The 72,089-nt window shown below is 38.6% G+C and overlaps 1 protein-coding gene and 1 long non-coding RNA gene across 2 annotated transcripts; both read left to right on the forward strand.

Annotated features, from left to right (window-relative positions):
- The first annotated feature begins 297 nt into the window (after positions 1-297).
- On the forward strand, positions 298-26,523 carry LOC123936048 (phosphatidylinositol 3,4,5-trisphosphate-dependent Rac exchanger 2 protein-like). The gene is made up of 5 exons (XM_045996832.1): positions 298-347; positions 7,634-7,735; positions 11,348-11,509; positions 21,463-21,468; positions 26,494-26,523. The coding sequence occupies exons 2-5, from the start codon at positions 7,640-7,642 to the stop codon at positions 26,521-26,523; spliced, it is 294 nt and encodes a 97-aa protein (XP_045852788.1). The 5' UTR covers positions 298-347; positions 7,634-7,639.
- Positions 26,524-28,609: 2,086 nt separating this feature from the next.
- On the forward strand, positions 28,610-45,212 carry LOC123936046. The gene is made up of 3 exons (XR_006817062.1): positions 28,610-28,671; positions 39,651-39,795; positions 45,108-45,212. It is a non-coding gene; the product is annotated as an uncharacterized LOC123936046 (long non-coding RNA).
- The last annotated feature ends 26,877 nt before the right edge of the window (positions 45,213-72,089 follow it).

The following is a 72,089-nucleotide window of genomic DNA, read 5'->3' on the forward strand; positions in this document are numbered from 1 at the left end:
ATTTACTTAGTATTGCATACCTCATATTGGACTCTAGTTCATATAACCTTTTTTCCTAGATGATTCTTCTTGAATCAGAGAAAATTGGTAAATGAAGTGTGCTTAGATACATACACGGAGTAGAGCTCCCAAAATATAGTAAACGCTTTGGACACATAAAATATGTTCACAAACATCACACAGGTTGATCTTTCCAAATAGGTATTACCATGACTCTAACTTATCCTTATTCAAATTCACAGAAAGACAAGTTTGGTATCTATGATGAATATTGTAGTAACCATGAGAAGGCACAGAAATTGCTTCTCGAACTTAACAAAATAAGAACAATCCGCACATTTCTTTTGGTAAGTATATATATGAGTGTTACTATACGCTGTGATTTGTTGCTAGGCTCTCTAAGGAACCAAGAACTAGTGTCAATGTGGTGCAAAAATTACTCATGGGACAATGCTTTAAATGTGTCTGGGCTAGGAGACTAGAGTCCCAAAGGACTCTAATCGTAAGAAGGGAGAGTTGGCAGAAGCTCATGGATGGGAAATCACTGATAATGGCCTCTCCTGGCTGACTATGAATTGTTTGTGAGAACCTCAGATTCTTAGTGAGAGAAGATATTTATGCCAGAGTTCATCATTGCTTGTATATCCCTCAGCTCCCTAGGTTTCATTTGCTTTTGCTAAGAGAGCTGTAAGTGGGGCCATCACAGGAAGGAAGCGATTTGTGGGTATAGTAGAAAAGAAATTTAAAGATTGAACTTTCTCCTGCATAAGTTCCTTACTCACTTTCCACAGAAAGAATAAGAATATATGTTTTTTTTAAAGATTTTATTTATTTATTTGACAGACAGAGATCACAAGTAGGGAGAGAGGTAGGCAGAGAGAGAGGGAGAAGCAGGCTCCCTGCTAAGCAGAGAGCCGGATACGGGGCTTGATCCCAGAACCCTGGGATCATGACCTGAGCCGAAGGCAGAGGCTTTAACCCACTGAGCCACCCAGGTCCCAAGAATATATGTTTTATTTCTTTAGGATAGCACAGAGAAATGCATATTTTGGTAGTAATTTGGACAATTTAATTGCCCGTGAGGACCACATTGTAAGTGTACAATTCAATACTATTTAGCCAATTGTGGAGTGGAGGAACCATCCCCACTATCCAGTTATAGAGATTTCTAGCACCCTGAAAAGTCCCTCATGCCTGCTCATGGCTCATCTCTACAACCCCTGTAAACTCTAGGCTATCAATTGATTTACTTTCAATCTCTGTAGTTTGCCTTTTCTGGATAGTTCTTAAAAATGGAATGGTTCGGGGCACCTGGGTGGCTCAGTGGATTAAGCCACTGCCTTCAGCTCAGGTCATGATCTCAGGGTCCTGGGATCGAGCCCCGCATCAGGCTCTCCGCTCTGCAGGGAGCCTGCTTCCTCCTCTCTCTCTGCCTGCCTCTCTGCCTACTTGTGATCTCTTTCTCTGTCAAATAAATAAATAAAATCTTTAAAAAAAAAATGGAATGGTTCAATGTAATATTTTACACCTGGTTTCTTCTACTGAGTAAATGTTTTGAGGTTCATCTCCATTGTAACATGTATCCATATGCCATTCATTTTTATTGCCGGATAGTATTCGTTGTATGGCTATACCATATTTTATTTATCCATTTGCCGGTGTATGGACTTTGGGTCAGCAAGCAAGTATGATTAATGATGGGCCTTGAAGATCTTTTCAGAGAGAGGTATTAGTATAGAAAAAGTCAGGAAATGTCCAGTTTGAACTGTTTTATCAACGATGGTGAGATGAACATTCATGTACAAGTCTTTGGATATTTTCATTCTCTTGGATGGATGCTAAGAGTGGAATTGCTAGGTCATAGTAATTGTATATTTAAGAAACTGCCAAAATGACTGTGCCATATACACCAGCAATGTACGTTTGCAGTTTCTTTATATTTTTGCAAACACATGGTATTACCAGTTGCAATTGTAGCTGGGTTAGTGGATGTGTAGTTTATCTCAAGATGATATTTATTTGCATTTCTCTCATGACCACTGATACCAGGCATGCTTTCAATGTTCTTATTAGACATTCATATATCCTGTTGGTGAAATGCTTATTCAAATCTTTTGTTCCATTTTTAAATTGAGATGTTTATCTTATATTGAGCTATAAGTGTTCTTTATTTTGGAACACATCTTCTGTATCTGACATATAATTTGTGAATATTTCCACTCAGTGTGGTTTGTTTAAAAATGTTATCTTTTGGACATCAAAATTCTTACATTTTGTTGAAGTAGGATTTATTAAATTTTTTCCATATGAACATATTTTCATTTTATTTAAGAAGTCTGTATTCAGGTTTTATACTTACTTTGTTAATTTTTTTCCCAAGTATTTTGCTCTTTTTGATGCTGCTGTGATTGGAATGATTTTTTCTTTTCTTTTTTTAAATTTTTTATTTATTTCTTATTTTTTTTAATAAACATATAATGTATTTTTATCCCCAGGGGTACAGGTCTGTAAATCGCCAGGTTCATACACTTCACAGCACTCACCATAGCAGATACCCTCCCCAATGTCCCATAAGCCCACTCCCCCTCCCCCAAGCCCCCTCCCCCAGCAAACCTCAGGTTTTTTTTGTGAGATTAAGAGTCACTTATGGTTTGTCTCCCTCCCAATCCCATCTCATTTCATTTATTCTTCTCCTATCCCCTAACCCCCCATGTTGCATCTCCACGTCCTCATATCAGGGAGATCATATGATAGTTGTCTTTCTCTGATTGACTTATTTCACTAAGCGGAATGATCTTAATATCATTTTTTGGACTGTTCATTGCTACCATATAAGCATTTGACTTTTATTTATTTTTGTTTATTGTATATTCTTGTATCGTGTGCTTTAAATTCATGTATTAGTTCTAGTAGTTTTTTTGGTAGACTCTTTAGGACACTTTACATATAGAATGAAGTCATCTGAGAGTAAAGACAGTTATATTACTTCCTTTTCAATATAGATGTCTTTTTTCCCCCCTGGGTTTTGCGCTGGTTAAAACCAGTTTACTATTGAATAGAAGTGATAAGAACAGACATGCCTGCCTTGTTTCTGATCTTGGGGGAAATCAATCAGTTTTTCATCATGAAGTGTGAAGTTTACTGTTGTCACAGATGTCCTCTTCCAGTTGAAGAAGTTCCACTATATTCATAGTTTGTCAAGAGTTTTTATTGGGACCTTTTTGCTTTTTCCAACATAGGTGTTTAAAGCTATGATTTTGTCCTACACACTGCATTAGTTTTATTCATAAAATTTTACATGTGTTTTCAGTTTCATTCAGTTATTGAAAAGGTCTCGTTTCTTTTGTAATATCTGTCGTCTATTCTTTATTTAGAGTTTGTCTTGGAAGGCAGTTCTGCATGGGACTGTGTCCCTGCACATTTTCTGAGCGGAGGAACTGACTGCTTTTGTTCTGGCTGATCTTTAAAGGATGTTTATATCACGATATAAAGGATGTTTATATCAGAAGGTAGAGATATTCTTTTCCTCCTAAGTGGCGGGCAGTCACGCCTGCTGCCCTCATGAAAGATGCATGGTTCTTAGCTTCAGGTCTCCTTTCCTGGTATCCATGTGCATGGGCCACCTGGTCTTTCTTATGTTGCTATTTGGGAACTGAGCCTTGGCAAACTGGCCCCAAAATAATGATACTCTGGCTACTGCTATTGCTTTCAGGGAAAAAAAAAAGTCCTGTAGCTCTGGCCTAGGAGTTTCATGTGTTCTTCCAGCATCCAGAAATCTCTGGCCGGTTGACTTTTGAGCTTGTCAGTAGGGTAAAATCTTAGAATGATGAGTTTTAACATTCCGTTACTTTATTTCCCAAGGTTGGAATTTTCCAGATTTCTTCCTGTAGTTGACTTTTTAAATTTAATTCTATTTTGGTCAGAGAACATAATTAAATCATTTAAATCTTTTTAAATTCATTAAGACATTTTTATGGTTTAGCATAGGGTCTGTCCTGGAGTTTTTTGTTTTTTGTTTGTTTTTTTCCCCCTCTCTGTATGCTCCATGTGTGCTTAAAAACTATGCATATTCTGTAACTGTTGGGTGGAATGTTCTATAAATATTAGGTCAGTTTTGTTCATAGTGTTGTTCTTCTCTTCTTTCTCTTTTCCTCTAGGTGTTCTGTCAGTTATTGAGGGTAGGATATTGAAATCTATAGGTATAATTGTTAAATTGTCTGTCTTGCCTTTCAATTATGTCAGTTTTGTTTTATATGTTTTGGGGCTCTGTTGTTAAATATATATTCATTGAAAGTGCTTGTATTTGTATTTCTATTGATCATAAAATGTTTTTCTTTGTCCCTAGGGATATTTCTTTTCTTAAAGTCTGTTTTGGCTGATATTATTATAGCCATGACACTTCTTGTACTGTTTGTGTATCTTTTTCCAGTATTTTCCTTACAAACTATTTAGGTCTTTGAATCTAAAACATGTCTCTAGGAGACAGTATATAGTTGGATCTTGCCTTTTTTTAAAAATTTTACTTTATTTAAATTCAATTAGCCAACTACAGTACATCATTATGGATCTTGATTTTTTTATCCAGCCTGATCATCTCTGACTTTTGATTGGAGTGTTCCATTCATTGATCTTTAACTGAATTATTGGTATTGTTGTATTGACAGGTACCATTTTATTGTTTTTTCTGTATGTGTTTTTGTTGTTGCCCCTCTGTTCCTCCTTTACCTTCCTTAGTGTACTGTTTTATTTCCTCTTTTGATTTTTTTGAACTATTTTTTGGGGGGGTGATTGCTCTAAGAACAATATTCATCTTAATTTATCAAGTCTTATTTCCTGAAGTTGGTTGTTGTTTTTTGTTTGTGTTGTTCTGTTTTGTCTTTTTGTAACTTTCCTGGACTTGATTTAAGAACCTTGACTCTTGTATGTACAACTGCTCTCTCTACTCAATTTTTTGTTCTTTAATTTAGCCTCTCTTTTTAGGGGTCACTCCAGTAACTGCTTAACTTAGTTCTGCCGGTGGTTTGTCAGAGGTGACCAAACATCGTTAATCATCTTGTCTATGGATCTATGTGTTACTTTAGGGGGGGTGGGGGAGACATTCAGAGAGTAGGCAGTTTTCAAGTCAGATCTAGGTTTTTCTTTCCATGGGGACACCGCTTCCCCCTTGGGTCTTTTCTACAGATGCACAGCCTGATATCTGCTCCAAAGAGGGCTATAATCTCAGGCCAACGGAATTGTAGGTATTCTCCATTTTTCTTATATAGTGTGCTAACTTTATTGACAACGCCCTCAGGAGTGAGATATTTACTTTCTGCAGCCCCACCTGAAAGCAGGTTTTCAGGGTCTATCACTATGTCAGGGCCCCTGTGATGCGGCCACTGCAGGAGAGCCACTGTGGAAGCACCATTTTGATAGGGCCACTGTGCAGGGCGAGCTGAGGAGGGCGGAAGCATGAGGAGGCAGGGGGAAGGTGGGAGAAGCTCTTGTGAGAATGCTATAGACTCCCACCTTTCTTACCAGAAATTTCCGCAGTTTTTCATGGAAAAAACACTTCTCTGTTTTTTTGTTTGACTTTAGTTGATTTCCAGAGCCCTGAAGTTGATATTTTCGACAATTTTGCTGAGGTTACAGTTGTTTTTTTAGGAAGAGGATTTACTGATCTCTTTTCTCTGCCACAGCCAGAAGAGGCTTCTATGCCACTAAAATTTTAGAGCTTTTTAGGAGGTGTTAAAGCTTCATTGTCTTAGTGAATCCAGTCTGTTCTCAGCACAGTTGACTCTTTGATCCCCTTGATCTAGTTTATTGACTGAATTGTGTCAAGCCATGCCAGTCAAGTCCGAAGAGTGTTGGTTTTTAGATGATCCTGCAGCATAGTCTGGTAGGAAACCTGGCTTTTATAATACCTGCTCTGGTACTAAGTGATCTCTAATTACCTGAATGACTTTAAGAAATTGATTTTATCGCTGGTGTCATTTTCCATCTCCATAAAATGGGGGATAATAACAGTCACCCTTGGGAAGACAGGTAAGAGTTTACAGATTTGGTGGTGGTATTATTTGGGTACTTGGGTATGCTGGCACAGTTTTCATCATCAGGGAGATCTGTGGGAGCTCATTTAGAAGATATTCTTTGTAGACGCATGGAGAGAGAGTTGGCTTTCATAAGCCAGTCTAAAGTGACAACCCACCTCTGCTATTATGAAGACAGTTCATGATCTGTACAGTCCTCTTAGACAAGGAAATAACAGTGTGTTAAGCAGTCATGAATTTCTTAGGGTACCTCAACACGGGGCTAGGGAAAGGGGTGGCTGTGTTTATAAGGGGCGCTAACATATGTAAGGATGCTGAAACATCACTGGAAATACAGTGAGATGTACATAGTTGTGTTTCATACGGTTCCTCTGGGGACAACACCATGTGGGGTTGGAAAAAAATATTTTGATAAACTGATTGCAATGGGGGGATGAAGCCCTCAAAGAGCATGCTTGAGTCAGAACACTTCTTTGCTCCCCTGTCTTCTAAAGTGTCTGGGTGAAGTTAAAGTCATGATGTTAGTTTTCCTGACTCAAATACACTTGGCTAAAGCCAAGTTGCTCACAACAGTCTTTTCTTTTTCATCCTTTCCTGCTCAGCTCTTGGTCTCTCTTCTCAATGAATGTAGGACAGTAGTCTCATCCCTTGTAAAATGCTGGTATAAAGGTTGCTAAATTATCAGTATGATATCTGAGGAGCCCTTTTCTCCATTTATTACATATTTATCGACTACTTTCTTTTTGCCAGTCCCTCTGATAGGCATTGTAGGAAAAGGATTTGGCACAAGTTTCTAATCTTTTTCTTTTTTAAATTGATACTTAAATTATAAAATAAAGACCAGATGCTTCAGAGGATATAGGCTTTTTTTTTTAATCAGAGTTGATTTTCCTTCTATTTCATGATATTCTGATTGCTGCTTTTGAGATTTCTCCATTCATCTTGCCTCTCTGGTGATCATACCTGACCTCCTTCTCAGAGACTGACTGGCCATTGTCACTGGTGGGGTATTATAGCTAAAAGTGACTGAGTAATCACTTGGTTAAAACATGACAGTTTTACAGGCAGGAAAACTAGCATTCTGAAATCAACCCAAAGTTACATCACTAGTCAGTGGTGAGGATGTATAGAACCTGGTTGTCTTCAGGCCCTGCTCTTTACAACACAGCACAACACCACAATTCAGCTACAACACAACTCCTTTTATAAGCAGGATTGATCTGTGTATCTTTGTGTCTGTTATTTATTTATCCATCAGTCCATTCATCCACCCATCTGTCCATCCATCCATCCATCCACCTACCCATCATTTATTCCTCCATCTCTATCCTATTTCTTTTTCCTCAGACTTTAGAGGATAGTACATAAAAATTAATTTTAAAGGTATGTATTTAAAACTTATTTTGGTTTCTATAACTAACGTGATACGAAAATACTTCTCTTTGTCTTCTGTCAATGTTCTTTGTGATTTCACAGGCTCATCTCAGAAAGAAGGTATAAAGACAGGCTTTCAAAAGATTTTAGCAGAAAGTTTTATGATAGAAGAAAATTTCATGGCTCCAGCTTTAAAAAATTGCGATTAATTATTTTTATTTCCACTGCAGAACTGCATGCTACTTGGAGGACGGAAGAATACAGATGTTCCCCTGGAAGGATATTTAGTAACACCAATACAAAGAATTTGCAAATACCCTCTCCTTTTGAAGGTATTTTATGTGTTTATTTCACGGTAGTATTTTCTTGTATCTGCATATTTTGCTGCATATTTTGCTTTAAAATGTTTTTCTTTTAAATAATCTGATTTTCTAAAGAAATGGCAGATTATACTTACTAGGGAAAATAGCTATTTCATCACATATATATGGATTAGGAAACAAATCTTTTAGGAAAAGAGACTTTTTAGTGCTCTTTGTAGAAAACTTATCCGTTTGAGTTTCATTTAGAGTAAATGCATTAGTTTCAAGATAGATCCCATTAAATACCTTATGACAAGTTTATATTGCATATTGTCTACAGGGTTCGTTATCTTAAGTAAATCTACTATTGTTTATTTTTTGACTTCCCCTTACACTGGTCTCCTCTTGATGCTAATGAACTTAAAGTGAAAGTTACCTAATTTCACAGTTTGGTTTTTGAATCAGTATTACAGGGAATGTTGTGGGTCACATGGGACAATAAATGGTAGGATGTAGAACGACGGTGCTAAGCAAATACTGCCTGTGGACGCATTAATGGTCGTAGGCCATTGTCTCATTACAATGACTAAAAGTGTTACTGTGAAATACACATTTTAATGTGCTAATTATGCTTGTACTGTAAGAATATGTGAATAGATTAGAATAGCAATTCTGGAAATGGTGCTTCTTGGAACTAGAACAGCAGTTTGGGTTGGCGGTTGAGCACAGGAACTCTGAGTTCAGATCCTAAGTATTCTGCTTACTATGACTGAACACATAACCTAACTTCTTTTTTTTTTAAAGATTTTATTTTTATTTATTTGACAGACAGAGATCACAAGTAGGCAGAGAGGCTGGCAGAGAGAGAGAGAGAGGGAAGCAGGCTCCCCGCTGAGCAGAGAGCAGGATGTGGGGCTGGATCCCAGGCCTCTGGGATCATGATCCGAGCCAAAGGCAGAGGCTTTAACCCACTGAGCCACACAGGTGCCCCCACATAATCTAACTTCTTAAAGCCTTGGGTTTTTATTAATGAAGCAGAAAAAATGATGATGAAATTGTAGCGTATGTCTGCAAGGATGTGTATAATGGATGTGTATGTCTGTGTATGTGTGTATATACATATATACATACACACATATGGAAAATGTATTACATAAAAATAGTAATTCAACTTTTATGCAAATCATTTAGCACAGTATGTACTCCGTATATGTTAGTTATTATGTACTCCGTATATGTTAGCTGCTATTATTCATATATATTTGATTCTGATTTATCTTAATAGATGAACTACTGCTTGGTCTCTAAATTTTTAAAATATTTCAATATGTTTTGCACATATTAACTGGTGTTCTTATTGATTTACTTTTTGAGAAACAAATGTAAGGAATTTGAACTTAAAATACATTTTTTTAACTACAACTTCCATGAGTTGCATAATTGGGTTTTTGTGTAAAATTTCTTTGAAAACAATTTCTCCTTATTAAAAAAACAAGTCAAAATTGCTTGCTTAAGCCACAGAGGGAAGCTAACATGGGGATCTTCAGTTCTGCAGAACTTTAATATGGTCTTCAGTTCAGGAAGATTGGGGCAAACGTGACTCCTATCTTTCTTTTTTTTTTTTTTTTAATTTATCAGAGAGAGAGCGAGAGTGAGCACAGGCAGACAGAGTGGCAGGCAGAGACAGAGAGAGAAGCAGGCTCCCTGCTAAGCATGGAGCCCAATGTGGGACTCGATCCCAGGACGCTGGGATCATGACCTGAGCGAAGGCAGCCGCTTAACCAACTGAGCCACACAGGCGTCCCGACTCCTATCTTTCTGAGAGTCCTTTCAGACTCTTGACTTGGTGACTCAGATCACGTCAGCTGTTCCTGGACCTGATTTTGGAATCCCAGGCATTTTTTTGTTGTAAGAGTCAGAAGGGATAGTGCTATTAAGAGAAGGATATCATGCTAAGTAATTGTTCTAAATCACTTCTGGATGGGGATGACCACCAGATAGGGTTGGCTGATCTGACCTCTACAAAGATAGAATAATGGACCCATCCTTGCTTAGGAAGAAAAAGATCAACTCAGAGCTCCTTCGAGAAGTGGAAAGATGACATCTTTCCCCTTCTTTGGATGATTATCTTCACAAAGAAACATGAAGAAACTATTTATTTGTGTAGTAGATATGTTGGTGTTGATAATTTTTTTGTTGTTGTACCATTGTGCCTATAGTCTCTTTGATTTTGGTTGGTTTTATTTATTCAGAGAAAAGCATTAGGAGTTAGGCTGTGTGTTATACAATCTATCAGTCATCGTTGTGGAACTTGAAATTATTGGCGTGGCCAACCAGTTAATGTTGATAGAAAGTAACTGACAAAATATTAGTACTACTCATTTTTCTTGCTATTTCACATTGTCTACATTCATATCTCAACTTCACAGATATGCACTGGCACAATTCCATAGGACCTCAAATCACAGTCTGCAGACTGACTTGACCACTTCACATAATTTACAAATACTTCTGCACTTTAGAATTTTTAGAGAAGCCAGCATATCTCTTTTATGGATTTGTGATCCAACATAAGTTTTTAAATCTTGTCTTGGGAGTGATGTAATGTGCACTCTTCTGGTGCTAGCCCTGCAGAACGGAATGTGAACATACTGAATGCAGGGTCAAAGTTTATGGCAGAAGTTTCAACAGTAACAGACCTCAAGAGAGTATAACAACTGCATAGTTTCCCACTGGATGTTAAGAATGAAGAAACTTATTTTAAAGACTTGCCCCAGGATTTCTGTAATTGTGTTAGTTAATGTGATGATGGCAACTGTAGTAAAGAGAAAATGACTAATTAAAAAGCAATGTGGTCACAACTGTCTAGACAGTGGGTGAAGATGTTTATTTCGTGCTTCTAAACACCAAACAAAACCTTTTAATATATTTAAAAGATTAAAGATCACGCTTGCTCTGATATCCTGAATGGACAAAACCATAAAATGCCAAAAAAAAAAAAAAACCCAAATCAAAACAACAACAAAAAAAGCTTTGGACGGGCCTATGGCAATTCATTCACTGTAGAAAGTGAAACCGAGTTATTGGTGTAAATAGCATAAATTGCTCCGTTATTGATGGAGTATCATGGAACTTGTAAGTTACTTATTTTGCTAGCGTATAAGACATCATTTAAAAATTTTGCTTTACTCATGGCATGTTTTTGTAGTTTCTCAAAAGTGTTTTAGGAAATAAGGCATTGAAATTATTTTTGAAATTATGGGACATATTTATTTAAAGACTTACTGTTCCGCTAAGACTCTAGGAAGACATACAGAGTTCTATTTCTGTTGGAGCAGAGGTCAATCTTATAAACAAATTACATGCTGCAGGTGAGATACTTGAGAATTCAAAAGGAGAAATCTAATTTAGTTTTTAAAACAAAATAATTTTAAGGCCAAAAAATTAAAGGAGCTGCAAAATGTGTGTCAGGGTAACGTACATTCATTGATCTGAATTTCAGTGGAGTTTGTGATGTCCCTTCTGAAGGTGGCTCTCACGATCTCTGCAGTTCTCATTTCCTGGTCATTCTGAACCTGCTATACCAGAAAGCTGAAGATCAAAGGGCGATTTGTTTTTTTTTTTTTTTTTGTGTATAAACAGGAGTTGCTGAAGCGGACTCCAAGGAAACACAGTGTCTACGCAGCAGTAATGGAAGCCCTCCAAGCCATGAAAGCTGTCTACCCCAACATAAACGAGGCCAAGAGGCAGATGGAGAAGTTAGAAGTTTTAGAGGAATGGCAGTCTCACATTGAAGGCTGGGAGGTACATTTACTCTACTCAACAGTGGAGCTTAAAATAGTTGTGTTATGTCTTATGCTGCATGTAGAATTGTTGACATTGGATGGAGCCATAAATGGTCATTTTCCCAGATAATGGCAGAGGGCTATAACCATTTCTGCAAAGTGCTGTCATTATTATTTTTAAATCTCTTTAGAGTGGCAAGTTAATTGACTTAACGTCAACCTGAAAGCTTTGTCATAGAGCCTTCTAATGTTGTGTGGGTTATAAGCTTTGGTGTTTCAGTATTTGTGCATCTTGATTATCCTTTTCCCTGCCTTCCTTTGGTCAATAAGTACATAGCCTGAAACCTGGAGAGAGTAAGGAAGGGGAGTAACGCCCGGTATGTGTTCTATGATACTGTTATTTTCAGATTCTAAATTAGGTGTTTGATGATGAATTTCATGTTAAGGTCACTTAATCTCTTAAACTGCATTTCTTTGCAATTATTTCATCATTTCTAAATGAAGAAACTGTCTTATGATGTGATTTTCAAGGTCCATTCAAGATGAAAAGTCTTACGGATTTATGACTCATTAAAGAAAGATTTTTTTTAAATGATAAAAGAAGCAAACAAAAAGTGATATTCAGACTCTGTTATATGTTTTCATCCATGGTAACTTTGAATCCTTGTTATTTCATGGGGTTGGAGCCCTATGTTATTTTAGTGCTATATAAAGCATAAACTGAAATTTTGTCTTTAAATTGACTTAATTGAGATGAGATGAGCTTTCAGCTGGTATCATTTAGTTTTATAAAGTAAAGCAATTAAGACATTTTTTAAAGGGATAGAGAAGATTTAAAATGTTTCCAACCAAATAATGTTTTCACACAAATTCGAGTGAATTGCTTTGTATCTTTAGGACCTTATAATTGATTTGTTTCATATCTTCAATATGTTGGTTTCCATTTAGATCTAAAATTAAATCCATTCAAAAATTATATCCATTCAGATTTGCAAAGAAACCTCAAACGTTGACCTCCGGGAATTCCCCAGTTTATCCACCCTTCACCATGAAATTTTCAAATCCAGCTGGGATGGAAGTTTTCTCTTCATCTATATTCTTTCATTTCAAGTGTCCAGGGGGACCTCCCATTTCAGCATGAATGCTAATTATTTCAGTCAGTTAAAATGGTTGTGTGTTTTGCAGTTGATTCATGATGATAATTCCTTTCTTGGGGAGCGCTTGTCCTGCTGGGTTGAGGAAAATGGACTGAAGTTTGCTTTTGTCGTTCTGTTGTCACGCGAGCATTGGAAGAAAAACTGAACATGCTTTAAACTGCAGGGTTTCTCATTGATATTTGCCAGGCCTTTTCCCAAAACAAAACCTCACAGGTTCTTCTCGGTACTCTAGGGGAATGGAATCTGTCATAATTTTGTTCCTCCTCATGTATATTCCAAAAAAAAAATTGTATCTACTGCAGAATTAAGAGATTCTTTAAAAAGTTGATATTTCTTGCTCTGGGCATGGCAGTTACTCAGAGGAAGAATGTGTGTGGATCATGTTCCGTTACTTACAGCCCCTAACAGGGGGTGCCTCAATCTCACCAGCGCTCTCTGTTTACAACAAACAGTTGAAGTGCAAGAGAAAAATGCAGCATCGGGACAGAGGAAACTGGCTGCAGGAAATCAGATTTAACTACAGTCCCAGCAGGCACAGAGGAGATCATATGAGTTCAGGTCCCCAAAAAGGGCAGTGACGCAGATTCTATTGGAGTAGGATTTGAATATAATTGCGTAAGACACAGCCAGGCTACTTTGGGGGGTTTTGGGACATTGAGGGAACGGAGCTTGGAGGAAGGCCCAGCTAACTGGTTGGCAACTTTTGATAAGAACATGATTCCTCATCTCAGTCCACCAGCTTGGAGAGAGGGGGAAAGCTCTTATAATACTCACACCTGGTCTGTTCCTGGAAGCTTTGGAGAAATTGCTGATAGGACTCCCGATTTGTCCAGGAGAGAGGGGTAGTCTTACAGGATGAATGCAGGCCCTGGGAGGGAAGGAGGATAGTTACAGAGCTTTCTCTGAATTGCAAACAAAGATTACTGCTCAGCTTGCAGAGAGCTTTGTGTATGTTTAGAGTTAGCTCTAGTGGGGTTAGGACACGACCAAGGGCAGATGTCAGGTGGCATGCTGGCCAAGAACGGAGAGTTCCTTAAAAAGCCTTTGAGGTGAGAAGTCTTGAGCTAAGAAGGCTGCAAAACAACTCCCTGTCTAGTTCCTTCCCCAAGCTCCTGCAGACCCTTGAGGACCACCTGAGGGATGACACCCTCGCTCCAGTAACTATAAAATTTCTTGAATGGTATCTGAATCTGATACAGCATGAATCAGCATTGTTTTCACCTTAGGTGGATTATTTATTTCATGTAAGTCAATTATCCAGTCTTATTTTCTCATTAATCAAAAGAAGGCTTTTTATAGTAAAAACTGTCTGGTATCTTGCCTGTCTAATATTTTGTGCTATAAATTATCGTTACATTCCTTTATGTTGAATTTAGGTAAACAAGTGATTGAAATCTATGGTCCCAAATTAGATAACACAGAGTTGAAACATGATTTTCTCTAGTCCGGACTCTAACCCTTACTTTGGGGATGATGCATCAGACCTCTCCCACATAGTATGTGGATTATTACAGGAGTCAAATGAAATAAGTGGAAGTGCTTTGAATACTATAAAATCCTACGCAAATGGGAAGTATTTTAAAGCTCGGGTTCAATGGTAGGATTTTTACCGTTGAGAAATTCCTATTTGTCTAATACAAGCTCCTGACTACTGAAGGTATTATATCACTTCACTTAAGGTTAGATAGCTCCAAGTCACAGAAACTAAAAGAAAAATTAATTTAAAAAGATACGGAGTAGCTCACAGAATCAGTAGAAAAGCTATACTCTCAAGGGTGTCTAGGCAGCCAAAACTGGTAGGTAGGTTCATCAGTGCCCTGAGTAAAATGGATAGACTCTAATAATGTTTTCTACCGTTCTATTACATCACTCAAGATTCAAGATCAAAATCTAAGATTCCTGTAGTCTTGCCTAGGGGAGGACAGAGGTCCTTGTTGGCCAGTCAGCCACTTTCCTTTTGAGGAAAGGCTAATCTTCCATTGTATGCAATCTTGGTGAGCCCTTAACAGTTCGCTGAGGTTTTATAATCCCCATTACACAGATTTAAAAAGTGAGGGCCCATATGATTTACCCCAAGTGCTTATAGCTAATGGATGGCAGAGTTTAAACCTATATTCCTTGTCACCGTGTAATATTGTATCTACTCAGAAAAAAATTAAGCTAATTCTTTAGATTACGTTGATTGCTTGCCATTTAGAAGTAAATTGACTATAGAAATTAGGTGTTTGTCATCATTTACATAGTGACTGTCATTACAGAAGATCTGTAGTTTAATTGCTCAGATTTGAAGTTCTGCCTTTTATTAGTATAATTTATGATATCTCAGTTTTATGTCTTCTCCAACATTCAGAGCATTGCACAGGATATTCTGCCAAAGGTAATTGTAGGGCAGTGATCAGTGTGCTTGGAAAGGAAGTTCATTAGTTGTTTAATCAGAGTCACTGATTCATTTCATAGAGCAGGACCAGTCGCCGTCTTGGTCTGCTTTTTGGCTGATTGATAGTATTGTAATGGTAACTCTAATCTTTGGAGTCCTAATGAACTCTGTCAACAAGGGAGTATCAAAAAGCATTATATCACTTGGTAATTCAGCTTTATATCCGTGATAGCCTTGTTTGGAATAGATCTCTCAAATCTGAAAACAATCATATTAAAAGATAAGAGGGAGAATTATTAAAATATGAAGGTGCTGGAAAAAATAAGATCAAAATAGTTACTGCATTTTATGAAATAGAAACAATAGAAATTTGACACCTCTTGGCTTTCTGCGTGGAGAAATATAATGGCACAAACCTGTTTTAACATCCATTTCCTGCTTTTTATATATGATTGTGTCTGACAGTATATTGACTTCAAGTCATGTTCTCTTACTTTATGAGTATGAGTCTAACAGAGGTTGTGATGAGAATTTTTTTTTCTTTTCTACAAGGTGATTTGGTAGATACAAATTTGTCTACTGCCTTGAGACAGAACTGATTTATAGATGGCCCTTGTTACTTAAGGATAGGTGGTTTGGGAAGAAGGCCATTGAAAGTCAATCTATGTAGAAAGGGAGCAGAATTTCCTAAGTGGGAGGGGGGAAGCTTGATTGGGACTTCATTTCGATAAAACGAACATTTATGTTATTAGTTTTATCTAATAGATGACAGAATCTAGGTTAAAACATCATTTAATAAATTGAATCTCAAAAAGAGTGAACCAAATGCTAAATCTTGCTGTGGGACATACATTTTATGACATTCTATGATAAAATGATGTGATATTCTTCATTTCATGTTTAACTTTTCTAGTAGATTTAAAAGGTTTTTTGAAAGAATATTCAAATGCTTCATTCATTTTCTTGAGACACTCCTTTGATACTGAAATCATTCTCTTATGAGACGCCCACCTAGTTGTCATTCTTGTCAATTTTCTTTTCTTCCACCGTGAGTGGGTCTAGCTCTTGTTAGATCTTCATCTGTCAGTGCTTTGTATATGATTGGGGGAAGTTTCAGGGCCTCCTGTCATCCTCCTCCTTTGCCAAGATTATGCCTTCTCTCTGCAGTCTGCGTTTTTCCAGTATTGACATTCAACATTGAGTTGACAAGATGAATGGGGTAGACTCTGGTGTTAAGCAGGGAGCGCTGACAGTGGGGTCAGATAATTAGTGACTAGTTTCCTATTATAGTGATTTTTTGCCTCCTCATAGCTGCAAAGAATCAGTAATGAACCCTTCCATAACATATTAAGAGAACTTAACATAAAAAGATTTACCTTTCAAATAATCCAGATGTGGTTTAGCAATAGTATTTTCATTGGGTCTTTTTCAGAGGTGGGGCTTTGTTCTATTGCTGCAGTGCTTCATAAATCATTTTAATGTTTGAAGACACACTGGAAATTAGAAAAGGGGCCATAAAATAAATCCACACGCTCCTGACTGTCTTTTCTGGGTGTTGTCATTTTCTGAAAGCATACTTTGTCACCTAACTTGTGTCCACCTATGGAAATTCATCATATTCCACATTAAATTAAATTACATTAAATTCTGTAATGGCACTTTGAATTTACTAGTCTTTCATGTATACTGACTATATAATTCACACCTGATTATACCTCCAATTCATAGAATCAAAATTATTCAGCTTCTTAACAAATTAGATTCTGAATTATCACCATTTTCTGGCTGGATCTTGACCATGAGACACCCACAGTGGGAAGAGGAGCCATTGGTGAGGAGGGTTGCCAACATGGACTGCCGCTGGGTCCTGGCTTTAGTGACTGAAGTCATGGTTTGCTCCATCCATTTCAGACTGATCTTTTCACCCTATCAGAAGGTGATACTGAAATGGTGTACTTTGTAAGTCTGACAAAGAAAACCCCTAAAGAGTGATTGAAACCTGAAACCACGACATGGAATGAACTATATAGTTAATGATAAACAAATAATCATACACACACAGCTATCTCTAAGAGTGTTAATTCAGGCCAGCTCTCATTTTGTTGCTACTCTGTTACTGCAGTGATCACACTGCATTTAATTCTATGCTTTCATATCTGTTTCTTCCACTAGAATCTGGAACAGGGGTCATGTCCCAAGCCTTTGCACCTTCTGGGACCAAGGAGGAGGGATGAGATAGGTTTCCACAGACTGGATTAGAAAGAGAAGCTTTTGGAAGGAGAGGCACTGGATGAGTAGATTGCCACCCATAGTGCAGTTATTAATGGGTGGTTACTTCTCCCCTTGAACGGCCACTCAGCCTCCCTTTCCTGATTTAATAAAAGTGGTCAGGATTAAAACCATCCATGGAACGTCCTTGCTGGGGCTTTGCTGTATTTAGTTCTATATATATATATAATTCATCACAGGTGTGATTTTACATGATAAATGTTGCTTCTTAAAGGGAAATGCATGTTAAAAAGGATAAATCATCTAGATGAAAAAAGTACATTATTTTGGTTATTTTTTAAGGGATTGCTGAGACAGCAAAAGTCTGAATCATATGGGCAAACACATTATTTAAAAATATCTGTACTGGGGCGCATAGGTGGCTCAGTGGGTTAAAGCCTCTGCCATCGGCTCAGGTCATGGTCTCAGGGTTGTGGGATCGAGCCCCACACCGGGCTCTGCTCAGCAGGGAGCCTGCTTGCCCCCTCTCTCTCTGCTTGCCTCTCTGCCAGCTTGTGATCTCTCTCTGTCTGTGTCAAATAAATAAGTAAAATCTTTAAAAAAATTCTGTATTGAATATGTACATATACATATTACATTATGGGCAATAGCTTTCAGATAGTCCAAAATTAATGATTTATACAAGCCCTCTTACTTTTTTTTTTAATATTTTATTTATTTCACAGAGAGAAATCACAACTAGGCAGGCAGAGAGAGAGGAGGAAGCAGGCTCCCTGCTGAGCAAAGAGCCTGATGCGGCGCTGGATCCCAGGACCCTGGGATCATGACCTGAGCCGAAGGCAGAGGCTTTAACCCACTGAGCCACCCAGGCGCCCCCCTCTTACTTTTTAAAATAATTCTTTATACCTTGCCTTCAAATGTTCGTTTATGACTCTATGATATATCACTGTACTGTTAAAATAGCTTATTTTAATGGGCAATATTTTTTTCACAGACACATGAAGTTCCATCTTTGTAAAAGTATTTCTATAGGGTATTTTTTTTTCCCATAGTGAAATAATCTGCCGCCTTCAATATCTACTTGGTGACCCATGAAAGACTGTACAAAACTGATCTAACCAAACATCTTTCCCTTTCTTTTATTTTCCTTCCTCCTGTCCTCCCACCATATTTCTTTCCTCCTTCCTTCCTTCCTTCCTCCCTTCCTCCTTTTCTTCCTCCCTCCCGTCTCCCTCTCTCCCTCTTGCTTCCTAAAACTTTACAGAGAAGCCAACTTGCTAGAGATTTATACAAGGAAAAAATGTTTAACACATTGTTTGGCATGTTATAGAAATGTTAAAACCCTGACTTTAGTATTCATCTAGAGAAAAGTGTTTATCATACATGATTGTTCAATGACTAAATATGGAATTGCCAAAGAAAAGATTTCTAGATTTAAAAATTAGCATCAATTTTCAAAATGAAGATAAAACACTACCTAGGTTATGTAACATTATTTAGGTATAAGTGAATATTCACCAGTGATGAAATATACCAGAGATGACCATGTGGTATATTTGCGACCATGGTAACACGATCAATGCCTATCTGCCCTGGGACTAGGAAGCAGTCAGGACTACCTCAGGCAGAGACCTGTGCTCACCTCTATCTCCCTGTCAGCAGGGTTGCCATAGGATGCACTTGAGCACCTGGAATCAGGTACTCAAAGCCTCCAAGGCAATTTTACTTAGAGTGTTCCACATGCATCAGCATTTACTGGAATGACGTGGGACCTACCCCAGCTTTACTCAGTTTCAATCTCCGAAGGCAGGACCAGGGAACCTGGGAATTTCAAGAAGCATATCAGGTGTGTCTCCCAAACTCTAAACTTTGAGACCCATTGCCCTAGAGGCTTTGCTGTCTTCTGATGATCTGCCTGGCTTGTTTTACTGCTTCGACATTTTTTATATTCTAGTTCACTTGCCTGACGTTGTCATTTTGATAGACTTTAGTGCTCCTGACTCTTACCTAGTAATCTGATGTTCATCGCCATACTATATTTCAATTCCTTCCGTGAATTTTGTAGCTTGACTTCTTTATTTCTAACCCCAGAAGCTCTCCTGGGATTTCTAGGTAAATGAAAAAAAAATTGCATGTAATTTCGAAATATCATACATTTCATTTACTTTAAAGATAAAGTCGTGAGGGTTTTGTTTTCTTTTGTTTTAGCTACAGAGAAAGGTAGATTTATCATGTAAGCAAGGGGAAAATAACACAACATTATTTAAAAAGAGACGCTTATTAAGTGTCTACTTGTACATGGGATGGATTTGAAGTGAGAGGCATATCATGACTATACAGAAGACGGTATATACACTTGGTCAAATTTTTGATATTTCTAACATTGTATGTCTCTGTAGTTAAGAGATTCTTACTGATTTCTAGTTGCCATTGTCCTAGTAATAATGCACAGATTCAATCATGGTAAATCAAGGGCACAATGGTTCTTCTTGACCATTTACAGCTTATACACATGGTATAAAGAGAAATGCTATAGGCCATTCATTTAGAAGGAGATTTTTTAGACAAATGTGTATGTTCAACACAGATTCCTTCTAAGTGCGTAAGCAATCCTCCTGGATTTATTTAATGGACATTTCATGTGATAGTAGTAGTTCACTATTATCTAATACTATTACTATTCTACTCTGGTAGAAGATAGTAAAGGTACCTAATGTACTGATTCTTAAAGCTTGCTGTTAAATATTAAAGACATATCATTACAGGGATAGAAACGTCTTGGTAGGATTTAGTAAAATATAATAGGAGTGATGTTATGTTTATATTGTGAGATATACTTTAAAAGATAACAAGATTGTTGGGCTCTATGTCATTACCCCACAAAGTTTCATTAATAGATTATTAAACAGATGCTTTGGGCTGTTTTTGAAAAGAAGTGTTTTACCTCACAGAGGTCAATTAATATTATTCTGGTTTTTGATCAGGAGCTAGGAGCTAATGGGAACTTATGGTAATGACTTAAACATAATGTAGTTTTTAAAGATTTTTTAAAAATTGTATTTATTTGAAAGAGAAAGAGAGCACAAGTGGAGGGACAGGGACAGGGAGAGGCAGGCTGAGCCTGACCCAGGGCTCCATTCCAGGACCTTGGGATCATGTCCTGAGCTGAAAAGAGACAGTTAACCAACTGAGCCATTCAGGTGCCCCCAACCATAATGTATTTGTAATATTAGTAAGGGGTTTTATAGTTTGCTATGCTACCAATCTAGATTAAGTCAAAAGTCAAACTAAGCATACAATAGAGGAAAATGATCCAGAGGCGTTGTTGACTAATGGAGCACTTGGAATTACCTGTAAGATGGAATTGCCATAAATGTGTTAATCCAATCTTATAGAATCAAGATATATATTGTAGGGGTCTGGAGAAATACTGATATCACTATATGATTTATTTGCCAGCTTGCATCTGGGTGGTCGTGTTCACTTCTGAAGATGTTCCGTATTGAGGGAGACCCTCACAAACTGGAGAAGGTTCAGAAGAGATCTTCAGGGATCTTGCAGATCTTTCCATAGTTTGGCTATTGTGGACATTACTGCTGTAGACATTTGGGTGCATGTACCCCTTCAGATTACTACATTTGTATCGTTAGGGTAAATAGCCAGGAGTGAGAGTGCTAAGTCATAGGGTAGCTCTATTTTAAACCTTTTGAGGAACCTCTATACTGTTTTCCAGAGTGGCTGCACCAACTTGCATTCCCACCAACAGTGTAGGAGGGTTCCCCTTTCTCCCCATCCTCTTCAACATCTATTGTTTCCTGACTTGTTAATTTTAGCCATTCTCATTGGTATGGTATGGTATCTTACTGTGGTTTTGATTTGTATGTCCCTGATGCCGAGCGATGTTGAGTTCTTTTTCATGTGTCTGATGGCCATCTGGATGTCTTCTTTGCAGAAATGTCTGTTCATGTCTTCTGCCCATTTCTTGATTGGATTATTTGTTCTTTGGGTGTTGAGTTGGGTAAGTTCTTTATAGATTTTAGGTACTAGTCCTTTATCAGATATGTCATTTTCAGATATCTTCTCCCATTCTGTCAGTTGTCTTCTGGTTTTGTTGACTGTTTCCTTTGCTGTGCAAAAGCTTTTGATCTTGATGGAATCCCAATAGTTCATTTTTGCCCTCAATTGCCTTGCCTTTGCTGATGTTTCTAGGAAGAAGTTGCTGCAGCTGAGGTTGAAGAGGTTTTGCTACCTGTGTTCTTCTCAAAGATTTTGATGGATTTCTGTCTCACAATGAGGTATTCCATCCATTTTGAGTCTATTTTTATGTGTGGTGTAAGTAAATGGTCCAGCTTCATCCCTCTGCATGTGGCAGTCCAATTTCCCCAACACCATTTGTTGAAGAGACTGTCTTTTTTCCTTTAGACGTTGTTTCCTGCCTTGTCAAAGATTAGTTGACCATAGAGTTGAGGATCCATTTCTGGGCTCTCTATTTTGTTCCATTGACCTATGTGTCTGTTTTTCTGCCAGTCCCATACTGTCTTGATGATTATAGGTTTGTAATAGAGCTTGAAGTCCAGAATTGTGATTCTGCCAACTTTAGTTTTCTTTTCAACATTCCTCTAGCTATTTGGGGTCTTTTCTGGTTCCATATAAATCTTAAGATTATTTATTCCATTTCTTTGAAAAAAATTGATGGTATTTTGATAGAAATTGCATTAAATGTGTAGATTGCTATAGGTAGGTAGCATAGACATATTCACAATATTTGTTTTTCCAACCCATGAGCATGGAACACTTTTCCATTTCTTTTTGTCTTCCTCAATTTCTTTCATGAATACATTATAGTTTTCTGAGCACAGATTCCTTGCCTCTTTGGTTAGGTTTATTCCTAGGTGTCTTATGATTTTCGGTGCAATTGTAAATGGGATTGACTCTTTAATTTCTCTTTCTTCTGTCTTGTTGTTGGTGTATAGAAATGCAACTGATTTCTGTGCACTGATTTTTTTTTTAAATATTATTTATTTATTTGACAGAGAGAGATCACAAGTAGGCAGAGAGGCAGGCAGAGAGAGAGGAGGAAGCGGGCTCCCTGCGGAGCAGAGAGTCCGATGTGGGGCTCGATCCCAGGACCCTGGGATCATGACCTGAGCCGAAGGCAGAGGCTTTAACCCACTGAGCCACCCAGGCGCCCCCTGTGCACTGATTTTATATCCTGACACTTTACTGAATTCCTGTGTGAGTTCTAGCAGTTTTGGAGTGGAGTCTTTTGGGTTTTCCACATAAAGTATCCTATCTGCAAAGACTCAAGAGTTTCACTTCTTCTTTACCTATTAGGATGCCTTTAATTTCTTTTTCCTGTCTGATTATTGAGGTTAGTACTTCTGGTATTATGTTTAATAGCAGTGGTGATAGTGGACATCCCTTCTGTGTTCTTGACCTTAGAGAAAAAGTTCTGTTTTTCTCTGAGAACGGATATTGAGAATGGATATTTGCTGTGAGTTTTTCGTAGATGGCTTTGATGATATTGAGGTATGTACCCTCTATCCCTACACTGTGGAGAGTTATGATCAAGAAAGGATGCTGTACTTTGTCAGACGCTTTTTCAGCATCTATTAAAAGTATCATATGGTTCATGTTCTTTCTTTTATTAATGTATCACATTGATTGATTTGCAGATGTTGAACCAACCTTGCAGCCGAAGAATAAATCCCACGTGGTTGTGGTGAATAATCCTTTTAATGTACTGTTGGATCCTATTGGCTAGTATTTTGGTGAGATATTTTGCATCCATGTTCATCAAGGATATTGGTCTATAATTCTTTTTGATGGGGTCTCTGTCTGGTTTTGGGATCAAGGTAATGCTGGTTTCATAAAATGAGTTTGGAAGTTTTCCTTCCATTTCTGTTTTTTGGAATAGTTTCAGGAAATGAAATTCTTCTTTAAATGCTTGGTAGACATCCTTAGAAGCCATCTGGCCCTGGGCTCTTGTTAGCTGGGAGATTTTTTTTTTTAAATGACTGCTTCAGTCTCCTTACTGATTATGGGTATGTTCAGGTTTTCTGTTTCTTCCTGGTTTAGTTGTGGTAGTTTATATGTCTCTAGAAATTCATCCATTTCTTCCAGATTGTCAAATTTGCTGGTGAATAGTTGCTCATAATATGTTCTTATAATTGTTTGTATTTCTTTGGTGTTGGTTGTGATCTCTCCTCTTTCATTCGTGTTTTTATTTATTTGGGTCCTTTCTCTTTTCTTTTTAATAAGTCTGGCCAGGAGTTTATCAATCTTACTAGTTCTTTTAAAGAACCAGCTCCTAGTTTCATTGACTTGTTCTACTGGTTTTTTTTTTTTTTTTTTTTTTTTTTTAGTTTCCATTTCATTGATTTCTGCTCAGATCTTTATGATTTCTCTTCGCCTGCTGGGTTTAGGCTTTCTTTACTGTTCTTTCTCTAGCTTCTTTAGGTGTAGGGTTAGGTTGTGTCCTTGAGACCTTTCTTTTTTCTTGAGAAGGGTTGTATTGCTATATACTTTCCTATCAGGACTCCCTTTGTTGTTTCCCAAGGATTTAGAACAGTTGTGTTTTCATTTTCATTTGTTTCCATGATTTTTTTTATTTCTTTAATTTCCTGGTTGACCCATTCATTCTTTAGCATTATTCTCTTTAGCCTCTATGTATTTGAGTTTTTTTTCCAACTTTCCTCTTGTAGTTGAGTTCTAGTTTCAAAGAATTGTGGCCTGAAAATATGTGGGGAATGATCCCAATCTTTTGATGCCAGTTGAGACCTGATTTGTGGCCCAGGATGTGATCTATTCTGTAGAATGTTCCATGTGCACTAGAGAAGTATGTGTAATCTGTTATTCTGGGATGCAATGTTCTAAATATAACTGTGATTTCCATATGGTCCAGTGTGTCATTTAAAGGCTTCATTTCCTTGTTGATCTTTTCCTTAGATGATCTGTCTATTTCAGTGAGGGGTTGTTAAAGTTGCCTACTATTATTGTATTATTATCGATATGTTTCTTTGATTTTGTTATTAATTGGTGTATATAATTGGCTGCTCCCATGTTAGGGGCATAGATAATTAAAATTGTTAGATCTTTTTGGACAGACCTTGTAAGTATGATATAGTGTCCTTCCTCATCTCTTACTATAGTCTTTGGCTTAAAATCTAATTTATCTGATGTAGGGATTGCTATGCCAGCTTTCTTTTGATGTCCATTAGCATGGTAACTTGTTTTACACCCCCTGACTTTAAATCTGGAGGTGTCTTTAGGTCTCAAATGAGTTTCTTGCAGACAGCATATCGATGGGTCTTTTCATTCTTGTTCTTTTCTTTTTTTTTAAATCCATTCTGATACCCTGTGTCTTTTTACTGGGGCATTTAGCCTACTTACATTCAGAGTAACTATTGAAAGCTATACATTTAGTGCCCTACTATTGCCTGTAAGGTTACGGTTACTGTATGTTGTCTTTGTTCCTTTCTGGTCTGTTACTTTTAGGCTCTGTCTTTGATTAGAGGACCCCTTTCAATATTTCCTGTAGGGCTGGTTTGGTGATTGCAAATTCTTTTAGTCTTTGTCCTGGAAGCTTTTTATCTCTCCTTCTATTTTCAGTGACAGCCTAACTGGATATAGTATTCTTGATTGCATATTTTCCTCATTATATTGCTCTGATTATATCATGCCAGTCCTTTTGGCATGATCTCTGTAGCTTGGTCTGCTTCCAATCTAATATTTTTACTGTTGGAGTTTACCGACCTCTTGTCCTGGGCTGCTTTCAGGATTTTCTCTTTGTCACTGGGAATTGTAAGTTTTACTATTAGATGATAGGGTGTGGGCCTATTTTTATTGATTTTTTAATTTTTTTTTATTTTTTTATAAACATATATTTTTATCCCCAGGGGTACGGGTCTGTGAATCACCAGGTTTACACACTTCACAGCACTCACCATAGCACATACCCTCCCCAATGTCCATAACCCCACCCCCCTCTCCCGACTCCCTTCCCCCCTATTTTTATTGATTTTGAGGGAGCTTCTCTGTGCCTCCTGGATTTTGGTGCTTCTTCCCTTTGCCCAATTAGGGAAATTAATTCTCTGCTATAATTTGTTCCAAAATATCTTCTGCCTCTCTCTTTCTTTCTTCTTCTGGGATCTCAATTATCCCAATATTATTTTGTCTTACGGTATCATTTATCTCTCAAATTCTGCCCTTGTGGTTCAGTAGTTGTTTGTCTTTTTCTCAGCTTCTTTATTCTCCATCATTTGGTCTTCTAAATCACTTAATTCTCTCTTCTGCCTCATTTATCCTAGAAGTAAGAGCCTCCAATTTTTTATTACACCTCATTAAAATCTTTTTCGATTTCAACTTAGTTAGATTTTCATTCTTGTATTCCTCCAGAAAGGGATTTTTTTCTCCAGAAAGGGATTATCTAGGGTCTTCCATGCTTTTTTCAAGCCAAGCTAGCACCTTGATAATCATCATTCTGAACTGTAGTTCTGAGATATTATTAATGTTTGTATCGATTAGATCCCTAGGCACCGGTACTGCCTCTTGTTCTCTCTCTCTCTCTCTCTCTCTCTCTCTTTTTGTGGTGAGTTTTTCCACCTTGTCATTTTTTTCCAGATAAAAAAGATGTTCTCTCGAACAAAGGGTGGCAGTGATCCCAGAAAATTATATACTAACCAAGTCAGAAGAGACCCAAAACTGGGAGGAAAACAAAGGAGGAAAAAAGGAAAATAGAAAAAAATTATATATATTAGACTGGTGAATAGAACAGACAAAGTAACGGTAAACATGATGAAGGGATGGAATATGACTGTAAAGCTGAAAATTTAAAATGATTCTAAAACAGGAAATGATAAATTCTTTGAAAAAGGAGGAAAAAAAAGAGGAAAGAATGTGATCAGGCTGGAGACTAGAACAAAGACATGTGCTAGATTTAGGGTATATTTTGATCTATTAGAAGAATCTGTGTTCCAAAATTTTAAAGAAAAAAACCTGTATATATCCAAAAAATAAAGTTAAATACAATGAAGGGATAGAATATGAGTACAACAATGAAAATTTAAAAAGATTTTTAAAAAGGTATTGATAAGATAAAATAGTTAAAAAACGTTAAAATAAGATGGAGGAAATTTTTACAAATAGAATAAGGAAAAAACAAAATTTAAAAAGTTAACTTTCAAAGACTAAAGAATCATGGTAAAAAAGTCATGAATTCTATGTGTTGCTTTCCCCTAGTTCTGGAGTTCTGCAGTTCTTATTGAGTAGGGGACTTGTTCTTGGTTAGATGTTCTTGCTTATCTACTGGGGGAGGGGCCTGTTGCCGTGATTCTCAGATGTCCTTGCCTGAGGTGGAACTGCACCAACCTTGCCAGGGGCCAGGTTAAGTAATCTGCTCATAACATTGTATAGGTCCTTGTGCAAGAATCAATGTGATGTTTCCTTATTTCCATTTTTAATAGTATTCTATTGTAATTTTTTTCTGAGGTAGGGATAGTACTTAAGTAAGAAATCATTGCCACTGAAATTGGGATTTATATTCGAATTTGATGACAGTTTTTACTTAATTATCACATGAGGAAGGATATGAAATTGTATAAATTTTTGATAGATCTCTAGTTATATGTCCACCTTTATGATGAAAGACGAGAAAAAGGGAAATGTCTTAAATCTAAAATATTTTGTAATGGGTGGTCACCAGAGGGGAGGTGAGTCCGGGGGAAGCGTGAAAGAGATGAGGGGGATTAAGAATACATTTATCGTGATGGGCACTGAATAAGGTATGGACTTGCTGAGTCACTATATTATACACCTGAAACTACTATAACACTGTTTGGTAACTCTCCTGGAATTAAAATTAATTAAAAAAAAAAAAAAATTAAGTTAAATACAAAAAAAAAAATAAAATATGTGTGTAGGGATGCCTGGGTGTCTCACTCATTTGAGCACCTGCCTTCAGCTCAGGTCATGATCCCAGGGTCCTGGGATTGAGCCTCCTTCTCCCTCTGCCTGTTGCTCCCCCTGTTTGTGCTCTCTCTGTCTCTCTCTCTCTCTCTGACAAATAAATAAGATCTTTAATAGAATAAAGTTAGTAAAAAATAAAAAATAAATAAAATGTGTTTGTAATGCAGATACTCAGCACAATCACATTCTCTTAACTTCCCATTTGGGAAATTTCTTACTGACATGTATGAGTTATCACTGTAATTTAAATTTTTATAATCAGATAAACCGTATCAATGATTACTGTGGAAATATGAAATTTACAATTCGTGGTCTGATTTTTAAATATCAAAAACAAAAATAAAAGCATTGAGTTGAAAAAGAATCAGAAATTTATCCCTAGATTTAAGGACCAGACATATTGAAAACAGAGCATGCTTACCAGCTATCTACTGAAAACTTTTTTGTTTTTTTTTGTTTGTTTGTTTTTTGTTTTGTCTAACTCAGTGCATTAGTTGTGATAGTTTAGGATGTAGAAACAAATACACTTCCACTTTTATAATGGCTCAAAGGACAGACTTTTAATCAGCTCACACAACAGTCCAATGCTTGTACTCTGCTTCATTGGGCAGCTTTCCTCTGTTCATGATTCAGGTTCTTTCCATCTGTGTCTCCTCTCAGTGGTTAGTTCTTGTGTGTAGACTTAGTTTTGTCACTAGTCATCTGAGCTTAGCATGCACTCAGTGAAGGCTTATTTAAGGAACAAGTGTGCCTATGCTAAATTTTACCTTGGGTTGAAGCTGTATGGAAGGTTGCTCTTTTTAAATAGTTTTTTTTTTCTTTAATTTCTTCTTTTTTCTTCTCCCCATCCAAGGAGTGGATAAATAAGTTGAGACCCGTTAAAAATTTAGAGAATTTAATGTACTTTGTGATATATCCGTGGAGCTCTTTTCCCATACCAGGGGAAGAGAGGAGGGGGAGAGAAGTGTTAGAGACATGAATTTTATGCATCAGTTTGAAATCATCTCCTTATAAAAGAGCATCGGTAACATGTATCATCCATGCTTATATATGCCTACATGTGTAAGAAAGCTAAAAGAAGACCCAGAGTCTCCTAACCACAGTTGTATCTGCTGAGACTGATGAGGAGGAGTCTGGGAGGAAAAGAGACCTCCATCCAGTGTATAAATATTTATGGTGTTTCAACTTTTATTCTGTCCATATATTGTATCTTGAAATAAAAACAGACTTTTAATGAGAAAAAGAATTACACACAAAAGTTTCTGTTAAGTAATCAGACATTATCTCTCTCTCTCTCTTTTTCTTTTTTTTAACCTAGGGATCCAAGATCACCGACACCTGCACTGAGATGCTAATGTGTGGCATCTTGCTGAAAATTTCTTCTGGAAATATTCAAGAACGGGTGTTTTTTCTTTTTGATAATCTTCTGGTATATTGCAAAAGGAAACACAGGTAAGGTGATAAACAGGTACTACTTCAGAAATAACTTATTAACCTTGGAAAATATTTTTTAAGAAAAAAGAAATTATCAATCTCACAGTTTCAACCTTTTCCTCTGTGCTCCCGGGAACTCAGGATCTCCTCAGTAAAATTCACATACTCTTAGCCTGTTTTCTGATTCTTCTCGTTACCTTCTTGTAAAACCTGACTGAAATGTGATGGTCGTTCAATAACACTACCTTCCCAGGAAGCTTTTGGAGGAAAAAAATTTTTTCTGTTGCTACCCAACATGCCTCAGGCTCTGTAGGAAAGGTGAATATGTCTTCCGTGTTTCCCAGTGCTGTTTCCCAGTCATTTCCTCCCCTTCCTTGGAAATATTTTCCTTGATTGCCCCATCTAGTATAGCCTCCCGGCAATTTTATATCGATACCTAGAAAATTCTTGCTAATAGTTTCTTCATTATTTATTTATTTGTTGCCACCTTTGCTGGATTAGATGGTAAAGTCAATGAGAATACTGGTCTTGCTACTTATTCTGTGCTATTTCCCTAGAGACTGGACCTGCCATGTACCCTGTAATAGACACTCAAGAGGTATTTGTTGAATAAGTGAATAAATGAATGAATAAGTGAATGAATGAAACCCATGCAAGTTCCTGGTATAGCTTAGTTATCATTAGTTTAAGTAATTTAATGTAGCAGTGTTACTGATGTATGTTATTTTTTTTAAAGTAGAGATATAATTTTTTCTTCAGGAGGTACTTAATATATAGGATGTTTCCTTGAACTCCTGGTGAAACGTTTTACAGATTATTTAAGCAAAATAATAAAGCTGAACTTAATTGGGAAATTTCCTGAGCCTTTCTTTACTTCTTCCTAACCATATCTAGGATACTTTATTTTCAGTTGAAAGGTACTAAAAGGCTTCCTGAAATTTAAAGGTGAAACAGATGGGTTGAGGATGCTGGGTTTGCATGAGTGTTTATTCTAGGTTCAGAAATGAGGACAGTGTAACCAAAGATTTTTGGTAACATGAAAATGAGAAACTCAAAAACTGACTGATTTCTGAGGCAAGATTAAGGGAACGTCATTCTTCATCTTTTGAAATGGGATTTCCTAAGTCAATGAACAAGATGTCAAGAGCAAGTTCTCTGAGCTGGCAGCTGTATTGATGACATGGGAGTTCTGCCTCTTGGATTATAGTATCAGAATGCCCTAGCAGGAGACATGAGTGCAAAAATACAGTGATACTGAGAAAGCATAGAACTACCCATGTGTCTTGCTGAAAGGGAACAGGTTAGGGTTAAAGTCAAAAGACAGTTATGGGGTGCCTGGGTGGTGCAGTTGGTTAAGTGTCTAACTCCTGGTTTCGACTCCGGTTATGATCTCAGGTTTGTGAGATTGAGCCCCATATCAGGCTCTGCATCAAATTGGTGTCAGCTTGAGTTTCTCTCTCTCTCACTCTGCCCTTTCCCAATCTTACACATGCTCTCTCTCTTTAAAATAAATAAAGGAGTAATGAATCTTTCAAAAAAAGATAGTTGTTGTTAATCCCTGCCTTAATGAGCTTTTTTTTTTTTTAAAGATGCTTTTTACCACATATGAAAATGAATTGACTATTTTTTTTACTATGCTCTTCTAAATTCTTTGTATTTTGCAGCAAGATTGGGACTCATAGAAATACGTTTCAGGAAGATGTAGAAAAGGCTGTTAATTTTAGTTGTATATAACTCATTAAGATATTATAACGTGCTTCAAGTTGTTTAGGTACAATTGTTTTTATCCAGCTTTATGGAGGACTAGTTGACAAGTAACATTGTAATATATTTTAATTGTACTACATGATGATTTGATATACATCATGAAAGGATTTTACCTATGAAGTCAATTAAGACATCCATCTAGGTGCAGTTATTAAAGGCATCCATTTGAGAATGAGTTTTTTTTTATTACAATTGATCTCATACATGCCTGCTTTCAAGTGCAAAGCTTTTGCAAGATTAGCCATGTACAGTGATGATATCATTTATGGTCTTATGACTTTCCTTTTTAAATTGGTAAACAACAGAAAAGATTTTGTAAAATTAAAATCCTGAAGGTTTTTTTTTTTTTTTTTTTTTTTGAGAGAGAGAGAGATAGTGAGCAGCAGGAGGGGCAAAGGGAGAGGGAGAGAAGCAGACTCTCCCCGTTGAAGTGCAGAGCCTGACATGGGGCTTAGTCCCAGGACCCTGAGATCATGACCTGAGCCAACATCAAGAGTTGGACGCTTAACTGACTGAACCATCCAGGTGCCCCTAAAATCCTAGTTTTTGAGCAAATATCCTTAATGGGTATATAATATGGACAAAATGCATAGTGACTAGAAATGGAAATACTGCATAAAAATGATTGTCTATTCACTTCCCGAATTGAAGTAGTAAGAAGATACCATCTAGTCCCTTCATTTTAGGATACTTCATCCCCTTAACCAAGTACTATTGAAGCTCTAAAGATTATTTAGTGAGTATGAGTAAACTGAACCTTTTCCACATTTCCACAATATTTTAACTGCAAAACCTGGGGACTTGATGAATTGAATTCTAGATTTACATTCACAAAAGACAAGAGTGCTGATTCGGAATCTCAGCTCTGGAATTTACTAATGCTATTAATCTCAGGAGAAACTAGTATTAAAAAAAAATAATGTATAATAGTTAATACATAAAGCATGATACGGCTTAGTTTGGCTTGTTAATGAGCTCTATAAGTATGATAATGTATTTTGCTTTCTGCAATTTATATTTTGTATACAATATAGTTTGTAAATTATTTATCCATATGTATAGGAATAGTTTATTCATTTAACTGTTGCATAATACTCCATTGGTTGAATATTATCACAATTATATTGATAACAACTTAATTACTCACTCTCCCATCAGTGGACTTTAGGTTTTTATTTGTTTTAGTTTTTCTGCCATTATGAATGTTCCTGCAGTGTGTATCTGATGACCACTAAAACAATTAATTAGAAGGGAAATCAGAAAATTGGGATATCAAATATTCTCCATTAAAACATAGAGCAAAATTATTTTCAAAGCAGAAGCTTTTCAGTTGATACACTTTAATAGAACCACCTTCTTTTTTTTTTTTTTTTAAATATTTTTTTTAAAGTTTTTTTTTTTTTTTTTTATTATTTGACAGAGAGAGATCACAAGTAGGCAGAGAGGCAGGCAGAGAGAGAGGGAAGCAGGCTTGCTGCTGAGCAGAGAGCCCGATGCGGGACTCGATCCCAGGACCCTGAGATCATGACCTGAGCCGAAGGCAGCGGCTTTAACCACTGAGCCACCCAGGCGCCCCAAATAGAACCACCTTCTGAAGGGAACGAAGATCTCTCTTTTTAAGCCAAGTGTTAACAATATTGATCAGACACTTAGTGGAATTTCATACTGAGTGTTACTATCTATGGGTCAAGAGAAATTTAAAAGCCTATACAGAACTCACAAGATCACAAAGCAAATTAATGCTTTGGAAAATAGGACCCAGTGTTAGATTCCACACCATGATTCTTTGCCTGTGAATAAAACTTTTTTAAAAATGATTGAAGTATGATGTATCAACTTACAAGAAACTCTCTTTTGCAAGAGACCACAATAATATGTCCTACCTGGGAGAATAAGCAATTATCTACATACTAAACTTCTCGGCATTCTTCTCTATCCTGGCTTTCTATGATGCCAACTTGCATACTATATGGACTGAATCCCTAATTGGTAGCATTTATTTAGGGTTATTAGCAAAGGACATTTAGAGGTGACTTTCATAATGAACATAGGAGTGCAAGATGGTGAAGGCCTGGGCCGACAAACCCTAATCAGGTTAACTAATCTATTTAATTAGTTTCTTTTAGTAGGGATGAAGGACTAAGTTCTGATGAGGCTTTAGACAGATGACCTAGGAACATAGATTCTCTTTCAAGGAAGGAACTCAGACTGGTACAGCACCTTGTGACCCCTCCTTGCACCTACTCCTCCTGCTTCAGGGCTGATATCTAACTGCAAGGGTGGGGAGGAGAGGGACACTGAAGTTGGTGAATATTTATGCCTTCACTTTTGTCAGATGTGTCTGTACAACAAATGGAACAAATGAGTAATTATTTCAGTATATTAAATTATTAGGCAGACTTTTGTCAATGAGTCAAATGGAATAGTTCAAGTTAATTGAAATCTTTTGAGTGACTAGGTATTCTGAAATCCTGAATCATTTCTTAGAATCTTTCCTCTTTAATGAAAAATCCTGTTGTTAAAATAATCTTTCCTGAATGTTCAGTGATTCAACTACAAACACATTTAGCCACATAATTCATTATTATAAATGTTCCTCTATAAACCTGGATATTTTAACTTCGTGTTACATTTAAAGATTAAAGACCAGTCTTAGACACACTATACCAAAGTTCTGGAATGTTTGAGAGAGGAGGAAGCAGGCTCCCTGCCGAGCAGAGAGCCTAACACGGGGCTCCATCCCAGGACCCTGGGATCATGACCTGAGCTGAAGGCAGAGGCTTTAACCCACTGAACCCCCAGGCGCCCCCATGCTTAAAACTTTTGATGACAAGTTTAAATGTTCCCCCGCCTATTTGAATATATTATAAAAATACTAGGTATTTTTGCATACTCTAGGTATAAGTAAAATACTTTTCTAAGTAAAGGACTCCATCAGACACTGATCACAATGATTTAGCTCAAAACTTGCAGAAGAAATAATTGCGTTTGGAATGAGACTAAGCTTTTAGCTAGTGTGTAACTATTTAAATCTTTTGAAAAATAAACTTGATTACACTCTTACTTATAATGTTTTATAAATTGAATTATATCAGTTATACCTTAGAATACAAAAAAATAATGCAATAATGATATGACATGTAGAAATGTGAAAATTTGTTTGTTTTAATATATCCATGTTATCCATTACTGCTTATGTTGAAGGAAGATGGTAGCCATTGAGTTTGTCTCCAAATTTCTATTCCTCCATTGTCTAGACCCAACTCTCATTTTGGTTAATTCTAATTTAATTATTCTTTGAAGATTCTTTCTGAGATATTAGTTTGAACATGATGCATAAAAAGTATCCAACTTAAGACCTACCTAGGAAAGCTGTTGTACTTTCTGCAGTTAACTTCCTTGGTAATTTTCATAGTATACGCTTAGACATTCATTCGGAAAGTAACAACAGTTCATTTATATTCTTTCTTAAGAACTAATTTATTTGTGTAGTTGGAGAGAGGGCAAAATGGTAACCTTTAGAAAATGTGATCTGTAGTGGTGTTAGGCAAACCACAAATTTCAATACAATGGTCAAATTTGAATTGAATAAGATGGAAATTTTTTATTTTTAAGGTGTTCTTTTTTTAAATTAATTTATTTATTTTTATTTTCTTATGTACAGCATAACAGTGTTCATTGTTTTGGCATCACACCCAGTGCTCCATGCAGTACGTGCCCTCCCCACTACCCACAACCTGGTTCCTCAACCTCCCACCCCACGCCCACCCCCCACCCACCCCCCCCCCCCGCCGCCCCTTCATAACCCTCTGGTTGTTTTTCAGAGTCCATAGTCTCTCATGGTTCATCTCCCCTTCCAGTTTCCCTCAACTCCCTCTCCTTTCCATCTCCCCATGTCCTCCATGTTATTTGTTATGCTCCACAAATAAGTGAGACCATATGATACTTGACTCTCTCTGCTTGACTTATTTCGCTCAGCATAATTTCTTCCAGTCCCGTCCATGTTGCTACAAAAGTTGGGTATTCATCCTTTCTGATGGAGGCATAATACTCCATTGTGTATATGGACCACATCTTCCTTATCCATTCATCCATTGAAGGGCATCTTGGTTCTTTCCACAGTTTGGCGACCGTAGCCATTGCTGCAATAAACATTGGGGTACAGATGGCCCTTCTTTTCACTACATCTGTATCTTTGGGGTAAATACCCAGCAGTGCAATTGCAGGGTCATAGGGAAGCTCTATTTTTAATTTCTTCAGGAATCTCCACCCTGTTCTCCAAAGTGGCTGCACTAACTTGCATTCCCACCAACAGTGTAAGAGGGTTCCCCTTTCTCCACATCCTCTCCAGCACACGTTGTTTCCTGTCTTGCTAATTTTGGCCATTCTTACTGGTGTTAGGTGGTATCTCAATGTTGTTTTGATTTGAATCTCCCTGATGGCTAGTGATGATGAACATTTTTTCATGTGTCTGATAGCCATTTGTATGTCTTCATTGGAGAAGTGTCTGTTCATATCTTCTGCCCATTTTTTGATATGATTATCTGTTTTTTGTGTGTTGAGTTTGAGAAGTTCTTTGTAGATCCTGGATATCAACCTTTTGTCTGTACTGTCATTTGCAAATATCTTCTCCCATTCCGTGGGTTGCCTCTTTGTTTTGTTGACTGTTTCCTTTGCTGTGCAGAAGCTTTTGATCTGGATGAAGTCCCAAAAGTTCATTTTTGCTTTTGTTTCCTTGGCCTTTGGAGACATATCTTGAAAGAAGTTGCTGTGGCTGATATCGAAGAAGTTACTGCCTATGTTCTCCTCTAGGATTCTGATAGATTCCTGTCTCACGTTGAGGTCTTTTATCCATTTCAAGTTTATCTTTGTGAACGGTGTAAGAGAATGGTCGAGTTTCATTCTTCTACATATCGCTGTCCAGTTTTCCCAGCACCATTTATTGAAGAGACTGTCTTTTTTCCATTGAATATTTTTTCCTGTTTTGTCGAAGATTATTTGACCATAGAGTTGAGGGTCCATATCTGGGCTCTCCACTCTGTTCCACTGGTCTATGTGTCTGTTTTTATGCGAGTACCACGCTGTCTTGGTGATCACAGCTTTGTAGTAAAGCTTGAAATCGGGTAACGTGTTGCCGCCAGTTTTGTTTTTGTTTTTCAACATTTCCTTAGCAATTTGGGGTCTCTTCTAACTCCATACAAATTTTAGCATTATTTGCTCCAGCTCTTTGAAAAATATCGGTGGAATTTCGATCGGAATGGCATTAAAAGTATAGAATGCTCTAGGCAGTATAGACATTTTAACAATGTTTTTTCTTCCAATCCAAGAGCATTTAACGGTCTTCCATCTTTTTGTGTCTTCTTCAATTTCTTTCATGAGTGTTCTGTAGTTCCTCAAGTACAGGTCCTTTACTTCTTTGGTTCGGTTTATGCCCAGGTATCTTATGGTTCTTGGTGCTATAGTAAATGGAATCGATTCTCTAATTTCCCTTTCTGTATTTTCATTGTTAGTGTATAAGAAAGCCACTGATTTCTGTACATTGACTTTGTATCCTGCCATGTTACTGAATTGCTGTATGAGTTCTAGTAGTTTGGGGGTGGAGTCTTTGGGGTTTTCCATATAAAGAATCATGTCATCTGCGAAGAGAGGGAGTTTGACTTCTTCCTTGCCAATTTGGATACCTTTTATTTCTCTTTGTTGTCTGATTGCCGTTGCTAGAACTTCTAATACTATGTTGAACAAGAGTGGTGAGAGTGGGCATCCTTGTCGTGTTCCTGATCTCAACGGGAAGGCTGCGAGCTTTTTCCCATTGAGGATGATATTTGCTGTGGGTCTTTCATAGATAGATTTTATGAAGTTCAGGAATGTTCCCTCTATCCCTATACTTTGAAGCGTTTTCATCAGGAACGGATGCTGGATTTTGTCAAATGCTTTTTCTGCATCAATTGAGAGGACCATGTGGTTCTTCTCTCTTCTCTTATTGATGTGTTCTATCACACTGATTGATTTGCGAATGTTGAACCAACCTTGCAACCCAGGGATGAATCCCACCTGGTCATGGTGGATAATCTTTTGAATGTGCTGCTGGATCCTGTTTGCTAGGATCTTGTTGAGAATCTTTGCATCCATATTCATCAGTGACATTGGTCTGAAATTCTCCTTTTTGGTAGGGTCTTTGCGTGGTTTGGGGATCAGGGTAATGCTGGCTTCATAAAAAGAGTCTGGAAGTTTTCCTTCTGCTTCAATTTTTTGGAACAGCTTCAGGAGAATTGGTGTTATTTCTTCTTTGAAAGTTTGGTAGAATTCCCCAGGGAATCCGTCAGGTCCTGGGCTCTTGTTTTTTGGGAGGTTTTTGATCACTGCTTCAATCTCATTACTAGATATCGGTCTATTCAGGTTGTCAATTTCTTCCTGGTTCAGTTTTGGGAGTTTGTAGCTTTCCAGGAATGCATCCATTTCATCTAGGTTGCTTAGCTTATTGGCATATACCTGTTGGTAATAATTTCTGATGATTGTTTCTATTTCCTTGGTGTTAGTTGTGATCTCTCCTTTTTCATTCATAATTTTATTAATTTGGGCTTTCTCTCTTTTCTTTTGGATTAGTGTGGCCATTGGTTTATCTATCTTATTGATTCTTTCAAAAAACCAGCTTCTATTTTCATTGATATGTTCTACTGTATCTCTCGTTTCTACCTCATTGATCTCTGCTCTAATCTTGATTATTTCCCTTCTTGCATGTGGAGTTGGTTTGATTTGTTGTTGGTTCTCCAGTTCTTTAAGGTATAGAGACAGCTGGTGTATTCTGGATTTTTCAATGTTTTTGAGGGAGGCTTGGATGGCTATGTATTTCCCCCTTAGAACCGCCTTTGCTGTATCCCATAGGTTTTGGACCGAGGTGTCTTCATTCTCATTGGTTTCCATGAATTGTTTAAGTTCATCTTTGATCTGTAACATACAATGGTAAAAATATTAGATTGGCAGCCGACTTATCCCCAGAGACCTGGCAGGCCAGAAAGAGCTGGCGTGATATATTCAGAACAGTAAACGAGAAAAACATGCAGCCAAGAATACTCTATCCAGCTAAGCTATCATTGAAAATAGAAGGAGAGATAAAAAGCTTCCAGGAGGGACAGGGTCAAGATGGCCGGGAAGTAGGAGGAGGTGCCATTTCAACCTGTACCCTAAAGTGAGCTGATTACCTACCAAAGAACTCCGACCACCCATGAAATCAGCCTGAGATCAGAATTATACACGTCTGGATCTCTACTGGAGCAGAAGACGCCAGTGGCAGGTAAAGCAGACTGGGAGCATCGGACTGATATCGGAAGATAAACAAAAGGGGGAGGGAGCCACCAGAGGTGACCCATTGGAAAGTAACACCCCAACACGAGAGTGCTCTGCGTCTGGGGACCAGCATTAACTTGGAGTCTGGTTGAAAGCACTCAAAAAACAAACAGCAAAGGATCGCGGTGGGGGGGGTAATAGTGGGAACCTGGGCGGTTAGGGTCAGGGACCTAAGTCCCCGGACCCAGGACAGCCTCCCCTGGCGCGGAGCCAGGGAGAGCGCGGCGGAGAAATCAGGTCTCCGTCCCTGAGCCGCCAGTGCGCCTGAATGCCAGCGCGCCTGAGAAGGAGTGGGGTCTGGCTCCCGTGAGGGGCTGGGAGCCTGGCCAGACGGCAATCCTGAAACGCTCGAGTCCCACACCCTCCCTTGGGATAGGTGCTCATAGGCGCTAGCCTGGAGCTCTGGCATCCGGAAAAACCAGACATTCCCAGCCCGGGACAGCAGGAAAATCTCAGTGCACGATCTCTGCTCGGAACCTCTCTGGCGGTCTGGAGCTGCCTAGACAGCCACTGCTGCCCTGGGTTTGGGCACAAGGAGGAGCTCTTTAAGGTGTTCTTTAGTGTGAATTGATTTTCTTAAGGAAATATTTCAGCTGTCATTTTCAATATAAATATTTTAGACCATTTAAAGGTATTAAACTCGTTGTTTTTTAAATTAAATTTTGCTTATACTTTCAATGCCATTCCAATCAAAATTCCACCGATATTTTTCAAAGAGCTAGAGCAAATAATGCTAAAATTTGTATGGAGTCAGAAGAGACCCCGAATTGCTAAGGAAATGTTGAAAAACAAAAACAAACTGGCGGCATCACGTTACCCGATTTCAAGCTTTACTACAAAGCTGTGATCACCAAGACAGCGTGGTACTGGCATAAAAACAGACACATAGACCAGTGGAACAGAGTGGAGAGCCCAGATATGGACCCTCAACTCTATGGTCAAATAATCTTCGACAAAACAGGAAAAAATATTCAATGGAAAAAAGACAGTCTCTTCAATAAATGGTGCTGGGAAAACTGGACAGCAATATGTAGAAGAATGAAACTCGACCATTCTCTTACACCGTACACAAAGATAAACTCGAAATGGATAAAAGACCTCAACGTGAGACAGGAATCTATCAGAATTCTTTAAGTTTTGTTGAATTTAGCAGTCAATTCAGATAGCTTAGCAAATCATTTCAAAGGTAAAATAAATGTTTCATCAAGTTGAACCTTTATTTTTTCAGAATAGCTATGCGTATAGATAAATCTGAAGTGAAAAAGGAAGGAGGGAAAGAAGGAAGGAAAAAACGAAGAAAGCAAAGCAAGCAGACAAGCATGTTCTGTTAATTTGTTTATGTTAACAGGCTCTATTCTTAATAAAAATTATTCTGTTACTGACAAATGGTAATTCCTCCTCCATTGTAAAAAATAAAAATTCTAGTAAAAAATTTTGTAGTTAGAAGACTGAAAATAAAAATCACACAAATCTTGTGATTTATGTAGGTCCCATGATAAAGCCACCCATTAACTTCCTTTTGACCCCTTCTCTTTCTTTCCCCTATGCTCCAAATTCAGGGTTTTTTTATGGTTTTATTTATTTATGTGTGTGTGAGAGAGAGAGAGAGAACTAATGCACATGGGGAGGGGCAGAGGGAGAGAGAGAAGCAGACTCCCTGCTAAGCAGGGAGCTCGATTCAGGACTCCATCCCAGGACACTGAGACCATGACCTGAGCCGAAGGCAGGCACTTAACTGACTGAGCTACCCAGGTGCCCTGTGGTAGAGAGCTCTGTATCTGCAACCCCCTGCCCATGCTTGATGTGCAATAAATTTTGGTCTCATGCAGGCAAGAGTGAGTGAGGAGACTTTTTCAGTTACCTGTCCTTGGTTTCCTTCTCGATAGGTTTAAAATTAGGAATGGAGCAAGACACCTGGGTAATGATCTCGGAACAGGGCGAGAAACTCTACAAGATGATGTGCAAACAAGGAAATCTGACCAAAGACAGAAAAAGAAAACTGACCACATTCCTTAAATGCTTCCTTGAAAGGTAAGGTCTATAGTCTGGGTACATGGATTTCTTTCATATTTTCACTATGTCATGTATCAACTACCCTTCCTTCAATGATTTGCTTTTCTTCTATAAAAAAAATATTCCGGGGCATCTGGGTGGCTCAGTGGGTTAAAGCCTCTGCCTTCAGCTCAGGTCATGATCTCAGGGTCCTGGGATCGAGCCCCGCATCGGGCTCTCTGCTCGGCGGGGAGCCTGCTTCCGTCTCTCTCTCTGCGTACTTATCATCTCTGTCTGTCAAATGGATAAATAAATCTTAAAAAAAAAAACATTCCTCTGGGCATTTTTTAATATCTTTTTACTGTCAACATTTCCTGGATGATAGTGAGGTGAAGGAATGGACCTAGTGCCTGCAATCATGGAAGATTTTAGACATCTATCCATCCATCCCTGACGTCAACCATTTCAGATGTATGGTGTTCTGAGGGGGAAGCAGACACTGGGGTCAGGCAGGGCTGGCAGGAAGCAGGTTCACTGAAGGGGGAGGAAGTCTAGCAAGGATGTGAGTACAGGGCCTACAAGTCAGAGAACCAAAGAATGTAAGACACAGAGTCCAAACCCGAGATTCATCAGCACTTTGACAACTGGGCTCATGTTGAAGGACCATCGATGAGGAATCTGAAAAAGAGGGTCCTGCAAGGGGCCTGGCACAGAGCAACAGGCAGAGAGGTTGCCTGGGTATTGAGCATAGACCCACTGTCAGTCCTCTGGGGTCTGCGGCAGCAGCACGTGGGAGTCCCTGCCCGGTGAAGGGTGCAGAACCAAAGGGAAGGGCGGCTGCCTTAAGCCATGCCCCGTGTTGGCTGTTTCCATATATTTCTAATCCTCAGATGCATACTCTGCATTTATAATCTTTATATTTTTTAAAGATTCAGAAACCAGCTCTCAGGGAGTTTACCAGGCCCGCCTTCATACAACCAGTGAATGCCAATGTCAACTCTGTAGAAGCAGACTGGAGTGGTAGTTCAAAGCCCACACTTCGCAGTCAGACTGTCTCCATGCAAATCTGGTCCTACCTCTGGCTAGTTGAGCGATGTGGGAAGTTTAAATGTCTTTTTCCTCTCTAAACTTGAAGATGATCATAGTGCTTACCTGTAATGCCTACCAGAATGTCTTCTCGATAAGTTATGCAGATACCATAAAATAACCATAGGCCACACCGGCTGCCAACCCAGGTAGAAGAATATAAGCCAGGAAACCCTGGCCTGCAGGGCAGCATGGGGCCCCTCCTTCAGGGGCTGGGGTCCTCACAACAGAGCACTCAGCTGCCAGCAAGCTGCTGTTGCTGTCCTTGGTAGGCCCCCAGCCGACAGCTCTTGTGGGAGAGAAACCCACCTCTGGGGCATAACTTCCGGGGTTGTCAGAGGAACATGCCTGTTTATAGGAGTCACTTCAAGCTATAGCTTCTCACCAAGAATGTATTCATATTCCGTATAGCCATCAGGAGTCATTTTGGCCATGATCAATGCTGCCTGGTAACCCAGCAGATGCCCTGCCTCCATCAGGTTCCAGGGAAACAGAGCTCCAAGGCTGACCCAGGGTCAAGTTTTCCTAATTAAAGGAGCTGGAGTCTTGTTAACTAAAGAGTTAACACGTGGGTGGAGTGTGGAGAGGGTGGCTGGGTGATGGACATTGGGGAGGGTTTGTGCTCTAATGAGCGCTGTGAAATGTGTAAGCCTGATGATTCACAGACCTGTACCCCTGGGGCAAATGATACATTATATGGTAATAAAAATAATAATAATACTTAAAAAAAAAAAGAGTTAACATGATCTTACACGGCCAAAGTGCTAGTTAGTTACAATGATATGTGAGCGTTCTCCACAGTGCCTGATACACAGGAGAGACTTGGTAAATTTTAGTTTGTTCATTGTGGCTTTTTCCATAACAGCACACTAGCTTAGTTACTAGTTACTAATTATAGACCAAGTTTGAGATTGTTTTTGACTGGATCAGGATCCTTTCGCAGATTGTTGATGGGATCTTGTGATTTCTGTAGGTCCCATGATAAAGCCAGCCAGTAACTTCCTTTCTTACCCCTTCTCTTTCCTTCCCCTATGCTCTTAATTAATAGAAGTTCTTACAGTGTGTTCTTTTCCTCATTTTAATTTGGCATATTCAGGAATCTGCTGACATCAGAACAGAGAATGATGCTTTCGCTACATACCAACCAGCTCAACCCATTTGTCAACCACTGACGTTTCATAAGTGCTCAAAATGTGCCATACACTGTGCTGAGCTCCTGACATACATCAGCTCATTTAATCCTGTGACGGCACTGTGGAGTTGATACGCTTTTTTTTCCCCAAGATTTTACTTAATTATTTGCGAGGTGGGGGGAGCAGAGGGAAAGGGACAAGCAGACTCCATGCTGAGTGCAGAGCCCGATTTTGGTGCTTGATACCAGGACCCTGAGATCATGACCTGAGCCAAAGGGAGATGCTTAACTGACAGAGCTACCCAGACATCCCTGGAATTGGTATTATTATTTTTGTGCTATTGAAGAAAAAACTGAAGTTTTACTTCTTTTAAAAATTTTCTTTCTTTTGGATGGCTTTAACAACTTCTTCTGCCTTAAAATGTACTTTTTAGACTAGATATCCATTTTTAGAATTCCATGCCCCTCGGTTATTTGACTTTAGCCATAGGTGTTGCCTTTGGTTTTGAAGTAAATGGAAAAGTAATTTCCTGACACCTTGTATAGCTTGGCTTCTCTGACCTCTGTGCAAAGTTGAAACCATTCTAAAATGTATCCATTACTTTATGTAAAATTCAAATGTTATATTTTTATAACATGAGCACAATAAAATATTTTATTATAAAATGTTTCTCTATTTAGTGTTCTTTTACTGATACCACATGGCCCAAAAAACAGTACCAAGCTGGTGCTTTCCTGTGTTATAAAATATCATCCTACTTATCTGTGATGTAGGGCTCCACCCCACACGCCAAAATGGTAAAAGATGTGGTTTGTTCATCCTCCCTGGCCTTTTACAGCCACAGCAGATGGATGTGGTAGACAGTTCTGATGGGTGGTTTTGTGCTGGAATATTCCTTTTTTTAAGATTTTATTTATTTATTTGAGAGAGAGGGAGAATCAGAGAGAGAGAGCACAACAGGCGGGAGGGTCAAAGGGAGAAACAGATGTCTCAGTGAGCAGGGAACCCAATGTGGGGCTCGATTCCCAGACTCCAGGAACATGACCTGAGCCAAAGGCAGATGCTTAAGCGACTAGGCCACCCAGGTCCCTCCACCCCCACCCCCCAGATGACATTTAAATTCAAGAATGAATTTATTAAAAACCGTATTTATTAAAAAAAACAAAAAACGTATTTATTTATTTGTTTATGTATTTTTAAAGGTTTTATTTATTATCTGAGAGGAGAGAGAGAGCACAAGCATCGGAGGGGCAGAGGGAGTGGGAGCAACAGACTCCTTGCTGAGCAGAGAGCAGGAGGTGTGACTGATCCCAGGACCCCGAGATCATGACCTGAGCCAAAACAACCAACTGAGCTACCCATGTGCCCCACTAAATAACTTCAAAATTTGAAAACAGTATAGTAAAACTATTGGTGTGTACTAATTTTATATTGCTGCAGAATAAATAAATAACAACACACCTAGTGCCTTGAAACAACACCTATTCATTAGCTCATAATTCTTTTTTTTTTTCCATTTTATTTATTTTTTCAGCGTAACAGTATTCATTGTTTTTGCACAACACCCAGTGCTCCATGCAAAACGTGCCCTCCCCATTACCCACCACCTGTTCCCCCAACCTCCCACCCCTGACCCTTCAAAACCCTCAGGTTGTTTTTCAGAGTCCATAGTCTCTTATGGTTCGCCTCCCCTTCCAAAAAAATTTTTTTTAATAAACATATAATGTATTTTTATCCCCAGGGGTACAGGTCTGTGAATCGCCAGGTTTACACACTTCACAGCACTCACAATAGCACATACCCTCCCCAGTGTCCATAGCCCCCTCCCCCTCTCCCAATCCCACCTCCCCCCAGCAACCCCCAGTTTGTTTTGTAAGATTAAGAGTCATTTATGGTTTGTCTCCCGTATAGCTCATAATTCTATATGTCAGAAAGAAGTTGAGGGGTAGCAATGCTGGGCTGTCTGCTTAGGGTCTCACAAGGTCGAAATCAAGGTCAACATCGAGTGCTGAACTGCGGCTGGGCCTTATCTTAAGGGTCTGAAGAAAAATTCACTTGCAAGCACATTCAGGTTGTTGACAGAATTCAGTACCCCGTGATTGTAAGAATAAGCCCTACTTCTGTGCTGGCTGTTGGCCAGGACCACTCTCAGAAGCTGCCTGTGTTCCTTGGTACATGGCCCCTCTATCTTCTAAGGCAGCAGTGAGCAGTGGCTCACTGAATCTTTCTTGTGCTTTTAATTTGTCTCTTACTCTTGTGCCACCAGCCTGAGAAAACTCTCTGCTTCAAAGTGCTCAACTGACTGGGTCAAGCTCACTTGAATAATTTACATCTTTTGAGGTCAACTGACTTGGAATTTTAGTTTCCTATACAAAATTCATCCATACCACTACCCAGATTAAGATTTGGTTACAAAACCAAGGGATGGGATTCTTGATAGTGGGGTAAGAGAACACGTTTAGAATTCCTTCTACCATATGGGGTGTGCAGTTTTTTGGGGTTTGCCTTCTTAGAGTTCAAACACACTGGTTTTCTGTGCCTAGAAAGCCATATTCCAGTCTATCTCTTATATTCAGTCATTATTATTCTGTTTATTTTGTCTGTTTGCTATCTTTAGGATCTTGTTGTATTCTCTTTACAGTTAAAACTACTCTAAGGGCGCCTGGGTGGCTCAGTGGGTTAAGCCGCTGCCTTCAGCTCAGGTCATGATCCTGGGATCGAGTCCCACATCGGGCTCTCTGCTCAGCAGAGAGACTGCTTCCCTTCCTCTCTCTCTGCCTGCCTCTCTTGTGATTTCTCTCTGTCAAAGAAATAAATAAAATCTTTAAAAAAAAACTACTCTAAAAATATCCCTTTGTGTTTATTAGAGGTCTCAGTAAGTTGAATAGGTGTTATATAATAGGGTTTAGGTAAGCATGAATGAATGGACATGAGTTTTCTAGGATAGAGTAAAATTTAAATAATTTGGGGCTTTGCATATGTGAAAAAATGTAAGCTTAAATGCACTGCAAATATTTCTTTATATCTGAGGCTCCTTCCAATGCTGCTTGATGAAAGCATGGTAGAAATAGACTTCTTGGGGAGGCAGGTGTGGGAAAACTCTTTAACTATTTCACTGGATTTCTATTGCAGTGAATTTGTGTCATGGCTCTTGGAAATTGGAGAGATTCACAGGCCTGAGGAAGATGTACACTTTGGACAAGCATTATTAGAAAATGGAATCACCCACCATGGTAATTATTTTGTTAATTACTAAGTTATTCTCTTTGGTCACCAGTTGGAAGCATCTTGATTCTGTTAATCAATCTGGCTTATAGTAAATGTCTACATTATAGGATGCTTATGTATTTTTAACATTTCAAGTACCTAATATATATAGAACTGCAGTTCTGGGAATTTTGTGGAGTATGGGTTTATGGTGATATATTTGCTAATTTTAATGTGAATGGCTACGAACAGGCAAAAATTAGAAATACGGGTAAGTATTTACCTGGGATAGTGGAGGAAGACATGGCAAGTTCTTTTTAATTTTTTTTATAGATTTTATTTATTTATTTGATAGACAGAGATCACAAGTAGACAGAGAGGCAGGCAAAGAGAGAGAGAGGGAAGCAGTCTCCCTGCTGAGCAGGGAGCCCGATGTGGGACTCGATCCCAGGACCCTGAGATCATGACCTGAGCCGAAGGCAGCGGCTTAACCCACTGAGCCACCCAGGCGCCCCGTGGCAAGTTCTAATTGGAGTATTTGGGGCTGCATTATGAGGGAAAGGGCCTCATGTAAGGCATTGTAGAATGAGTAGAACTCTGACAGGGCAGAAGGGAAGAAAACTGAAAACTGTTGGATGTGGGAGATGAGGAGTGAAGAGCAAGATCAGGTTACTGTGAGATTTCTGTCTGGTTGACAGGGATGATTATTCAGGAGAAGGAGCAGGGTGGGAGAAGATAAAGGGTTTTTGTCAGGATCGTTATAAGACATCCACAGGGGAACACCCAGCAAGAGGTTGAAAATATATGTGTAAAGCTCAGTGTATACAATCGTGGGAATCATTTCAAGAGAGCACCAGTTTCCTGAGAAGATCAGTAACAAAGAAGAATGCAGTGATAATGGGACTGAGAAGTAAAGCTTGAAGAATTTCTAATGCAAAATGTGGGAGAGGAGAAAGAGGGAATTATGAATAAACATAGGTATTTGACTAAGCTACTTCAATGTTCTTTTTTTTTTTTTTTTTCCCAGTTAGAGTGGGATGAAACTGAACTAGATTCTCCCAGGTTTTCCTCACCATTCTGGGTGCCCTGTGAATTCCTCCACCAAAATAGATCACTAATCAGACCACTTTTGTCACTTCCAAGATCCCCACCTTCTTCCCAGTTACAACTTCTCCTTCCTTGCTCCTGCTTTTGTCCACCATCCCTATGACACAGCCTCCAGGAAACAGCTGGAGACCTTTTAAAACAAATGTAAGTGCAAAGAATTCTCCTGCTTATAATCATCTACTGGCATCCCATTACACTCAAAGAAAAGTCTGGAACCTCTTCCTTACTATGGTCCAGATCTCTTACCATGGCCCATAAGGCCCCACATAATAGGGCCCCTGACTTCCTCTGTGAGTTGGCAAATAATGTTGTACCCAGCTCATTACACTGTGGCCCCTATGGTTTTCTGTCTCTTCCTTAAACACTCTGGGATGACTCTGCATTTAGGATCTTTGCTCTTGCAATTCTCATTCAACTATGATTTATTAATTCCTAGTATATACCAGGGAGTTTTCTAGGTGCTGGAGGGACAGCAGTGAATGAGATGACAAGAGTCGCAGTATTCATGACTTATGTCTTCAGTGACACTCTTTGAGAATCTTATCCTATTACCATAAACTGTGTTTTTAATTTTTGAAATTATCTTCATGAACTTATCACTCTCTAAATTATCATGCTATTTTATTTGTTTATTTATTATTTCTCTCTTTACTTCCCATATTGATTCTGGCCCCCCATCAAAATAGAAGTACTATAGGAACAGGATACCTGGAGTGCCCATCACATGTAGGTGCTTGATAAATATTTGCTCAGTGAATGAATAAAGGAGTAATTATATTGTTAGTAAATAGATGATAATAGTGATAAATTGTAGGTGATTTTGTTCTTGATTCTTTAGCACTGTGAAAACACACCACATATCTTCTAGTGTGCTAAAACACATCATCCAAAAATTATAAGTAAAAATGAAAAGATGTTGAGTTAGAGGACTTTCCTCTTGGATGCTTCTCTTTCCTTTCTTCTAACCCCAAGCCCAAATGTATATGTGAGTCAAGAAGGGAATATGTTGTGTTTTGTCCTGCAGTCTACTGAAGCTCAAGTAGGTGGACTGTCGAGAGGTTTTACATACAATCATAGACCTTCAGAAATCTGGTGATTCCTTTCTCATTTAGGCTACATACTTCCAGGAACTATGTCTTCCCAGTGAGCAAAGAAGGGAAAATCTATGTATGAACTATTTGTTTATTCCTTTCCTTACTGACTCTTTCCTTCATTCTGTGTGTAAGATATTATGCTACCTAGCATAAAATTATCATGTTATGGCCTTTATTTCTTATGGCCTAATAGTTTTTTGGTTTTTTTTTAAAGATTTTATTTATTTATTTGACAGAGATCACAAGTAGCGAGAGAGGCAGGCAGAGAGAGAGAGAGAGGAGGAAGCAGGCTCCCCGCCAAGCAGAGAGCCCGATGCGGGGCTCGATCCCAGGACCCTGGGATCATGACCTGAGTGAAAGGCAGAGGCTTTAACCCACTGAGCCACCCAGGTGCCCCATGGCCTAATAGTTTTAACTATCTTTTTACCTTATTCATCAAGCAATCCAGGTGTTGACATATTTCCTTTCAGAAAGGTAGAAATCCATCAGGATGGAATAATTAACTTTTTGCTGAGAACACTGAGAAGGAAAACTGTATTGGTTAGCAATAGATGCTCTAACAAATTTAAACCTCAGTACAGTCCCATTCTAGAAGGTACATTTTCTCTCAGTATTTCTTTGGTGTTAGTTGTGATCTCTCCTCTTTCATTCATGATTTTATTGATTTGGGTCCTTTCTCTTTTCTTTTTGATGAGTCTGGCCAGGGGTTTATCAATCCTATTGATTCTTTCAAAGAACCAGCTCCTAGTTTCATTGATTTTTTCTATTGTTTTTTTTGGTTTCTATTTCATTGATTTCTGCTCTGATCTTTATGATTTCTCTTCTCCTGCTGGGTTTAGGGTTTCTTTCTTGTTCTTTCTCCAGCTCCTTTACGCGTAGGGTTAGGTTGTGTACTTGAGACCTTTCTTGTTTCTTGAGAAAGGCTTGTACCGCTATATATTTTCCTCTCAGGACTGCCTTTGCTGTGTCCCACAGATTTTGAACTGTTGTGTTTTCATTATCATTTGTTTCCATGAATTTTTTCAATTCTTCTTTAATTTCCTGGTTAACCCATTCATTCTTTAGAAGGATGCTGTTTAGTCTCCATGTATTTGGGTTCTTTCCAGCTTTCGTCTTGTGATTGAGTTCTAGCTTCAGAGCATTGTGGTCTGAAAATATGCAGGGAATAATCCTAATCTTTTGATACCGGTTGAGACCTGATTTGTGACCCAGGATGTGATCTATTCTGGAGAAGGTTCCATGTGCACTAGAGAAGAATGTGTATTCTGTTGCTTTGGGATGAAATGTTCTGAATATATCTGTGATGTCCATCTGGTCCAGTGTGTCATTTAAGGCCTTTATTTCCTTGTTGATCTTTTGCTTGGATGATCTGTCCATTTCAGTGAGGGGAGTGTTCAAGTCCCCTACTATTATTGTATTATTATTGATGTGTTTCTTTGATTTTGTTATTAATTGGTTGATATAGTTGGCTGCTCCCACGTTAGGGGCATAGATATTTAAAATTGTTAGATCTTCTTGTTGGACAGACCCTTTGAGTAGGATATAGTGTCCTTCCTCATCTCTTATTATAGTCTTTGGCTTAAAATCTAATTGATCTGATATAAGGATTGCCACCCCAGCTTTCTTCTGATGCCCATTAGCATGGTAAATTGTTTTCCACCCCCTCACTTTAAATCTGGAGGTGTCTTCGCGTCTAAAATGAGTTTCTTGTAGGCAACATACTGATGGGTTTTGTTTTTTTATCCATTCTGATACCCTGTGTCTTTTGATTGGGGCATTTAGCCCATTAACATTCAGGGTAACTATTGAGAGATATGAATTTAGTGCCATTAGTAGCCTGTAAGGTGACTGTTACTGTATATTGTCTCTGTACCTTTCTGATCTACTACTTTTAGGCTCGCTCTTTGCTTAGAGGACCCCTTTCAATATTTCCTGGAGAGCTGGTTTGGTGTTTGCAAATTCTTTCAGTTTTAGTTTGTCCTGGAAGCTTTTGATCTCTCCTTCTATTTTCAATGATAGCCTAGCTGGATAGAGTATTCTTGGCTGCATGTTTTTCTCGTTGAGTGCTCTGAATATATCATGCCAGCTCTTTCTGGCCTGCCAGGTCTCTGTGGATAAGTCTGCCGCCAATCTAATATTTTTACCATTGTATGTTACTGATTTCTTTTCTCGGGCTGCTTTCAGGATTTTCTCTTTGTCACTAAGACTTGTAAATTTTACTATTAGGTGACGGGGTGTGGACCTATTCTTGTTGACTTTGAGGGGGGTTCTCTGCATCTCCTGGATTTTAATGCTTGTTCCCTTTGCCATATTAGGGAAATTCTCTCCAATGATTCTCTCCAATAGACCCTCTGCTCCCCTCTCTGTTTCTTCTTCTTCTGGAATCCCAATTATTCTAATGTTGTTTCGTCTTATGGTGTCACTTATCTCTCGAATTCTCCCCTCATGGTCCAGTAGCTGTTTGTCCCTCTTTTGCTCGGCTTCCTTATTCTCTGTCATTTGGTCTTCTATATCACTAATTCTTTCTTCTGCCTCATTGATCCTAGCAGTGAGAGCCTCCATTTTTGATTGCACCTCATTAATAGCTTTTTTGATTTCAACTTGGTTAGACTTTAGTTCTTTAATTTCTCCAGAAAGGGCTTTAATATCTCCAGAGAGGGTTTCTCTAATATCTTCCATGCCTTTTTCGAGCCCGGCTAGAATGTTCAGAATCGTCATTCTGAACTCTTGATCTGACATAGTTCTCTCAGGTAAAACCAGTCACTGGTGGAGGATGTTGGAGGCACCAGGGTTTTTTGTCCTGGAAGACAGGCTCACTTTCCTTCAGTGCAGGGCTCTTAACAGTCATTTTGAAGGAGTGTTGGAGTTTTTGGATTGTTTGTTTTAAATGGGCCTGTACACTCCATGTTTTCCCTTACATTGGTGTGCATGTCCTTAGATGCAAGTCAGTTCCATGACCACTCCTTATTGCAAGAGAAAATTAGAAAAGTAGTGTAGGTTCATGCCCAAGGGAAATAAAAGCTAAACCAATTTGGTAAACAGCGATCCAATGCCTGCCACTGAAGTATAGCTCTCTGGTCAGTATATAATCTAGGGAATTATATTAAAGCCAGAGTAATTATTATACAAACGTGATGATGTTTTATACTGATATCAGCATATAATAGTCATAAAAATGACTTGTCACTCCACCATTGAACTGCTTTTATCTTTGTCAAATCCCCATTGGACAAATTGGTGTCAGTCTATTTCTGGGTCCTTGATTTTGTTTTACTTAACTATCTTTATTCTGTTCCATTTGTCTATCCCTTCACCAACACCACACACTTTTGATTAATCTAGCTATAGATCTTGAAATTGGGTAGAAGGAATCTTTTAGTTTCCTTCTTCAGTTTTATTTCTCTTCTTTTTCTAGGTTCTGAAGCAGAGAGCTTATTGTTTTGAGACGCCTTTTGTTTTTAGACAGGGAGAGACTGAGAAAGAGAGAGAGAAAGGGAAGGGGTACAGAGAGAGAGAGAGAGATTATTATGCAACCTCCATGCCCAGCACCAGCACAATGCAGGTTCATTCACACAACCCCGAGTTTGATCATGACCCGAGACAAAATCAAGAGTTGGACTAACTGACTGAGCCTCCCAGATGCTCCTCCTCCTTTCTAACATATGCATTGAGTGCTCTACATTGTGCTATCCTATGATTTAGCTGTGTCCCACAAATTTTCATATGTTGTATGTCCATTTTCCTTCACTTCAGTGCATTGAGATTCTATCTTTGATCTTTGATCATCTAGAATGTTACTTTCTCAGTGTTCGGATATTTGTTATATTTCTCATTTGGATACCTAGTTGGCTTTTTTCTTTAAAAAATTTTTTTTTAATATTTTATTTACTTGACAGAGAGAAATCACAACCAGGCAGAGAGGCAGGCAGAGAGAGAGAGGAGGAAGCAGGCTCCCCGCTAAGCAGAGAGCCTGATGCGGGGCTGGATCCCAGAACCCTGGGATCATGACCTGAGCTGAAGGCAGAGGCTTTAACACACTGAGCCACACAGGCACCCGCCTAGTTTCCTTTTTAAACAGAAACTGAGTGGAAGTGTTGGGTCACTATACTGTGCACCCAAAATGCATATTATACTGCTTGTACACTGGAATTTAAATCCAGGCCTTGAAAAAGAAAAGGAACTGTGAACTGTTTTCAAGAGTGAGCTCTATCATCTTCCATTCCCAACAGCGATTCAGGAGCGATCCAGTCATTCCACATGCTGCCTTGCATGGGGTAGTGGGGTCTCTCTCTCCCTCTCAGATGCATTTGTTTTGCATCATGGTGATAGGTGTGCAGTGAGAGCTCATTGGAGTTTACATTTGAATTGCCCCAATCGCAACTTTTTATGTGATTTCCATCTGTATACTCTTTGGTCAAGTGTTTCGGTCTTTTGCACAATTTTTTTTTTTTTTTTTTCCGATTGGATGGCTTGCTTATTTGGGGGTCAACATTTGAGATTCTCTACTTCAGACAGGAGTCCTTTATCAGGTATGTGGTTTGCACCAATTTTCTCCCAGTTTGTAGCTTCCCTTTTAAAGTCTTCTTCACAAGGTGTTTCACACAGGACAGACTTCCAATTCTGATTGTCGGATCATATATAATGAATCAACTTTTCCTGTATGGCAAATGATTTGATGTCCAGTCGGAGGATTCTTTCCCTAGCTGTCCATTCTGGAAATTGTTTCCCTATAGGATTTATCATTTTACATGTAAGGCGGTGATAAATTTTGAATTAATTAAAAAAATTTTTTTTTTCTTTTTGAGAGAGTGAGCATGACATGAGCGGGGCTTGGGTGGAAGGAGAAGGGAAAAGAGCATCCTAAGCAGACTCCCCAGTGAGCTTGGAGCCTGATTTTGTCCCGGGACCCTGAGAGCATGACAAGAGCCGAAATCAAGAGCTGGCTGCCTCAGCAGCTGAGTCACCCAAGTGCCCCGACTTAAGTTTTGTACAGAGAATGAGACTTCGATTGTGGTCCTCGTCCTCTTCGTACTCAACTTCTACCTCCTCCTTCTCTCTGCCCCTCCCTCTTCTTCTTCTCCTTCTTCTTCTTTGCCTCTGGAAGTCCATTTGCTCTAGCACCATTTATTCAAAACGCTGTCACTCCTCCACTGAACTGCTTTTCCCCTTTGTCCCTTTCAACCATTGACATGTTGGTTGTCGGTCTCTTTCTGGGTTTGATCCTGTTGCACTTATCTATCTTTATACTGTTCCATTTGTCTATCCCTTCACCAACACCACACACTTATGATTACTGTAGCTGTATGTTTTGAAATTGGGTAGAAGGATTCCTTTGGTTATCTTCCTTAGTTTTATTTTATCCTCTATTTATAGGCTCTCAAGCAGAGAGCTTATTGTTTTGAGACAGGGAGAGACTGAGAAAGAGAGAGAGAGAGAGAGAGTGACAGGGAAGGGGTCCAGAGAAAGAGAGAGGGATTATTAAGCAGCCTCCATGCCCAGCACCAGCACAATGCAGGTTCAGTCCCACAACCTCGAGTTTGATCATGACCCGAGTCAAAAATAAGAGATGGACTAACTGACTGAGCCTCCCAGATGCTCCTCCTCCTTTCTAACATATGCATCGAGTGCTCTACATGGTGCTGTCCATTGATTTAGCTGTGTCCCACACATTTTCATATGTTGTATGTTCATTTTCCTTCACTTCAATGCATTGAGATTTGATCTTTGATGTTTGATCATCTAGAATGTTACTTTCTCAGTGTTTGGATATTTGTTATCTTTCTCCTTTGGATACCTAGTTTGCTTTCTAAATTTTTTTTAATGTTTAAATTGTACTTCTGAGAAATTGATTGATAGGGTTGTATTTGTTTCAGGTGTACAATATAGCGATTCCTTTCCCCTACCCCAATGGCTGTCAGCTGCTGTTGTAAGCATTGATGTGCGTTGGAGACTCAGGTGCACCTCCCCCACCCCTCCTAACTTCAGCTCCTGTTGCCAGGCACTGGTTTGCGTTGGAGACGGAACCCTCGTAGAGGTTCCAAGCACTTCCTAGTGGCCCAGAAGACACTGGTGATCGGAGACCAAGCCACAAGCTCTTTGGAGCCAGCTGGTGGCCATCCAAATGCCTCCCCACACAGTTCTGGAGCCGCTGTGGGCTGTCCTGGAGCAGCTGTGGGCTGCTGGGTTGGTGATATCCGAACGTTGGCCACATGTGCCACGAGTCTCTGGGTTTTGCTGGGAGATCCTGGTGTGCACTGCAGTGGTGGTGTTCCTGGGAAAGAGTGCATTCAGCTTCCGAAGAAGAAAGGGGCAGTGTGCCCAGAATGAGGAAGTCACTGGAAAAGGCATGGAGAAGACCGAACCGGACGCACAAGCCCGTGGAGCTGTCGCATCATCCGAGCCGAAGGCCAGTCCTCTCCCGTTCCAGCTTCTTGCTCTGGCTGCCCTGAATCAAGATGCCGGGTATTGGTCAGTGGGAAACACCACACAACTGCTGAAGGGAGTTCGGGAAAGGCTGTTGAAGAGCCCTCACCAGCTGCCTCATGAAAATCCCATCTGTGGAGCAGCCCAGGAAGATGGAGAAGCGCTGGTGAGGAAAACACCAGAAGGCTTCAAGGACAGCCTTGATCTGCAGGCAAGTGCAGACCCGCTGGTTAAGGAGATTGGCAGCTGTGGACAGAGAGTGCAGGACGACGCAGGGCAGGCAGGCAGGCCAGACCTTCCTGAAGGAGGAGTGTGGCAGAAGGCCAGCGGTGAGGGCCAGAACCAACAGCACACCCTCAGCCAGATCCTCCTGAATGGGATGCGTGTGCTTCAGCCATACCCATGGCTCCTTTGACTTGAGATCCACCCCATTCTTTAGCCTGATGCTCCATTTTCCCTGGAGCCGTATGAGTGTGAGAGAATATTTTTCAGTGTTAAGCATAACACAAATAAAAATAAAAATATCCAATTGCTGAGACTACTGCTACTGAGAATGTATTTTATTAAGGGATTCTATGCCAAGCAAGGGACGGTTTGAAGTGTCTTTTCTCGATCACTTAATCGTCCCAATAATCCAGTGTGTCATGTCTGACTGACGTTCAGACAGGGGAAACGACTTGCCCCAAGATCACACAGCTAGTGAATTTCAGAGCTCCCGTTCCAAACCAGGGTTGTCTAATGATCACCTGCTGTGCCAATAACTTCTACTACTATGCCTACTACATTTCTTCTTCTTTTTCTTCTTTAGAGAGACAGAAAGGGAGAAGGCACACGCACACACACAACACACACACACACACACACACACACACACACACAGGCAGGTGGGGGAGGGGCAGAGAGAGAGATTCCTAGACAGGCTTCAGACTCACGTGCGGAAATGGACGCTGGACTGGATTTTCAAGATCACGTGATCAGCCCTGAACCGAAATCAGGAGCCAGACACTGAACTGACAGGCACCCTTGTGCAAGGAACTTCTAGGTACGCTGCTGAAGGATCCCAGAAGGGCTTGGTTAAATGTTCTCCTAATTCACATCCTAGTAAGGATGCAAATATTATAGTGGTGGCTAGCTGAAGTCAAGTCCCAGCCAAGTAGGGAGGGCAGCCTTAAAGGGTCTCCAATGATTCGCATCTTGGATGCACATCATTTTGTGTTCCATACTCTACCTCTTGATTAGAGTGAGGAACTAGTGACTCACTTCTAAAGGACTGAATATAGCCAAAGTGATAGGATGTCACTTCGGAGTTTAGTTTACAAAGAGACTGATCTCCTCTTGGGCTTGCCCGCCCTTCCTCCATCCCTCATCTTTTCCCAGGGAAGCCGGCTGCTCATTGTCTGCTCTATCATGGAGAGGCCCATGGGGCAAGTAATGAAGATTTGTTGCATCGAGCTATGGAGGACCTCTGGCTGCTCACATCCCCCTGAGTGACCTCAAAAGCAGATTTCCCCCCAAGAAGCCTGGAGATGACTTAGGATCCAGATGTCATCTTGACTGCACCCTTGTGAGAGATCCTGAGGCACAGGGACCTGACTAGTTGCACTTGGATGGCTGGCCCACAGAAACCATATGAGGTTATCAATATTGTTTTAGGCCCTTTGTTTTGCGGAAAACATTCAAGAAAGACAGGAGTGTGAATGTTTGGCTTCTGACCCACGCCCCCTCTCCTGGGCTTGAAATTCCAGGGAAATCAAGAGATGGTAGAAAGTACTGAGAGATGAGAGTAAACAATGGAAGAAAGAGGACCTCTATACTGTTTGCAATGTATCTCTCTGAGAGGACGTCCCCTCAATTGATCCTCCCGTGTCGATAGGTGGCAAATGCAGGAGGATACAACTGGCAGGGTGGTCCATGTCCGCTGAGAGCACTTGACCCAGCCCCGCAGAGCCTCCTAGAAGGCAGAGAAAGTGCCCAGAAGTTCCCTGGGGCCCCTAGAGAAGGCACAGATATTAGATGAGTTGAAAGCCTGGGACCTGGTCATTGTACTTCTGGGCTAGAGGGGAGTTGGCCTGTGGAAGGGCCACTGCCCGCAACCGCTGTTGGACCAGACCCCTCCTGTCTGCTGCGGGACACTGGGGGTGAATAAGAGAATGAATTCGTGGAGAAGAGATGGTGTTCTAATGCTTGGCAGGTTTCAACTTCTTGAAATCATTGACATTCCTTTTCTCCTTGTCCCCAGGACCACTATGAATGGGAAGGGGCCTTCAAAGAAGCAAGATGAGAACATCTCTTACAAGGCTGTCCAGTGTCAATATCCAACCACTGCAGTCACTTCTACCCCCTTGGCAGCCCCACTGCTTCCATCAGGACACAGATCCATTCCTGTACAGGTTTTTGAGCAAACGAAAGGTTTTTTTTGTTTGTTTGTTTGTTTACAGCATAACAGTGTTCATTGTTTTGGCATCACACCCAGTGCTCCATGCAGTATGTGCCCTCCCTATTACCCACCACCTGGCTCCTCAACCTCCCACCCCCCCCGCCCCTTCAAAACCCTCTGGTTGTTTTTCAGAGTCCATAGTCTCTCATGGTTCATCTCCCCTTCCAGTTTCCCTCAACTCCCTCTCCTCTCCATCTCCCCATGTCCTCCGTGTTCTTTGTTATGCTCCACAAATAAGTGAGACCATATGATACTTGACTCTCTCTGCTTGACTTATTTCGCTCAGCATAATCTCTTCCAGTCCCGTCCATGTTGCTACAAATTTGGGTATTCATCCTTTCTGATGGAGGCATAATTCTCCATTGTGTATATGGACCACATCTTCCTTATCCATTCATCTATTGAAAGGCATCTTGGTTCTTTCCACAGTTTGGCGACCGTAGCCATTGCTGCAATAAACACTGGGGTACAGATGGTCCTTCTTTTCACTACATCTGTATCTTTGTGGTAAATACCCAGCAGTGCAATTGCAGGTCATAGGGAAGCTCTATTCTTAATTTCTTCAGGAATCTCCACACTGTTCTCCAAAGTGGCTGCACTAACTTGCATTCCCACCAACAGTGTAAGAGGGTTCCCCTTTCTCCACATCCTCTCCAACACACGTTGTTTCCTGACTTGCTAATTTTGGCCATTCTAACTGGTGTCAGGTGGTATTACAATGTGGTTTTAATTTGAATCTCCTTGATGGCTAGTGATGATGAACATTTTTTCATGTGTCTGATAGCCATTTGTATGTCCTCGTTGGAGAAGTGTCTGTTCATATCTTCTGCCCATTTTTTGATATGATTATCTGTTTTGTGTGTGTTGAGTTTGAGGAGTTCTTTATAGACCCTGGATATCAACCTTTTGTCTGTAGTGTCATTTGCAAATATCTTCTCCCATTCCGTGGGTTGCCTTTTTGTTTTGTTGACTGTTTCCTTTTCTGTGCAGAAGCTTTTGATCTGGATGAAGTCCCAAAAGTTCATTTTCGCTTTTGTTTCCTTGGCCTTTGGAGACATATCTTGAAAGAAGTTCCTGTGGCTGATGTCGAAGAGGTTACTGCCTATGTTCTCCTCTAGGATTCTGATAGATTGCTGTCTCACGTTGAGGTCTTTTATCCATTTCCAGTTGATCTTTCTGTATGGTTTAAGAGAATGGTCGAGTGTCATTCTTCTACATATCGCTGTCCAGTTTTCCCAGCACCATTTATTGAAAAGACTGTCTTTTTTCCATTGAATATTTTTTCCTGTTTTGTCGAAGATTATTTGACCATAGAGTTGAGGGTCCATATCTGGGCTCTCCACTCTGTTCCACTGGTCTATGTGTCTGTTTTTATGCCAGTACCACACTGTCTTGGTGATCACAGCTTTGTAGTAAAGCTTGAAATCGGGTAATGTGATGCCACCAGTTTTGTTTTTGTTTTTCAACATTTCCTTAGCAATTCGGGGTCTCTTCTGACTCCATACAAATTTTAGGATTATTTGCTCCAGCTCTTTGAAAAATATTGGTGGAATTTTGATCGGAATGGCATTAAAAGTATAGATTGCTCTAGGCAGTATAGACATTTTAACAATGTTTATTCTTCCAATCCAAGAGCATGGAGCAGTCTTCCATCTTTTGGTGTCTTCTTCAATTTCTTTCATGAGTGTTCTGTAGTTCCTCGAGTACAGGTCCTTTACCTCTTTGGTTAGATTTATTCCCAGGTATCTTATGTTTCTTGGTGCTATAGTAAATGGAATCGATTCTCTAATTTCCCTTTCTGTATTTTCATTGTTAGTGTATAAGAAAGCCACTGATTTCTGTACATTGACTTTGTATCCTGCCATGTTACTGAATTGCTGTATGAGTTCTAATAGTTTGGGGGTGGAGTCTTTGGGGTTTTCCATATAAAGAATCATGTCATCTGCGAAGAGAGAGAGTTTGACTTCTTCCTTGCCAATTTGGATACCTTTGATTTCTCTTTGTTGTCTGATTGCCATTGCTAGAACTTCTAATACTATGTTGAACAAGAGTGGTGAGAGTGGGCATCCTTGTCGTGTTCCTGATCTCAACGGGAAGACTGCAAGCTTTTTCCCATTGAGGATGATATTTACTGTGGGTCTTTCATAGATAGATTTTATGAAGTTCAGTATATCCCTATACTTTGAAGCGTTTTCATCAGGAACGGATGCTGGATTTTGTCAAATGCTATTTCTGCATCAATTGAGAAGACCATGTGGTTCTCCTCTCTTCTCTTATTGATTTGTTCTATCACATTGATTGATTTGCGAATGTTGAACCATCCTTGCAACCCAGGGATGAATCCCACCTGGTCATGGTGGATAATCTTTTGAATGTGCTGCTGGATCCTGTTTGCTAGGATCTTGTTGAGAATCTTTGCATCCATATTCATCAGTGATATTGGTCTGAAATTCTCCTTTTTGGTAGGGTCTTTGCGTGGTTTGGGGATCAGGGTAATGCTGGCTTCATAAAAAGAGTCTGGAAGTTGTCCTTCTGCTTCAATTTTTTGGAACAGCTTCAGGAGAATTGGTGTTATTTCTTCTTTGAAAGTTTGGTAGAATTCCCCAGGGAATCCGTCAGGTCCTGGGCTCTTGTTTTTGGGGAGGTTTTTGATCACTGCTTCAATCTCGTTACTAGATATCGGTCTATTCAGGTTGTCAATTTCTTCCTGGTTCGATTTTGGGAGTTTGTAGCTTTCCAGGAATGCATCCATTTCATCTAGGTTGCTTAGCTTATTGGCATATAACTGTTGGTAATAATTTCTGATGATTGTTTCTATTTCCTTGGTGTTCGTTGTGATCTCTCCCTTTTCAGTCATAATTTTATTAATGTGGGCTTTCTCTCTTTTCTTTTGGATTAGTGTGGCCAATGGTTTATCGATCTTATTGATTCTTTCAAAAAACCAGCTTCTAGTTTCTTTGATACATTCTACTGTATCTCTCGTTTCTACCTCATTGATCTCTGCTCTAATCTTGATTATTTCCCTTTTTGCATGTTGAGTTGGTTGGATTTGTTGTTGATTCTCCAGTTCTTTAAGGTATAGAGACAGCTGGTGTATTCTGGATTTTTCAGTGTTTTGGAGGGAGGCTTGGATGGCTATGTATTTCCCCCTTAGAACCACCTTTGCTGTATCCCATAGGTTTTGGACCGAAGTGTCTTCATTCTCATTGGTTTCCATGAATTGTTTAAGTTCATCTTTGATCTCCTGTTTTATCCAAGCATTCTTAAGCAAGGTGGTCTTTAGCTTCCAGGTGTTTGAGTTCTGATAGCTGTTAGATCTTTTAATTTACAAAGTTGATTATACTTGTTTACTAGCTTTTATAAGAGGATTTTAATGATGTACATAGCATAGTAAAATTTTATTTGTGATAATAACTTATTAATTTCTAACCTCTTAAAAAATCATGTTCGATTTTACTTTTGTCATCTGGAGACCCATATTTCTAAGTAAGAATTTTTGTGCCATTAATAATAATCCATCACTGAAATAAAACAGAATTATATATGATGAATTACAATGTAGAAGTAATAATAAATATCTTGAAATTATATTCTTTGTTTTATTTTTTAAAAGGCTTTTCTTGCTTTATCTACCAGCTATCCGGGGAATATCAAACATTTAATTGTTTCTATATTGAGTTGAGAGTATTTACACTTAAACAGTTGTGATGTCATTGTTTTTGTGTCTTTATCACTATCTGGATTTTTTGTAGGGTGGGTCTGCTTGATTTTATATCCCTGGCATTAATCAGTTTGCATATAAATTGAGTCAGCTTTGATTTTAATATTGCTTTCTTATGAAATATTAATGTTTTTATTAAATCTTTACTACTGCCAGGTACATTGAATGTTATGGAGAGATTGTAAAATGAAAATTGGAATTAGTCTAATGCCTTGTCTTGAAGTACATGATGAATTAGAGTGGTTTTCCTCTGAAGCTGGGATGATGTTACCATGGTGAGAGCTTCTGTTGCCATGACATTTGCTTGCATATTTTGATAGGTCTTCATTTGAAGAAGGGCTCTGTTTCCTGGCAGACTGGAAAAGTGTCATTCTATCTTTTCCCCAAATGTGTTATTTTTTACTGAAAAATATAATAATTTCCAAAGAATTGTAATAGTGAAGTGCCAAGAAAGAAAATATACCTTATTTTAAATTTTTTCCCTTGTTCAACTTTTGGAACATAGCAACATAGTCTTAGCTTGCTTTGTATGAGAAGGAAGAACATCATTTTTCTAGTTTTCTTAATAAATAGAATACTGTATTTCCATTGGATTGTGTTGACAAAATAAGCAGCTAAAGATGAATTATTTGTAATCAGTCTCAGTTGGATATAGATATATAATGTTATTGTACAACCAAAGACATGGCTAATGATGATATATTGGTAGCAGAGCAAGGGGAAATAAATATAAATAAGGATTTCACAAAAAATGAATGAATCAGTGAATTCCAGTAGGATAAATATATAAAGTGTAAAATCAGTTTTCATATAAATGATAAATATTAAACACAATGAATTAAGGATAGTTCTTTCTTACTCATAACGTAGGTTTAGTGTTGAAACATTAATGGTAATTTTTTTTAAAAAAATGTATTTGACAGTGGTATGTTTTTAATTTTTAATTGCTCTCCCATATCATCTCTTCCTCAGTTACTGACTATTGCTAGTTTTTAACTTTTTGTGTTTCTTTGTGCATTTATAAACAATTACAAATATGTTAATACATTCTTATTCCCACCCTACTTTTCAAGAAAGGCAGCATATTATTTTGTGCTTTGCTTTTAAGAATTTGTCCATCCATGTTTTTAAATGTGTATTTTGTTAGTGCTTTAATTTTAGCATATGGGGACATGTTGGGATCAGCACAAAGATAAGGGTTATTTTAGACATCTCCCATCCTTTATGCTTGAGGCAATTCAGAGTTTTAGAAGAAAATATTTAAAAGTACACATTCTGTCAATTAAGAATGAAAAAAATTGATTTTCATTTTGTTGTTGAAGTTCAGTGATGACTTCAGTGGCTTTTTCTACTGGTAGACCAATTTGTTTTGTAAAAGGTATAAATTGAAATGTTCTGTAATGAGTACATATTTATACAAGCTATTTTTTTTTCTGCTTCAAATTGTTTTCTTCTTTCCTCTATTACTCCCATTCATCCTTCAAATGTGAAATTAGGTGTTGCTTGGGGAAGCCAGGTCTGGCTAGGTGAGTGTGACTCTGCCCTGCTTCCACAGTACTCTTGTTGGCTCCAAATCATTTAACACCATATTGTGATTTTTAGTTATTTTAAGAATTCATTTTTCCCTAACTAGACTATAAATACCATGAAAGCAGAGACCATATTTGTCTCATTCACAGTGATATTTTTAGTACCTATAACGTAGTAGGTTCTCAGAGGATGACTATTAGGTGCTGTGTTTTGTATGTATACATTCTAAATGTCTCAGTTCCTGAGATTCACTGGACTTTCTCTTATTTCTGTTTATATTCATTCTTCTTCCCTAGAACTCTCTGTTTAAATTTTACTTCCTTTGAGAAGGTTCTCTTGATCTGTTTGATTATATGCTGTATTCTATATTACATACCATCATAGTTCTGAACTGCACATTTGGTATAGTTCATAATCTATTGTAATTGCTTATTTGTCTGAAATCCTCCCATTACCTTCATCTCTCTGGCCTCTAGTGTAGAGGTTGACACAGACCTACTAGTTGATCGGTAGATATTTGTTGGAGAAAAAAGGAATGAATGCATACTCTAGACAGTGGTTCTCAACTGGGGCCATTTTATTTGCCAGATGACATTCGACAATGTCTGGAGACATTTTTGATTATCACAGATGAGAGGGGGTGAATCAATGTTGGTGCTGGTGTCAGTGAGCACTGGCCAGGGATGCTGCTAAATCTTCTACTATGCACAGGACAGACCTCCCCTGGCCCCATTCCATGCTGTGCCCCAAGCAAACACTTATCTGGACTACAGATGAAGATTTGGAAGTAGGTTTTTTTAAAAAATATTTTATTTATTTGACAGAGAGAAATCACAACTAGGCAGAGAGGCAGGCAGAGAGAGAGAAGGAAGCAGGCTCCTTGTGGAGCAGAGAGCCCCATGTGGGGCTCGATCCCAGGATCCTGGGATCATGACCTGAGCTGAAGGCAGAGGCTTTAACCCACTGAGCCACCCAGGCGCCCCTGGAAGTAGTTTTTAGCTTAGGTGTATTTGGAGCTCTAGAGGAGTGGGTCATAATGCAGTGAGTAACAGTGAGAAAAGGCAGAGAATAGATACTTGAAGAATGTATATTCAAAATTGATTCCAATGTTGAAATTTACCCCAAGTGACACAATTTTTTAAATCTCTGATAAATATTTAATGTTAATGTTTCTCTGATGGTTTTTAGTGAAGCAGAATAAGCCTGTATAGTATTATATATTGACTTTTTTGCACATTCCCTGTCTGCCATGCCCTGTTGTGTGATACTTGTATGTGTTTTCTTTCTGTTCCTTGCTTTCTGTCATTCAAGGGCTGTGTGTGTGTGTGTGTGTGTGTGTGTGTGTGTGTGTGTGTGTTGTGTGTTTCATGTTGAGTAATGTAACGTAAAATTATAAAATTATTTTTGTTATGAAGTTTTTGAGAACTTCTTTGCTTCCTGAGATAATTAAAACTCTTGGAGTTATTTATTAAATAAATGATTTACAAAGAAATTGAGTTGTTCTCTTAAACAGAAATATTGACAAGAGGGCAAAATTACTCCCATTGCCTTTTTTAACTAAATTATCTGCCTTCCAACTGAGAGCACTGCCTATCGTATCAATTCTTCATACCAATGTTAGGAGCACAGAAGATTGTTTTAATGGTATATGTAGTACAAATTACTAAGAAGGAGCTTAATGTGGTTGATGTATAGAGTAACTAGGTTGCAGGTGTTTATTGTATCTAGAGTTTGATCAACTGTCAGTAGACTGCTTTGATTTAGACTTGTGTCCACCAGAGAAGAAGAGAAACTGTGAAAGTCTACTATCTTGAAAAGTTAATGGATGTTTTTAATCATATGACAGTAATCTTAGATATTAAGTGGGAATTAACCTGGAGTTGTGGAATGTATTAGCTCATTCCTTCGTCTAATAAGTTGGGTACTTACTATACATCATATACATTGCTGAGTTTTGGAAATGATAAAAATGGATAGAGGCGAGGTGTCTGCCCACAAAGCACTTGCATTCTGTGGAGAAACTTGACATAGCAGCATGTTACATTACAGTGTATAAGGTGAAAGGGTGCAGACTGATGGAGCAGGGGAGGTTCTCTGGTGGGCCCAGAGAGTAGGATCAGGGTACATGGGGAGATTAGGCCCATGTTAAAGTTAGGTATAGATAGTTGGCTTAGTAGGCTTTCACCATTAGTAGAGATGAAATAAGTGGTTTGGCTTCTGAAGAAGTTTAGGTGCTGAGCTCTTTTCCTGCTATCCAGGACTCTTGCCAGTTGCTTTCTCCTCCCACTCATCCCTCCCCACAAAACTAGAGTCATTAGAAAACCACTGACTTAAAATTGGTTTCCTTTGAACCAGTTTTATAATCTTTTCTCTTGACATCATTTAATCCAACCTTTTCAACCTTTAATCGTTTGTTTTTGGACAAATGATACATTTTATTATGTTAATGGCATGAAGATTTTTGTACTACTGTGATTTGGGAATTTTTTTGGACAAGTTGTAATCATTCTGGTTATCAATTTGTTTATCTGTAAAAGGGGGAGTTTACTGCATGTTGTCAGGGCCTTTCATTTTTCTAGTATTTTTGTTTGGGTCTATTAACTGGTCTTGATACTGAGTATTTTTATTTAACCTTTTTTTTTAAAGATTTTATTTATTTATTAGAGAGAGGGAGAGATGAGAGAGAGCACACAAACAGGGGGAACAGCAGAGGGAATGGGAGAAGTTGGCTCTCTGTTCAGCAGGGAGCCTCATGTGGTGCTTGATCCCAGGACCCTGGGATCATGACCTGAGCCGAAGGCAGATGATTAACCAACTGAGCCACCCAGGCACCCCTAACCTGTCATTATCCCAGTTTCCTTATTGTCTAAATTTTAAAATCACTGTAGTTCTATGGAACCGCCTAGATACAGATACTAAAGCTGAAGTTTCAGAAGTCTTTGTATAATTATAGTTTTTTCAGAAGTTGTTTCATTAGAAATGTAAGCCACGGGTTATTTTATTAAAACAACAGCAAGAAGAAATTAATTAGACTTGTGAATAAGATAGTAGAAAGAGTAATCTGAATGTTTTTGAGTAACCTGAATAAACCAAGAAACTAAATCAGTTCTCTTATAATTTTACTCTCAAATTACAACTTCAATTTCCAGAAGTATCAGTAAAACTTTGTAAGTAAATGAGAAATGTCCGCAAGCTTTTGGGAACTGAGAAGTCTCCATTTTCTTCTCTGAGTCTTTCCATGATACCTCTCCTTACTGTCTCTACAAAGTTTGTCACCTTTCAGAAATGGAATACAAAATGATTGCCTTGACACAGTTTTATTGAGAGAATGGTTCTCCCCTCCCCCCATTTTACATCAATAAGAACAGCATAGAGTAGTGAGCCAATTTAGTCTCAGAAGACTTGAACTAACTTCCCCTCAATTCAGATTATATTCCTGGTCCCATTACTTAGAATCTTGTAAACTGATTGTTTTTAAAAATTCATTTTATGCATTTTTCTTATTCACAAAGACTTCCTTTCACCCATCCCTCTGATTTTAATGTCTTTGTTGTACTTCCTTAGCAACTCTTCCTTTAGTTTTTTTTTTAATACCTTTATTATCTCTTGCAGATTAGATTAAAAGCCTCACTGTGGTTGAGGTCACTGTTTTGTTACTTTGTGTCTTCTCCAGCTAGTGTGGTACTAGGCACAGACTATTTAGTTAGTATTGAATGAATAACTTATCTTCCATACAGGGTATTTATATTTGTCGATTTTGCATCAGAGATATTTGCTATTTTCTTTTCTGTGATCTAACCAAGCCACTAAGTCTGGCGTTGTTTTACTCTTCTGTCCTGTAGCATTATGCCTAATTATACCAGTTAGGATTTCTTCTGTTTTCCTTAAAACTAAATGCTAGGACAATAAAAATAAAACTAATATTATGGTAAGACCAGGGATCTTTCTTAGCTTCAAGGTGTGATCCTTGTAAAGAAGGCATTCTGTCTCAGGTTTCAGTGTAGGGCCTAGATGGGATATGATGACATAATTGCTGACATTTTACTAGTCTCAAGCCTTATTGCAGCCTCCCACATATCAAGTATTTATTGAGGATTTTACTAGGGGTTTTGTAGGCACATAATTAGACATGCTTTTTGCAAGAGTAGAATGTAAATTCTAATAAGTATTTAATACATTTTACTCATAAAATCTATGTCATTATAGAATTTACATTCAGTAATTGAGAACTATGGTATTTTAAAGTATAATTTTCTAAAATCTATTATGAATTTCATTAATTTTCATAAAGGTGCTTTGAAATTCCCAATAATATCAAGTCTATTATTTCAAATTAATAAATGGTTTGGTGTGCAATGAGATGAGGAATGACTTAAATTTCTGAATTATTGCTGTGAAAGAAACAGAATTAGTACATGCTGTTTTCTCATTAGATTGAAATTTCCAGAGAGAAGAATTGAAGGATATTTAATGTTTATTATACAAATAATATTATAGATTTAAAATTCTTTTCAGAATTTGTCATTAGCTACCTGTTATGAAATATTTTCAAACTGTACACCGTTAAACTTTCCTATATTTAATAACTTAGATTGGTATTGGTTTTTAAGTGGTCCCATACTCATAGTTGTAAATAAACAGGGAGCAGAAGCAAAGTCTCTAAGGATGACAGTCCTTTGGCAGAGGTTGTAAATGGTGTTAAGGTGGGGTGTTGAATTTACTTTCTTCCCTTACTTTTTTTTAACCCCTCAGTAGCAACAGCGAACCACTCTCACCAAAAGGTCTATGACATTTCTGTCAGGTGTACTTTATTAGAAAAAAGATTAAATTTTATCAGATTGTTTTCATTAGTGGGTTGAGAACTGGAAAATTTTACAGCTTTAGCATTTAAAAAACTTTATATTCAGTAAGTTTAAAGGGATTTATGTGTTCTTACCCCGAAGGAAATATGTTACCTAAATGAATCTTTCAGGGCAAAGAAATGGATGAAATTTCCACTGAAATAGTATATATTTGATTTTATATTCATTCATGTTTAAACACAAGACTTGGGGGAAATAGCATGTATTCTTAAATTTGCTACAGATAAAATATCTTTCCTTTCAAGGCCAGTGGTTTGCCTTTGTAGTAAATCAAGTCATACTAAATTTGTCATTATGTGGATTTCTGTTTGAAATAAGTAATCCCATGACTAGGGTTTTTGCAGTTTTTCTCAGATTTATAAAAATGTATTAGAATGCAATTTGACTTTTACATTTAAGAAAAATACTAGTAGTAGAGAATTCTTAGTCATTTTTCCTTCCTGATGAGTATCTTTCTCATAATACGGCTCCATTCTTAATGCCCTTGCTGAATATATATACTTGCCTCTCCTTCAGTAGGTCCTGTATTTTTCTACTCCTATGTTTTACCATGTTTATTTCATGCTCTGGTCTACATAAGTGAATGTTATCCATCTGTCAAGGCTTATAATGATCATTCCTCTATAATCAGTTACTAATTCACTCAGGTAAAATATTTCCTCTTTTTACTATGTTCCCAGAATATATTTAAACGTTTTTTTTTTTTCCCTATAGTCTCTTTAATTGCATGGATAGCAATAACTTATATTTGCCCCACCCCCTAGCTCCTTGTACCTCTTATCACTATGAATTTGCCTATTCTGGATATTTCATGTAGGTGTAGTCATACAGTTTTTGTCTTTTTGTGTCTGGCTTATTTCACTTAGCATAGTGTTTTTGAGATTCATTCATTTCGTAATATGTATTAGAACTTCATTTCTTTTTATGGCTGAATACTCCATTGTATGTACATAGCATATTTTGTTTATCCATTCATATGGTGATGGAACTTAGGTTTCCACCTTTTGACTATGGTGAATAATTCTGCACCAAACATTTGCATATGTAAGTATCTGTTTGAGTCCCTGTTTTCAATTTTTTTTTGGCTGTGTACCTAAGTTAGGGTTGCTGAATCATAGGATAATTCTGTGTTTAACTTTTTGAGGAACTATCAAACTGTTATCTGTAGTGGCTGCATCATTTTTTATTCTGTATAGTAATATATGTCAGTTCTAATTTCTCTGTACTCTGTCTAACACTTGTCCCCCACTTTAAAGACAAATGAAAGCCACCCTAGTAGGTATGAAGTGGTATCCCATTGTGATTTTGATTTACATTATTTTCATGGCTTAGCTTTATGTGCTTATTGGACTTTTTATATCTTCTATGTAGAAATGTCTATTTGATTCAAATGTGGGGCTTATACTCAGGATCCTTATAACAAGAACTGAGCTGAGATGAAGAGTTGGATCCTCAACCGACTGACCACCCCAGGCAACCCTGACAATTTTTAAATTGTATTGTTTGTCCTTTGTTATTGAGTTGTAGGAGTTCTTTATATATTTTGGGTATTAAATCCTTATTAGATAATGATTCGCATTTTCTCTTCCATTCTGTAGATCGTCTTTTCATTTTCTTGATAATGTCTTATGATGTACAAGTTTTTTAATTTACTTTCTTAATCTTTATTTTTTCATTTTTTTTCCATTTATTTTATTTTATTTCTTTTCAGTGTTCCAGAATTCATTGTTTATGCACCACACCCAGTGCTCCGTGCAGTACATACCCTCCCTAATGCCCACCACCAGGCTCACCCAACCCCCCACCTTCCTCCCCTCTAAAATGCTCAGTTTGTTTCTCAGAGTCCACAGTCTCTTACGGTTTGTCTCCCCCTCCGATTTCCCCCATCTCACCTCTCCTCTCCATCTCTCCATGTCCTCCATGTTATTCGTATGCTCCTCAAGTAAGTGAAACCATATGTTAATTGACTCTCTCTGCTTGACTTATTTCACCCAGCATAATCTCTTCCAGTCCCATCCATGTTGATACAGAAGTTGGCTATTCATCCTTTCTGATGGAGGCATAATACTCCATTGTATATATGGACCATATCTTCCTTTTTTAAAAAATAATTTTCTAATTTTTTATAAACATATAATGTATTATTAGCCCCAAGGGTACAGGTCTGTGACTTGCCAGGTTTACACACTTCACAGCACTCACCATAGCACATACCCTCCCCAATGTCCATAACCCCACCACCCACTCCCTAACCCCTTCCCCCCCGCCGGGAACCCTCAGTTTGTGTTGTGAGATTAAGAGAGTCTCTTATGGTTTTGGACAATATCTTCTTTATCCATTAGTCTTTTGAAAGGTATCTTGGTTCTTTCCATAGTTTGGTGACTGTGGCCATTGCAGCTATGAACATTGGGGTATATATGGCCCTTCTTTTCACTACATCTGTATCTTTGGTGTAAATACCCACTACTGCAATTGCGGGGTCATAGGGTAGCTCTATTTTTAATTTTTTGAGTAATCTCCACACTGTTTTCCAAAGTGGCTGCACCAACTTGCATTCTCACCAACAGTGTAAGAGAGTTCCCCTTTCTCTGCATCTTCTCCAACACTTCTTGTTTACTGACCTGTTAATTTTGGCCATTCTAACTGGTGTAAGATGGAATCTCAGTGTGGTTTTGATTTGAATCTCTCTGATGGCTAGTGATGATGAACATTTTTTCATGTGTCTGTTAGCCATTTGTATGTCTTCTTTGGAGAAGTGTATGTTCATGTCTTCTGCCCATTTTTCGACATGATTATCTGTTTTGTGTGTGTTGAGTTTGAGGAGTTCTTTATAGATCTTGGATATCAGCCCTTTGTCTGTAGTGTCATTTGCAAATACCTTCTCCCATTCCGTGGGTTGCCTCTTTGTTTTGTTAACTGTTTCTTTTGCTGCACAATAGTATTTTAATTTGATGAAGTTCAGTTTACTTTTATTTTTTCTTTTATTTCTTGTGTTTTTTGTCTCATATCTGAGAATCCATGATTATAAAAATGTGCCCATGTTTTCATCTAAGAGTTGTATGGTTTTAGTTGTTATATTTAGGTTATTGATCCATTTAAAAATATATACTTATTTATTTTAGAGAGAGAAAATGTATTTATTATAATTAATTATAAAATTATTTATTTTATTATGATTAATTATAAAATTGTTTATTTATAAATGATTTATTTTAGAGAAAGCAAGGGGAGGGGCAGATGGAAAGGGAGAGAATCTTCAAGCAGACTCCCCACTAAGCATGGAGCCTAATGGAGGACTTGATCCCACAACTCCAAGATCATGACCCAGAACAAAATCAAGAGTCAGATGCTCAATTGACTGAGCCACCCGAGCCCCTAACATTGGTCCATTTTTAATTAGTTTTTTTATATAGTGGGAGATAGCAGTCCAACTTCATTATATTTTGCTTGTGGAAATCTAGCTATCCCAGCATCATTTGTTGAAGAGAATATTCTCTCCCCAGTGAATAAACTTTGCATCCTTGTAAAAAAAAATTCATTGGATATTGCCATAAAGTTTATTTCTATACTCTCAGTGCTTTTCCATTTGTCTGTGTTTACCTTTATGCCAGTATTTCTGTTTTGATTGACAGTAGCCTTGAACTAAGGTTTGAAATTGCGATGTCTGAATCCTCCAACTTTGTCATTCTCTTTTCAATATTGTTTTGGTTTTCTTGGGTCTCTTGTAATTCTATATGAATATGGGTATCAGCTTTTTTATTTCTATGCAAAAGCCTGTTGGAATTTTGATAGGGAATATGTTGAATCTACAGATTGCTTTGGGTCGTATTGACATCCTAGCAATATTCAGTCTTCCTATATTGATACCTAAATTGAGACCATTTCCAGTATGTGATGTGTATGTGGGTTCCCCACATCAACAACTAATTCTAAGACACCAGCTGGGTGTCCTATAATCCAACTCAATTCTGACACTTGGAGGTAGTATCAGATTCCACAGGTTGAAGACTCAGTCCTACAAGATTTCTGCCTTCCCCCTTCCCTTTGGAAGCCAGTGGCAAGCCCAGTTGTTACCTGTACTTCTGACCAACTGACTGTAAATCTGAGGTTTCCATGACCCTCTCCTCAGGTTTGATTAATTTGCTAGATGGAATCCATCCATAGACAAAGGAATTGGGAAGGGGCACGGAATTTTTTTTTTTTTAAACATTTATTTGACAGAGACAGATCACAAGTAGATAGAGAGGCAGGCAGAGAGAGAGAGAGAGAGGGAAGCAGGCTCCCTTCTGAGCAGAGAGCCCCATGTGGGACTTGATCCCAGGACCCCGAGATCATGACCTGAGCCGAAGGCAGCGGCTTAACCCACTGAGCCACCCAGGCGCCCGGGGCACGGAATTTTTATGCCCTTTCTGGCCTTGCCACTCTCCCCGAATCTTCACATGGTCACCAACCTAAAAGCTCTCTGAACCCTCTCCTTTTGTTGTTGTTCACGTGTGTGTGTGTGTGTGTGTGTGTGTGTGTGTGTGTGTGTGTGTTTCCCCCTATGGAGTCTTTATTACATAGGCATGATTAATTAGATTAGTGGCCATTGGTGATTGATCTAATGTCCAGCCCTTCTCTATTCCCTAGAAGTCAGAGGGGGAGGGACTGAAAATTCCTACCCTCTAATCACATGGTTGGCTGCTTTGGCCACCAGTCCTCAACATTAATTAAGTGCTTTCCAAAATCCACCTCACTTGACAGAACAAAAGACCTTTATTGTACTCATCACTTAGGGAATTCCAAGGGTTTTAGGAGCTCTGTACCAGAAGAAGGATGAAGACCAAATATGTATTTCTTACTATAAATCATAATATCACACTATGTATGAACACTGGATGTTTTCCAACTTTTAGGTCTTTAACTTTTTCAGTAAGGTTTGGCAGTTTTCAGTATAAAGATCATTTACTTCCTTGGTTGAATTTATTCCTAGGCATTTTGTTCTTTTAGATGTTATTATAAATGGAATTGCTTTCCTTTTTGGATTGTTTTCATTGCTTTTGTATAGAAGCACAATTGATTTTTATATTGATAGTTCAACCAAAATATTAAATTATGAGAAATGAATTTAAGAAAAGTTGCCTTAAGATTCACATATTGAAAACCAGACAACATTGCCGAGAAAATTTTGGAAGACCTAAATAAATATATTTGCAGTGTTCATGAATTGGAAGATTCAGTGTTAAGATGCCATGTCTCTCCAAATCGACCTTTTGATTCAGTGCAATCTTTTTTTTTTTTTTAAAGATTTTATTTATTTGATATATAGAGATAGATCACAAGTAGATAGAGAGGCAAGTGGAGAGAGAGGGGGAAGCAGGCTCCCTGCTGAGCAGAGAGCCCCATGTGGGGCTCGATCCCACGACCCTGAGATCATGACCTGAGCTGAAGGCAGAGGTTAAACCCACTGAGCCACCCAGGCGCCCCTGATTCAGTGCAATCTTAAATAAAATTCCAGTAGATTTATTTTTTACAGAAATTGATAAGCCAATTTTAAAATTTATGTGGAAATATAAATGCAACCTTAGCTAAGAGGGTTTGGGAAAAGAACAATGTTTAAGGACTTACACAATGAGATTTCAAAACTTATGATAAAGCCACAGTAATTGAGACTTCCCGTGTTTACTGCAGCATTATTCATAGTAGCCAAGATATGGAAACCACCCAAGTGTCTATCAACAGATGAATAGGTAA

The sequence above is a fragment of the Meles meles genome, unplaced genomic scaffold, assembly GCF_922984935.1.
Source record: "Meles meles unplaced genomic scaffold, mMelMel3.1 paternal haplotype, whole genome shotgun sequence".
NCBI classification, from domain to species: domain Eukaryota; kingdom Metazoa; phylum Chordata; class Mammalia; order Carnivora; family Mustelidae; genus Meles; species Meles meles.

Bases quoted from the DNA above. Each gene is read 5' to 3' on its own strand.
- LOC123936048 (XM_045996832.1), top strand. From the start codon at position 7,640: ATGCTACTTGGAGGACGGAAGAATACAGATGTTCCCCTGGAAGGATAT. The intron at 7,736-11,347 runs GTATTTTATGTG...GTGTATAAACAG, and splicing joins AATACCCTCTCCTTTTGAAG to GAGTTGCTGAAGCGGACTCC.